General features: G+C 41.4%; 2 protein-coding genes across 2 annotated transcripts; one reads left to right on the forward strand and one right to left on the reverse strand.

The window, feature by feature from the left end:
* Positions 1–27659: 27659 nt before the first annotated feature.
* On the reverse strand, positions 27660–48813 carry LOC109623079 (uncharacterized). Its single transcript, XM_020077539.3, has 4 exons — positions 47723–48813; positions 29512–30636; positions 29220–29337; positions 27660–28577 (listed from the first exon to the last, which is right to left on the reverse strand). Exons 1-4 carry the CDS (start codon positions 48625–48627, stop codon positions 28308–28310), a joined length of 2418 nt encoding a protein of 805 aa, XP_019933098.3. The 5' UTR covers positions 48628–48813; the 3' UTR covers positions 27660–28307.
* LOC134286140 (circumsporozoite protein-like) lies at positions 32967–35270 on the forward strand. Its single transcript, XM_062847730.1, is given in 2 exon segments — positions 32967–33000; positions 34543–35270. Coding segments are annotated over 2 exon segments (762 nt in total).
* Positions 48814–70314: the final 21501 nt, after the last annotated feature.

Below are 70314 nucleotides of genomic sequence, written 5' to 3' on the forward strand. Positions count from 1 at the left end.
GATCAAGTTGTCCGGATTTATGTCCTCCCCGCATGTGGCAAGCATGCGGTCACGCATTGTGCGAAAACGCGGGCACACGAACAGAACGTGTTCCGCCGTTTCCTCTAAACCATTGCACACTGGGCATTCGGGAGAATCCGCATGCCCGAAACGGTGTAGATACTGTCGGAAGCAACCATGACCTGTAAGGACTTGTGTCAGGTGGAATGTAACTTCCCCATGGCGCCTATTAATCCAACTATCTACCCTCGGTATCAACCTATGGGTACTGGCGTACACCGCAGAGCTATAGGACATCATCCGGGACAGTGCCGCAATAGCTGTGGAGGCTCTTTTACAGGCATAATCGACGTGGCTACCGAAGGTAAGCTTATCGTCGATCATCACGCCCAAGTGTTTGACGGAGCGCTTTGACAGAATAGTGCACTCTCCTACACTGATCTCCGTCTGCTGCTCCGACTTCACGTTGTTAACAACCGTCACCTCTGTCTTGTGGTGAGCCAGCTCCAGTTTCCTGGACCGCATCCACGCCTCCACAACCTTGATCGAGTGATTGGTAGTCAACTTTACCTCCTCGATCGTTTCACCGTAGATTTCGAGCGTAATGTCGTCGGCAAATCCGACAATCACCACTCCCACTGGGTACTCTAACCTCAACACCTCGTCGTACATGACATTCCATAACACTGGACCCAGGATGGAGCCTTGCGGGACTTCTGAGGTTATGTGAAAGCACTTGCGACCCACCTCCGTGTCGAAAACTAGTACACGATCCTGAAAGTAACTTCCGAGAATCTTGTACAGGTACTCCGGTATCCCCAGACGCAAGAGCGCATCGGCAATTGCAGACCAGCTGGCGCTATTAAACGCAATCCATACATCCAGAGTCACTACCGCGCAAAAGCGAATTCCCCTCCTCTTAGGCTCGAGTGCTTTCTCGGCGGTTTTTGTAACCGACAAGATAGCGTCTACGGTGGACCTCCCCTTCCGGAAGCCATACTGGTTGCTCGAAAGACCATTTACGCCCTCAGTGAACCGCAACATTCTATTGAGGATGATCTTTTCGAGCACCTTCCCCGCCGTGTCAATCAAGCATATTGGTCTATATGCCGACGGGTCTCCGGGTGGTTTCCCCACCTTTGGCAATAGTACCAGGCTCTGCCTCTTCCAAGCTTCTGGGAAAACTCCCTCGTCCAGGCATTTATGCATTGCAGACCTGGACATCTCGGGAGCCTCTGCAATAGCTACTTTAAAGGCCAGGTTCGGAACTCCGTCCGGACCTGGGGCCTTACCTACGCTAAGGGACTTAGCTATCCCCGCAAGTTCTACATCGGTGACCATCTCCTCATCGCCAGCCCCTGTCCCCAACTGTCCTACGAAAGGAGGCCAAGGACTAGGATCATGACGCGGAAAAAGTCCTCCAATGATCCCCTCCAACATCTCTGTAGAGTGCTCTGTAGGAGCCATCACACCTCTCGTCTTGGCCATAACGACCCTGTAGGCGTCACCCCACGGGTTCGTATTGGCACTCTGACAGAGACCCTCAAAGCAGGCCTTTTTGCTTGGTCTTATCTCGGTTTAAGCGCGACTTTTGCAGCGGCGAACACCACCCGCCGCTCGTTTCGCTCTTCCTCTGATCGTGCTCGCTGCATCCGCCGCCTAGCCCGTAGGCAGGCGCGGTGCAGGTCCGCAATAGCGTCGGTCCACCAGTAAGCCGGTGGCCTCCCATTTCTAGGGTGGACTCGCCTAGGCATGGTCGCATCACACGCACGTGAGAGCACTGCTACCAGCTCGTCGCCGTCTAAACCGATTAAGTTTCGCTCACGGCGGAGTGCCTCCCTAAATACCCCTTCGTCGAAGTATGATGTCTTCCACCTGCGAGGGCTTAGCCTTGGCCTAGCCGCCTCTTCTTCTATCCACTGTCTGCTGTTGTTGTAGTCGATACTGTAGCGAACCGCCAGGTGGTCGCTGTGAGTGTAGCCATCATCTACTCTCCAGTTCGGACTACTTGTTAGGCCAGGACTACAAAAGGTCACGTCAATAATTGATTCCGCTCCGTTTCGACTAAAGGTACTCTTGGTACCGACATTAGCCAAGTCGACATCTAAGATGGCCAGTGTTTCTAGCAGGATCTGACCCCGCTGGTTCGTGAAACGGCTTCCCCATTCCACAGCCCAGGCATTAAAGTCACCCGCTATTACCACGGGCCTTCGCCCTGTTAGCACGGTCGTTAAACGGTCCAGCATCTGCGTGTACTGCTCGATCGGCCACCGCGGAGGCGCATAACAGCTACAGAAGAAGACCCCGTTTACTTTGGCGACCACGAAGCCCTCATAGGTAGTAGACACCAACTCCTGGACGGGGTATTTATTCGTCGTCCATATCGCCGCCATTTTTCTGGTCCCATCCGCGACCCAGTTGCCGTTGCCGGCGGGTACTCGGTATGGGTCCGATATGATGGCGATATCCGTCTCCCACTCAAAAACCACCTGACAAAGCAGTTGCTGAGCCGCATCACAGTGGTTCAGGTTCAGCTGCGTTACCTGCACTGTAATTTGTTGTTCACTGCGGCTTTCTTGTAGGCCGGGCACCTTGGACCACCCTTCGGATGTCTGTTGTTCGAGGATTTCCCGGTACAGATCATGCAGATGGGCGGACTCGTGCAGCTTTGGGCCTTATGACCTTCAGCGCCGCATCGCCTGCACAGTTTGCGCCTGTCGGGGCCTTTGCAGTCCCACGACTTGTGTCCTGGTTCCAGACACCTGAAGCAAACCTCTGGTGGCTCGTGGAATGTCAGGTGACATACACACCAACCCACCTTTATGCTCCCTACTTTAACGGACTTTTTGACGTCCGCCACAGGTAGCTGAACCAAAGCTATCTGTGTCCCTGCTGGCCCTTTCCGTAGCTTAACGGCTGCGGCGCCCACCTGCACATCACACTGTTGCCGCAGTGCCGTGACGAGCTCTTCCACTTCGGTGATCTCGTCAATGTCTTTGACCTTCAGAGTCGCCTCATGTGTCAGAGCCCTGCGTAGAGATATGTAATTATGTAAATGTATTAAATAGGATCATTTTAAGGCCCCGGAGATAGAATTGTGGATGTGTTTGTAGTAAAAGGAAAAACCTGATTGTAAGTATTTTGTTGAATTTATTGTGTAAGGTACACCGGGGCAAGTTGAAACGGGTGGGGCGAGATGAAACAGTGGGTTAATATGATCTTTTCTAATGATGATAAACAATTTGATTACCATAACACATAGTTTTTTAATCAAACAATCTTTAAGCGACTAATAAATTTCTTAATTGTATTGGAATCTCTTTCAAAACTTCGCGTTTCATCTTGCCTCACCCGTTTCAACTTGCCCCGGTGTACCTTATTTTTGCATTTAAAGAAGCCGTCAGGCGTATTTCAGGGATTTTTTGGAGCCTTTCAATGGCGTTCTGTCAGGTTCTGTTTGCGTTTTATTGGGATTATGGGGATTTCAAAGGCGTTCCAATAGTATAAAGGGGGTTTCAGGGACGTTTCAAGGGACTTTCAAAGTCTCAGGAGCCTTTAAAGATCGTTACAAGTGCTACCAGGGGCATTGCAGGGCATTTTAGGGACATTTCAGAGGCATTTCAGAGACTTTCAGAGAGTTTCAGGCGGTATATAAAATTAACTATGATGATTTCAAGGGCGTTTCAATGAGATTCGTAGGTGTCAGGGACGTTTCAAGGCATTTTTCAAGGTTTCTCTGAAAATTCTCCGAAATTTCCTGAAATGCCTCCAAATTTTCCCTAAAACCCCCACGGAACCCATGAAACACACCTGAGGCCCTCTAAGACCCCCGAAAATGCCTGTGTAACGCCTCTGAAATCTACCGAAAATGCTCTGAAGTTTCTGAAATGCCTTAGAAATCAGATTCCGTTGAACCCCATGCTCAAGGTCCAGGTAGGGTGGGATTGAGCACTATTTTCTACAGACAAGTAGGAGACAGGACTACACCCCCGACCCACTCAGTGCATTCCAATTGCCGCCAAACCTTACGTCTCTCCGGAACCACCGAGAAGTCATTGCTTCAGAGATGGGCTAATGCACATCGCACTCTCAAAATTGGCTGCGTAGCCATGTAACATGGTGGCGCTTAGCCCGCTACCCGATTGGTCCTTACAACTCCCTTTCTCCTCGGAAGGCGGGCAGAGTCAATCACCACGCACCCACCTAACTGTTTGCAGACATTCAGAAATGACACTGCATGCACTTCAATTTGGTCTACTGAAGACTAAGGCTCTATCAACCAATACGGAAGGACTTGCCAACATGAGGCCTCAATCAGCCCCGGACCTTACCAGGGAATTCTTTCCATTTATGGGATGGGATCAAATCCAGAAGACCGTCGCCACGACAGCAACTTAACCAGGGATGTTTTCTCCGCAGCAACTTATTCGCTATAAAGGTCGAGTTCGACCACAGGGCACTGGTATGAACTACGTTGCCGATTCTGAACCATTGGATCACCTATCTTTTTTTTTCCTTCTAAACCATAGGGGGATAATCTGCTCAACAGACACCCTAACAGAAGGTTAGGGTAGTGTAGGTCTGACAGGCCGTCTTCTACAACAAAAGTAAAATCCAGGACTACTCTCTCCTCGTACCCACTAAACCATTCCTATGGTCGCCAAACCCTACGTCTCTCCGGAACCACCAAGAAGGTATTGCTTCAGAGAGGGGCTAGTGCCATCGCACCCACAAGGTTAGCTGCGTAGCCTGCAGCAACGAACATCGATGACTCGCTTTGGAGAGTCCATCACGGTAGCATGCTGGCGCTTAGCCAGTTTCCCGAGTGGTCCTCGCCACTCCCTTTGTCCTCGGAAGGCGGGCAGATCACCTATCTGATATCTTTTAAGAGTCTATTAGACGAACAAATATATTTGTCATCGGAGTCCGACATTTATCCTAGCTTGCCATGATTCACGTTGTGTTGGTCATTTGTTGGGCTTGTTTGGCCAAATATTTGTTGGCATGTCTAATGGGACCTTTAGGTGGATAAGTTTGTTCGTTTAGGTGAATTCAGTAAGTTACAGCATCCTATTTCCTGAGGATGCATGAGAATACAGCATCCAATATCACAAACAAGAAATGTCAAGTGAGATACAACCATGGGGAGCGGCTCACAAAGCAATTGAGCATCGAGTTGTCAAAAGTCAATTTACAACCCATTCTCCCAAACCAACAAAAACACATGCAACTTGGTATTTAGTAGAGCTACACCTTTGAATGGGTGGTGGAAGTGTAACGCAATTTTCCACAGGATCTGCTTTCGTGTGGCTCTCGCTCGTCGTCTTGATAGAATGAGAGCGCATGTGTCCAAGAGAATGGATGTTTTCACCAAATATATACTTGTGTGTTGGAGCGATTTCTCTTAGAAAAATTAAATTATTACTAATGACAGCTAGATTGCGAAGTTTGTTTGAAATGGTTGTTACTGTTCTCTTGGTATGAATAATCTTTTTGGGAAATGCCAGTTTTGACAGTTCTCTAAAGGTACTCGTTGATATCACAAAAGCTTTGCTGAAAACAACAAAATTAACTCATGATCGATTTAAAACCTATAAAAGCACTTAAGGACAAGGTATTTTGAGTACACAGCTCAAATTTTCTAGAGCACCGTTTTTTGGAACCGAACCGTTGAACGGATATGGCTGAAAATGCATCATGCTGATTGTTCAGTGGTTATTAACGGCGTGATGCTTTTTTATCCAAATCCGTTCAATGGTTCCAGAGATCTCTTCTTGGCGTAACGTCCTCATTGGGACAAAGCCTGCTTCTCAGCTTAGTGTTCTATGAGCACTTCCACAGTTATTAACTGAGAGCTTCCTCTGCCAATGACCATTTTGCATGCGTATATCGTGTGGCAGGCACGAAGATACTCTATGCCCAAGGAAGTCAAGGAAATTTCCTTTACGAAAAGATTCTGGACCGACCGGGAATCGAACCCGTCACCCTCAGCATGGTCATGCTGAATACCCGTGCGTTTACCGCCTCGGCTATATGGGCCCTGAAAATTTGAGCTATGTACTCCAAATACCTTGTCCTTAAGAATAGCCATAGCTAAGACAAGAATACAACACTAGCATCGGATCAGACATATTTAAACAATATATCCTTAATTAGACCACTTCCCATTATTGACGTAGCAAAAAGATGTGTAAGAGACAGTAGCAATAACTCTCTGTAATCAGAATGTTTCAATAATCAGTCATTTATAATTTTTGCTACATATTTCAGATAATCAATAAATTCTAATTATAATTAAGAAACGATGAACTCCACATGAAATAAGTCTGTTTGCCGAAAGCTGACGATCACTTTGACATTTAACGGAAAGTATGAGAACCCTGTAAACAATAAACAATAAACAATAAACAATAAACAATAAACAATAAACAATAAACAATAAACAATAAACAATAAACAATAAACAATAAACAATAAACAATAAACAATAAACAATAAACAATAAACAATAAACAATAAACAATAAACAATAAACAATAAACAATAAACAATAAACAATAAACAATAAACAATAAACAATAAACAATAAACAATAAACAATAAACAATAAACAATAAACAATAAACAATAAACAATAAACAATAAACAATAAACAATAAACAATAAACAATAAACAATAAACAATAAACAATAAACAATAAACAATAAACAATAAACAATAAACAATAAACAATAAACAATAAACAATAAACAATAAACAATAAACAATAAACAATAAACAATAAACAATAAACAATAAACAATAAACAATAAACAATAAACAATAAACAATAAACAATAAACAATAAACAATAAACAATAAACAATAAACAATAAACAATAAACAATAAACAATAAACAATAAACAATAAACAATAAACAATAAACAATAAACAATAAACAATAAACAATAAACAATAAACAATAAACAATAAACAATAAACAATAAACAATAAACAATAAACAATAAACAATAAACAATAAACAATAAACAATAAACAATAAACAATAAACAATAAACAATAAACAATAAACAATAAACAATAAACAATAAACAATAAACAATAAACAATAAACAATAAACAATAAACAATAAACAATAAACAATAAACAATAAACAATAAACAATAAACAATAAACAATAAACAATAAACAATAAACAATAAACAATAAACAATAAACAATAAACAATAAACAATAAACAATAAACAATAAACAATAAACAATAAACAATAAACAATAAACAATAAACAATAAACAATAAACAATAAACAATAAACAATAAACAATAAACAATAAACAATAAACAATAAACAATAAACAATAAACAATAAACAATAAACAATAAACAATAAACAATAAACAATAAACAATAAACAATAAACAATAAACAATAAACAATAAACAATAAACAATAAACAATAAACAATAAACAATAAACAATAAACAATAAACAATAAACAATAAACAATAAACAATAAACAATAAACAATAAACAATAAACAATAAACAATAAACAATAAACAATAAACAATAAACAATAAACAATAAACAATAAACAATAAACAATAAACAATAAACAATAAACAATAAACAATAAACAATAAACAATAAACAATAAACAATAAACAATAAACAATAAACAATAAACAATAAACAATAAACAATAAACAATAAACAATAAACAATAAACAATAAACAATAAACAATAAACAATAAACAATAAACAATAAACAATAAACAATAAACAATAAACAATAAACAATAAACAATAAACAATAAACAATAAACAATAAACAATAAACAATAAACAATAAACAATAAACAATAAACAATAAACAATAAACAATAAACAATAAACAATAAACAATAAACAATAAACAATAAACAATAAACAATAAACAATAAACAATAAACAATAAACAATAAACAATAAACAATAAACAATAAACAATAAACAATAAACAATAAACAATAAACAATAAACAATAAACAATATGTCAATTTCTTGATTTTGCTTTGGCTGACCAAGCCATGTGGGAAATTACACTGTTGAAAATGCTTTGACATCCATGTGCACAACAGAACACGTGCTCGATGAACAAATTGAGATTTGAAATTATGAAAAGAAATCCACGTACTCCGGTGAGACTCGAACTCACGACTCCCAATTCGCTAGACGGGCGCTTCTATTCCTTCAAGCTACGGAGTCACTCGACTATCTCCGTCGCCAGCAGGCCTAGAACTGAACTCGATTCCACAATCGCACATGGTTATCTTCTTTTCACAATCCAAACCCCCTTCGGATGGGATTAGATGAACATCTAACACATTGTCTGTTGTGCACATGTATGTCAAAGCGAGAGAGGAAGTTATTTTTAATTGTCGAGAGCTTCGGGCACTGCCTCCCAATCACTTATCGATATGGCAATTAGTGTGAATGAACGACATAATTTTTTTGCTTGTCACACAATATACAAATTCATGATATGTACGTACTATGCAACGAAATTCAAAGAAAGCCCTTAGATTAATTATTATGGAAGAGAACAGAACACAAAATTCATGAATGATACATAGTCCACGTTCCAGTTGAAATGTACTATCAGAGAAAAGAAGAAATAAAAGACGAAGAATAATAATAGGAATTTGATGATATCATGACCAGATTTTAATGAGTTTACTCATCCGGGCCACTGTGACAGGGTCAGCGAGGGCCTTTTTGAGCACACTTCCGGTTATAAGCTTAAACATTCCGTGAGAAATATCAATCGTTGCACTTGGCGCTCAGCATGGATTCTGATTTTAATAAATTGGTTTGATTGGCTTTCCATTGCATTATCATAGAAAGCGTTATCATTTATTTTTCAGAAAGAATTTGGTTTGTTTTGTTTCTTATTTTTGTATATTTGTTAGAATTGAGCACCCATGAAAACAAAAAGAACGGAATCAATCGGTGCTGTAATCGCTTGTTTTCGAATGGAATGAATATGGGAGCGTGAGATTACTGATGGCACACATACCCTAGCATTGTATTTAGCACTTTCAGAAACAGATAGCATCGCCGTACTCTTGCACACAAGTTCCAAATCAATATTCTTACCAAGTTGCCCATATGAACTATCCCATGAACTTCTGGATATGCTTATCATATATAAACGACGGTTATTTTCCTATTAGAACACACATCCAATTAGTGAACACAACAACTAAGTCCAATATGAAATTTCCATACACGTTCATCAAGCACACAGTCCAATAGGATTACAAAATGCTTTTCGCATTTATTCTGAAAACATCTTCATATGCTGCATTATCTTTCTGAACTAAATTTTGGACAGCCTTAATATAATCCATATGAAAACCCATCAGCAGATATCCGGCAGGCACAGAGGAACAAACCTGCATCTACTATGTTGTTGAACCCTGTAAAATATTTGTTTCCGTTTATGAAACTATAAAGTGAGCTTTATTTTAACAAGTACATACTATGAAAAAAAATATATATAAAAACATGTAATAATAGAATTAAAGTGCTGAGATGCACCAAGAATGTAATTTAAAACACCAATAGCCTATATTTTTACAGTTGATTCATATTCCAACAGTTTACCCGTTCAACAGTTGGCAGCTACACTAGCGCTCGCGCAACATCCTTGCAGCATTCCCACAGTGCACCCCGCGGTTTAAAAAGAAGGAAGTACCGAGCAGAATTGCATAAAACACCTTTCATATGCAAAATCGCGGATATCGTATTGCCTTCCGCTTGCTGGTGCCTGGTTCCCTTCACACTCAACCAGAGTACCTACGATCGTACTGTCGCCACTACAGAAAATTTCACACCGTTTTCAGGCAAAAAGGGAAAAATCATTGCCCATCAGGCGCAACAAATAAAGGTGCAATAGCAAGGAGCAAACATTTGTCTTTCCATTGCAAAAATCGGGGCGGAGCACTATCTAGTCTGCGCTGCTGCGAGGACTGACCTGCTCTGGCTAGCTGGCGCTCCTGCCTGCCTAAAGCTGTTTGCTAGCGCTGAGGTAATAATGCGATGAATGTGCAGTGCATACTTGATGAGATTTGTTACGAGTCGTTGCCGGTAGAAATTTTGAAAATGGAACTTTGTAGCCAAGGATATCGTCAAATCATCATTACAATTTCCATGGTGTCACCTTCAACCCAGGCTCAACCGTTTCTTTAGTTGTGAGAAATTTATGAATCTATTGATACCTGGTAGTTGAGACTAGCGTAACAAACTCTTAGTCATAAGTTGATTTCCTATATTGTCTTAGCTTTGTTTTAAGATCGTGAAGTGGGTACTTATAAATGAGAGGATAATTGTAGCTAGATTCAGAATACGGGTTCTAAACGTTTCCATGATCCAATGATGATGCTAGCCAATGCAGCTGAAATGCAAGACAAAAAGAACTTTTACAGAATGCTGTCGTGGATAAGATTCCGAAAGGTGATATTAAAATCCTCGTGGGCGACTTCAACGCGAAGGTTGATTCCGACAACTCGGACTATGAGCACGTCATGGGACGCCATTGTCTTGGAGAAATTAGCGAAAACGAAGAGCTGTTTGTAGAGTGTTGTGGCAACAATGACATGGTGATAGGGGGATCGCTCTTTCCTCATCAATCAGTGCACAAGGTGACATGGGTTTCCCGTTATGGCGTCACGGAATGCTTATCGGCTAGATCCGACTGCGCATTGCTAGGATCCATCGACAGGAGGCGCAAATTAGGCGCCGATTCAACACACGCTGACTGGAAGACGCTGCGGTGAAAAGGCCCGTCAAGAGCTAAAGAACCGTGCTGCGGACGTTCCGGTAGGTGGAAGTGTAGAAGATCAATGAAACGCCATCAAGAATGCTTTCATCGCCACCGGCGAGAATAATTTGGGTGAGCTACACACCCGGAGAAAGCAGTGGATCACAGATGATACCTGGAGGAAGATAGGGGAGCGAAGGAACGCCGAAGGCGCGATAGAGCGAGCGAAAACACGAGCAGTCAAAGCCGTAGCTCACCAGCGCTATTCAGCTCTCGAGAAGGCAGTGAAACGCTCATGTAGACGGGACAAAAGAGTGTGGGAGGACGTCTTAGCCGACGAAGGCGAGAAAGCCGCAAACACCTGTGACATCCGTCTCCTCTACAATGTTTCACGTCGCCTTAGTAGAACTAGGATGAATGCTACGAGGCCCGTGAAAGACATGTCTGGACAGTTATTGACCGTCTGAACTGACCAGTTGAAACGCTGTATCGGCCATCAACGCATCCGCCTGATCCGCCAAGGGTTCGACGCACTCCCCGTGTCAACACCGAAGCTCCATGAGTGCAGGAGATGAAAACAGCCATACGTAGCATGAATTCGAACAGATCTCCGGGGGTCGACCGGATATCAGCCGAGATGCTAAAAACTGACCCCGTAGTATCCGCACAACTGCTGCATCAATTATTCTGCAACATATGGAAAACCGCAACATTTCCGGCCAACTGGATGCAAGGCGTCTTAGTAAAGGTACCCAAAAAGGGTGGCCTGACAGTCTGCGATAATTGGCGGGGCATCATGTTACTGTGTCTTCTGCAGAGTGATCCTTGGGGCAGCAGGGACGGATGTCCTGGGGCCTGACGCAAACCCCCCCCCCCCGCTTGCGAGTCAGCCGCGTAGTTGCTGGCTAAGAATAGGACTACTAACCCCAATTCAAGGTGTCAAGCGACCCGTGCCGAGGAATGAGTGATCGAGGGGGTGAAAAAGATGCTCGATCTTTAACGGAGCCTGTGGGGTACCTGGGCACCCCCCACAGTACAGTATGCGGCAGGAAAAAATGCGAAAGTGTTTTTCAACTTCAAACCTCTTTTTCGTCCATTTGACGTTAACCAATCTATGTTTCAACGTTCCATGATCTCTTATAGGCTAGTTTTCTGAAAAGTAAATTTAAAAAAAATCCATTTTGGTCACTAACCTTTACAGGGCGGTGCCTGAAGCTGAAGACAATCAAAATTTTCAAACCGCAGAAAAGTACACAGGTCGCTAAATTTCGTATCTGGTAAAACAAAATTTTTAATTTGCTCTACAATATCATCAAATATATGTACTTATTTCATCTAGTATGTGAAACTACATGGCTCTGGATCAGTTTGGTGTGGTTGTTCATCGAATTTAAGCAAATTTTATTACTGTTATAGTCATTTTGTTAAATGACCATTGGGCGCGCAGTTTTTTGATACCCGCTTATTAGGCTTACATTATCAAATGTTAAACATCAAATATGTTTATTTTTATTTTGCAGTGCTAGAATATAGACATTGACGGATACACTGTCATGGAAAAATAGTCATATATATCCCATATTTAGCGTGTAATAGTGCCTTGAACTTTTCGCATTTTTTCCTGCCGCACCCTGTAAGCTGTCCCTTACCGCGTTAATGCAGAGCTCTGGCGTGGTGGACATTCTTTCTCGTGCAACTCGTGGGAATACATTATGAGCAAAAATTCAAAAAATAATAACATAGGTGGAAGTAGTGGTGCGATCAACCCCTTCGCAAGAAGCGGGTTGATGAGGTCTCCGACAAGGAGAAGTGAGGAGTCAGGTGCTCCAGCAGGTGCTTACGTAGCTCAAGCGTGGGAGCTCCTGTCCACTCCACGGCAAGCCAGCCGGTGGAGGTCATGGACGGAGCGTGGTTGCTGAGGGCCATCAGCCAAGAGGTAGGAAAAGGACGGCCCGCATTAGAGGTTGCTGAGCACCAGCTTGGCAAAATCATCGACTTTGCGACAACTAAGTCGAATATAAGCAAGGACCTGAAAACGGCCTTGCTCAGACTTAGAGTGTCTGTCGATGAGGCCAAGCAGGAGCACGCGGTCGCGTTGCTGGCTGCTGCAGCGGCGGAACCCGCAAAGGAGAATGTGTCGAAGTTTACACAAACGGAGGCCTTCTCCTTCGCAGGTAGTCCGAGGAGTGTGGAAGCGAATGCTCGTGACAAACGTGACAAGCATTCGCAGAAGCGGGCGAGGCAGCCGTCAGGTGAGGAGCTGTCTGGCGGCGCCCGCAAGGCCAGGCGTATAATAACCCCGAAAGTCGGTAATAATGCCGGAAACTCGGATCCCAGCCAGGGTTCCCGGAAAGCTGGGAAGGGTGGGCCTGAAAAGGCCGGCCCGTCCCGGAATGATGGGAACAAGGGGTTGCGACCAATGGTGGGCCCTCAGCAGCCACAGAGCAGGGCGATCCAAGGAGAGGACCCTCCTTGGACAAAGGTAGAGCGGAAGAGGAAGAAGAAGGTGAATCCGCAGGTAGAAGTGCAGGACGCCAAGCCAAGGCGTAGGAGGGCAGGTGCCAGGCGCGAGAAAGGCGACGCTATCGTCATCAAGTACTCGGACGTCTTGAAGACGATGCGAAGCGACGCCAAGCTTGAGGGTCTTGGAGCCGACGTACGCAGTATTAGACGTACTCGTACGGGCGAGATGATCCTGGAGCTGAAGCGCCAGAAGGAACACAAGGGCGCCGCCTACAAGAGGCTGGCAGAAGAGGTCCTTGGTGAGGGTGTGCAGGTGAGGGCTCTGACACATGAGGCGACTCCGAAGGTCAAAGACATTGATGAGATCACCGAAGTGGAAGAGCTCGTCACGGCACTGCGGCAACAGTGCGATGTGCAGGTGGCCGCCGCAGCCGTTAAGCTACGGAGAGGGCCAGCAGGGACACAGATAGCTTTGGTTCAGCTACCTGTGGCGGATGTTAAAAAGTCCGTTAAAGTAGGGAGTATAAAGGTGGGCTGGTGTGTATGTCACCTGACATTCCACGAGCCACCTGAGGTTTGCTTCAGGTGTCTGGAACCAGGACACAAGTCGTGGGACTGCAAAGGCCCCGACAGGCGCAAACTGTGTAGGCGATGCGGCACTGAAGGTCACAAGGCCCAAAGCTGCACGAGTCCGCCCATCTGCATGATCTGTACCGGGAAAACCTCGAAAAACAGACATCCGATGGGTGGTCCAGGGTGCCCCGCCTACAAGAAAGCCGCAGTGAACAACAAATCACAGTGCAGGTAACGCAGCTGAACCTGAACCACTGTGATGCGGCTCAGCAACTGCTTTGTCAGGCGGTTTCTGAGTGGGAGACGGATATCGCCATCATTTCGGACCCATACCGAGTACCCGCCGGCAACGGCAACTGGGCCTCGGATGGGACCAGGAAAATGGCGGCGATATGGACGACGGGTAAATACCCCGTGCAGGAGTTGGTGTCTACTACCTACGAGGGCTTCGTGGTCGCCAAAGTAAACGGGGTCTTCTTCTGTAGCTGTTATGCGCCTCCGCGGTGGCCGATCGAGCGGTTCACGCAAATGCTGGACCGCTTAACGACCGTGCTAACAGGGCGAAGGCCGGTGGTAATAGCGGGTGACTTTAATGCCTGGGCTGTGGAATGGGGAAGCCGTTTCACGAACCAGCGGGGTCAGATCCTGCTAGAAACACTGGCCATCCTAGATGTCGACTTGGCTAACGTCGGTACCAAGAGTACCTTTAGTCGAAACGGAGCGGAGTCAATTATTGACGTGACCTTTTGTAGTCCTGGCCTAACAAGTAGTCCGAACTGGAGAGTAGATGATGGCTACACTCACAGCGACCACCTGGCGGTTCGCTACAGTATCGACTACAACAACAGCAGACAGTGGATAGAAGAAGAGGCGGCTAGGCCAAGGCTAAGCCCTCGCAGGTGGAAGACATCATACTTCGACGAAGGGGTATTTAGGGAGGCACTCCGCCGTGAGCGAAACTTAATCGGTTTAGACGGCGACGAGCTGGTAGCGGTGCTCTCGCGTGCGTGTGATGCGACCATGCCTAGGCGAGTCCACCCTAGAAATGGGAGGCCACCGGCTTACTGGTGGACCGACGCTATTGCGGACCTGCGCCGCGCCTGCCTACGGGCTAGGCGGCGGATGCAGCGAGCACGATCAGAGGAAGAGCGAAACGAGCGGCGGGTGGTGTTCGCCGCTGCAAAAGCCGCGCTAAAGACCGAGATAAGAGCAAGCAAAAAGGCCTGCTTTGAGGGTCTACGTCAGAGTGCCAATACGAACCCGTGGGGTGACGCCTACAGGATCGTTATGGCCAAGACGAGAGGTGTGATGGCTCCTACAGAGCAATCTCCAGAGATGATGGAGGGGATCATTGGAGGACTTTTTCCGCGTCATGATCCTAGTCCTTGGCCTCCTTTCGTAGGACAGTTGGGACAGGGGCTGGCGATGAGGAGATGGTCACCGATGTGGAACTTGCGGGGATAGCTAAGTCCCTTAGCGTAGGTAAGGCCCCAGTTCCGGACGGAGTTCCAAACCTGGCCTTAAAAGTAGCTATTGCAGAGGCTCCCGAGATGTTCAGGTCTGCTATGCAGAAATGCCTGGACGAGGGAGTTTTCTCAGAAGCTTGGAAGAGGCAGAGCCTGGTACTATTGCCAAAGGCGGGGAAACCACCCGGAGACCCGTCGGCATATAGACCAATATGCTTGATAGACACGGCGGGGAAGGTGCTCGAAAAGATCATCCTCAATCGAATGTTGAGGTACACTGAGGGCGAAAATTGTCTTTCGAGTAACCAGTACGGCTTCCCGAAGGGGAGGTCCACCGTAGACGCTATCTTGTCGGTTACAAAAACCGCCGAGAAAGCACTCGAGCCTAAGAGGAGGGGAATTCGCTTTTGCGCGGTAGTGACTCTGGATGTATGGATTGCGTTTAATAGCGCCAGCTGGTCTGCAATTGCCGATGCGCTCTTGCGTCTGGGGATACCGGAGTACCTGTACAAGATTCTCGGAAGTTACTTTCAGAATCGTGTACTAGTTTACGACACGGAGGTGGGTCGGAAGTGTCTTCACATAACCTCAGGAGTCCCGCAAGGCTCCATCCTGGGTCCGGTGTTATGGAATGTCATGTACGACGAGGTGTTGAGGTTAGAGTATCCAGTGGGAGTGGTGATTGTCGGATTTGCCGACGACATTACGCTCGAAGTCTACGGTGAAACGGTGAAACTACCAATCACTCGATCAAGGTTGTGGAGGCGTGGATGCGGTCCAGGAAACTGGAGCTGGCTCACCACAAGACAAAGGTGACGGTTGTTAACAACGTGAAGTCGGAGCAGCAGACGGAGATCAGTGTAGGAGAGTGCACTATTCTGTCAAAGCGCTCCGTCAAACACTTGGGCGTGATGATCGACGATAAGCTTACCTTCGGTAGCCACGTCGATTATGCCTGTAAAAGAGCCTCCACAGCTATTGCGGCACTGTCCCGGATGATGTCCTATAGCTCTGCGGTGTACGCCAGTACCCATAGGTTGATACCGAGGATAGATAGTTGGATTAATAGGCGCCATGGGGAAGTTACATTCCACCTGACACAAGTCCTTACAGGTCATGGTTGCTTCCGACAGTATCTACACCGTTTCGGGCATGCGGATTCTCCCGAATGCCCAGTGTGCAATGGTTTAGAGGAAACGGCGGAACACGTTTTGTTCGTGTGCCCGCGTTTTCGCACAATACGTGACCGCATGCTTGCCACATGCGGGGAGGACACAACTCCGGACAACTTGGTCCAGAGAATGTGTAGGGATGAGATTAGCTGGAATGCCGTTTCAATGGCTATCACCCCCCAAGTAACACACTTGTCATGGAAGAGTCACGGCGGCGCAGGTTTTTGTTGCGCAGAAGTCATTGTGACTTACTTCTAGCAAACAAGTGCTTATTTGTTAGAAGTTAGTCACAATGACTTCTGCGCAACATAAACCTGCGCCACCGTGACTCTTCCATGACAAGTGTGTTACTTGGGCCATATCGTCTGGGAGCTACAGAGGAGGTGGCGCGTGGACTCGGAGAATGGCTAGTCCAGATGCAGTACAAGAGGTGGTCCAGGGGTTCGAAGTCGGCTTCGTAGGTCATACCGGTGCCCTGCGGTCGAGATCGACCCTTACAGCGATTAAGTGGCCGCGGAGAGGAAGTCCCGGTAGCGGTGCTGTCGTGGCGTCAGTCTACTGGGTTGGATCCGAGCCCGCGGTTGAAAATGGGTCCCTGGCAAGGGTCGGGTTAGGTGAGACCCTGCTGTCTGCAACCTACGGATGCATCTGATAGGGCCTGAAGGGTAGTGATACCCTTCCTTACGGGCAGGTCAGATCGGGTTGCATGTGGGCATCAGTTCTTGATGTCCGCTCAGCAGTAGGGCGCGGGCGGGGTTGACCCTGCCCGCCTTCCGAGGACAAAGGGAGTGGCGAGGACCACTCGGGAAACTGGCTAAGCGCCAGCATGCTATCGTGATGGACTCTCCAGAGCGAGTCATCGATGTTCGTTGCTGCTAGGCTAACCTTGAGGGTGCGATATGCACTAGCCCCTCTCTGAAGCAATACCTTCTTGGTGGTTCCGGAGAGACGTAGGGTTTGGCGACCATAGGAATGTGTTTTAGTGGGTCGAGGAGAGAGTAGTCCTGGCTTCTACTGGCGTTGTAGAAGACGGCCTTAACCCCACACTACCCTAACCTTCCTGTTAGGGTGTCTGATGAGCAGATTTATCCCCCTATGGTTTAGAAGGAAAAAAAAAGAGTGATCCTTAACTGGATACAGGAGAAGATTGTGGCAACTCTTCGACGGCAGCAAGTAGGATTCCGTGCTGGACGATCCTGTGTGGACCATATTGTCACGTTCCGTATTACCCTATAGCAAATCAATGAGTTCCAAGAATCTCTCTTCCTGGTGTTCAATGATTGCGAAAAAGCTTTCGACCGTTTCAATCACGAAAATATGTGGGGAGCCCTCAGGCGCCATGGTGTCCCTGAGAAAATCATTGGCCTCATTGAAGCACAGTACAGGGCCTTTTCGTGCATAGTACTGCACAACGGAGTCTTGTCCGATCCCATCCGGGTCGTTGCTGGAGTGAGGAAAGGATGTATACTATCACCGCTACTGTACCTCATCGTAATCGACGCGATCCTGGTAGGTGCTATCGATCGTGAACCAAATCGTGGGTTGCTGTGGGAGCCCATGGCTGAGGACGTTGCTCTTCTAGCTCAACGGCGCTCTGATATGCAGAGCAAGCTACCATCAACGTCAACAAGACTAAATCGTTGGATGTAAACACGGTCAACCCTTCTAGAATTTCGGTAGCTGGACAAGCAATGGAGAATATTGAACGCTTCCAAGTGTCTTTAATTTCGACCCTCGACACCACTATGGGTGTTCACCAGCCCGTGCACAAGGGGGGGGGGGGGGGGGGGGGGGGGTTTTGGGTGTTAAACCCTCCCCATTACCAACGCTTCATACACTAGGCGCCGAAATTGGCAAAAACCCCTCCCTTGGCGCCACTTCTGTGCACGGGCCTGGGTGTTCATGACTGAAAGTAAGTAAGTTGTATTTGACAAACTTCATTGCGGCCTTTAAAAAGAATATAACATTGTTGAACAAGCTTTTTTACTTGTATTTGCGATCTAGCATGACACCAATCGCAATCATCAATTTTCATTCTCTGCCTGAATATATGCGAACCTGGTGATTTCACTCGGTTTCTCCGAAGTATGCTTTTTATCCAATTGCCCATAGCAACATTCCTCCAACCAATAGGCAATCACTCCAGCAGATTCCACTTCGCCCAGAAAAATTTGCACATATTTTGATCGCATCATTGGAAGTAACGACAGGCCAAGAAAGCAACACAAAAAAATCATCCTTTTGTGTTCGCGCGGCTATTTAACTTCCGAGCCCAAAAGTAAGCAAACACCGTTCGCGGTTTCGTGCGTCGCCGCGCCGATACGATGGCCCTCTTCCGATTCCGTGGGAACACTTTAATTCTACCCCCTCAGGCGATCAAAGCGATCCCGTTTGCTGCCGGTTCAGGATGCTGCGAGACAAAGATGTGCCATCATCGCGTTGCCGTCGCGCCGTGTCTCGTTGACCATCGCAGCACCTCAGCCAGCATCTTCAGCAGAGCCCTTAAAACGATTCGGTGGGTTGGGTTGGGCAAATTTCTTCAGGCATGAAATTCACCCCTTTCGGTGTCGTCGAACAATTGATGCGCGATGGTCAGCTGGTGGTGCTTGGTCTGCGGAGTGATACAGTGACAGGCATCCGTTTACAACTAGTACGGTTTAATGAGTCACACTCACACATGTATACTGAAATAAAAACGACAGTAAAAACCCCTCAAATTTTCTAGACATTCGCTTGGGTGAGTATTTTCCAATAATTTACTCCAAAGTTTTCAGTTTATAAGAAGATATTGTCTACTCATTTAAAGTGAGGTTAAAGAACGATTCACGGCAACGGGGAACAAGAGGAGTTACAAATTAACAATGATAGATGAATAACAGTTTGTTCAGCCAACATTTCTCAAATCAAGCTTTAGAACGGCTTATTCATCTGTTGTACAACACTAATGTTTGTCCCCCTGAAACGGCACGAAATCCCTTGAAACCTCCCGTGGCATTCTTAGAAACTTATCTTGAACCTTGCCTTGATCTTCTCTAATGACCTTTTAATCCCCTGAAATCTCACCGAAACCACCCTATGATCCCTTTCTAGTTTTCATAAATTCTCCATAGCATTCTGAAATCCTTATGCAACCAACTGTAACGCCTTAACGTTTTACGTTTGGAAACTTCTATACAACCACTTGACACCTCCGGGAACTTTAATCAAACCCACACAAAGCCCACTGAAACGCCATAAAACCCTATGAAACCTCTCCTGCGATTCCCCTGATACCAAGAATTCTCCAGTCTCCAGTTAACCTACCAGTTAAGGCTATGGATTGCCAATCCGGAGACGGCGGGATCGATTCCCGTTCCGGTCGAGACAATTGTCTCGACTCCCTGGACATAGTGTATCATTGTACTTGCCTCACAATATACAAATTCAAGCAATGGCAGGCAAAGAAAGCCCTTCAATTAATAACTGCGGAAGTGCTCAAATAACACTTAGTTGAAGCGAGGCAGGCCAAATCCCAGTGGGGACGTAGATCCATACAAAAGAAGAAGAAGAACCCAGAATACTGAATTCTTTAAACTCTCCTGAAGCCGGATGAGATCCAATTAAACTCCCTCGAATGCATTTATTTCAATCATCGCCCTCCATACCGCCCTGAGATTCTATTCCTTTGAAATCACCCTAAACCCCCCTTGGACCCCATGTTACGTACCTGAGACCCTCAGAAACGACCAAAAACGCCTTCGTAACGCCTTCGTAACGCTTTCGAAACTCACCAAAAATCCTCTGAAGCTTTCTGAAATCGCCTTCGCACTTCCATTAGTTCCCCCTCGGTCCCCATGTAACGCACCTGAGACCCTCAGAAACCCCCGAAAACGCCCGCGTAACGCCTCTGAAATCTGTCAAAAATCCTCTAAAGCTTCCTGAAACGCCCTCGAAATCCCCATAAATCCCCCTCGATCACCATGTAACGCATCTGATACCCTCTTAAACCCTAAATAACGCCTACGTAACTCATGCGTAACGCCTCTGAAATTCCTCTGAAGCTGTCTGAAATGCCTTCGAATTCCCCCTAAAACTACCTCGGACCCAATGTAACGCACATTAGACCCTCAGAAACCACCGAAAACGCCTGAAACTAACCAAAAACCCTCTGAAGCTTTCTGAAATGCCTTCGAAATCCCCCTGAAAGCCCATCGGATCCCATGTAACGCAACTGAGAACCTTCAAAACTGCCCGAAAATAGCCCAGAACCCCCCCCCCCTCCGTTGCAACGCCTCTGACACCTCCCCCTTCTCCTGCAACTCCCATGAAATCCCTCTGGAACCCCGCATGGCCCCCTTTAAATATCCAGGCCACTCGCCCTTCTTAAACTTCTTTTAAATTTTCAAATACATTTACACGGAACCGCCAAACTACCCAAAATTGAGTTCTTTTGACGCAATTCCGTAGTTCGGCCCAATAAGCCAAAATTTGAGTAAATCGATTAATCTCACGCTAGGTAGATTGCCTTAACCCCCAGCTAAAAAATATACTCAAGAGTAGGTAAATTCAACCTAAGACCCCCCACATTCAACTCAATTTTGAGTAAACCAACATTTACCCAAAATTGGCTTATTGGGGTCAAAGACGCCCTTTGGGTAGATGCATCTCTGTTTGTTTTTGACAACATCGGTGAGCCAGAGAGGGAAAACAACCTAATTTTGAGTAGCGAGTTTATTCGATATGGGTAATTCTCGCTGGGACCGGCCCACTATTTACACCTTGTCTTCAAAAATGTTTAAGGTGCCGTTTTTCTGAAAGCCCTCGCCTAAAATGTTAGAAAAATGCATTTGGTTACTCAAATTGATGGACCCCCCGTTAGTTAGAGCCACAACAATTTTTGTAGACCCCTTGATTTTGGTCAAATGGTGGCTCACTTAAACCGTTATAACTTGAAAGTTTCTCCATCAACCACCTCAAAACGAATTGTTGTTGAAAAGAGGAAAGATAGAGCTACTATTTACAATAATAAAAAGTTGGGTCGGCCATATTGAGTTTGGCCGCCATGTTGGATTTTTATACCAAAACATTTTTTCCCCATGAGGGCAACCACCGATTCTCAAAGTTTTTGCATCAATTGAAAGCTGGGACATTTATACATAACATATCAAAAAATTAGAGATGTTTTTTTCTTCTTTCAAAAGTTATCTGCAGTTTTGTAAATTAAGCCCTCATGGTGAAAAAAAATGTTTTGGTATAAAAATCCAAGATGGCGGCCAAAACAATATGGCCGACCCAACTTTTTATTATTGCAAATAGTAGCTCTATCTTTCCTCTTTTCAACAACAATTCGTTTTGAGGTGGTTGTTGGAGAAACTTTCGAGTTATGACGGTTTAATTGAGCCACCAAAATCGAGGGGTCTGCAAAAATGGTTGTGGCTCTAACTAACGGAGGGTCCAACAATTTGAGTAACCAAATGCATTTTTCTTGCTTTTAAGGCGAGGGCTTTCGGAAAATCGGCACCTTAAACATTTTTGAAGACAAGGTGTAAATAGTGGGCCGGTCTCAGCGAGAATTACCCATATACTTAATTTTGAGTAAAATCGACCCAAATATTAGGTAGTTTGGATTTTCCGTGAGGTAATGAACTGAATCCATTTAGGTAATAAATCCATTTGGGAGAAAATTCAATTCAGGCAGTCCCGACTCGTTACCCAAATGGAGGTTTTGGTGTAATAATTAAAGTATTACTATTATAGTATTATTATGATTAATAATTTTACTGAAAACATCTAGCTACACGAAATTCAAAAGTTGGCTATGATTTTAAGGACAAGGTATTTGGAGTACATAGCTCAAAATTTCTAGAGCACCGTTTTTTGGAACCGTTGAACGGATTTGGATTAAAATGCATCACGCTGTTGACAACCACTGAACAATTAGCGTGATGCATTTTCATCCAAATCCGTTCAACGGTTCTAAAAAACGGTGCTCTAGAAATTTTGAGCTATGTACTCCAAATACCTTGTCCTTAAAGACACTCTGGCAGTAGTTCATTTCAGATTTCCACCAACATTTACTTCAAAACTTTATTTCAGAAATTTTCTGAAGTTGCTTGCCACAATTCCGTCAAATCGTCGTTTCAAGGTGTTTTCAAGTAAAGTTACAGGAGGTTTCAAGAGATTTTCAGGAGTGCTTTTGTTGGTTGGATGGCGTTTCCATGGCGTTCAATGGCGCCACTAGGGATTATGGGGAGCCCTGAATGCCCTTGATCCCTCTTCTGTAGCACCTCTGAAACTCTCCGAAAACACTGAAAATCTTCTGAAACCAGCTAAAACTCCCTTGAAACTCTTCGTGGGCCCACCTGTAACGCTTCTGAAACTCTCTGATAATACTCGGAAACTCCCGGAAATGCCTCCAAAGCCCCCTGTAACGACTCTGAAACTTTCTGAGATACGTTTGTAGAGAAAGAGATACAGAGTACATTAACCCTTCAGGACGCGCGTCGTTGTAAAAAGAACAACACTTCCAAAAAAATCTCGCTCGTCGTATACAGCGCGAGCGCAGTGCAGTTTTAGCATCCAACAGGCGCGCGTCCTGAAAGGTTAAAATACAAATCTTAGAATTAAAACTCCCAGGAAAGCTTCCAAAAACCCTCTAAAACCCATTCAGACGTTCTTAAACGCGCATGCACCCCTCCGAAATCCCCGAGAATATCCCTGTAACAACACTCCAGAAACATACTGAAAATCCTCCGAAGTCCCATGAAATGCCTTCAAAATCCTAGAGATCTCTTTAGATCATCTTTAACACCCATGAAACCCTCCGAAATCCTCCGAAATGCCATTGATACTCCCAGTAACGCCTCTGAAACCTACTGTAAATCTTCTGAAACTCCTTGAAATGCCTCTCAACACCTCCTACGACCCCTCAGTCTACCTGTAACGCCTCTGGAATCCTATGAACCCTCAAAACGTCACTTAAACTTTCAGTAACGCCTCTGAAACCTGCTCAAAACTTCTGAAACCTGCTGTGCCTTTGGAAATCCCTTGAACTCCCGTCAAATCCCCCCCATGCTACCTATGAAACCCTCCAAAAATCTGCTCTAACGCCCTCGAAAGCTACTGTCAAGCCCTGGAAGCCCCCTGAATCCCTGGAAACTGCCCTGAAACTCCCACGAAAGCCCCTGGAACCCTGAATGACCTGGAGTTTTCAAAAGTGGAGTTAAGGAGGGTTTCTGGGACGTTTCAAAAAACTTCCGAGCGTTACAGAGGACTCTTAAACCCCCTGAAACGTCTCTGAAAGCCCGTGAAACCATATGTCACCCTTTGAGACGCTTTGGACCCTAAAATGCCCCTGAAACACTTTGAAACCATCTGAAAATCTCCAGAATCCACCTGGAGTACACGAACACCTTAAAACGCCCCTGAAAATCCTACTGGCATACTAAGTGTCATCATTTGACAGACATACATAATTTATACATCAAAATTCTCTCATTTTATGCTCTGTTCTTGCTCATGCCATTTCAAAATATACCTCCATGATATAGGATATCTTGCATCTCTAATACCCCGGACAGACATGTGATACGAGTGTGATACACGTACAACGGTACTCACTGTCAAAAAAATTCTAACAAGACTGACTTGAACGGAGAGAATTATCAGTATGGCACTCATTTCAAGCGCAAATTTACAGTGATTCCTGAATCACATGTGTGTCATAAGTATAAAGGAGCCTCCAAATGAAATCCTAGACGAATCCCTGAAGAATTCTGCCCGAAATATCACAGAAAATTGCCAGGACGAATTCCAAGGAGCGTCTAAGAGAGAATGGCAATAGGAATCCATGGAATGATTTCGTGAGAAATATCTGGAAATTTTCGGGGGAAAATGCCTTGAAGAAGTTCAAAAAGAAATTCAAGAAAAATTACTGGAAAAAACCTCAAGAATTCCGAGTTCGTGAAAAAAAAATCCTGGAAGAAATTCTGGAAAATTTCCAAAGGAGATTTCTGAAAAAAAAAACACGGACATTCCGTGAGATGTCCTTTAACGAATTTCGAGTTGAAATAGCTCCAGTAGAAATCTCTGGAAGAACTGCAGAATGAATTTCTGGAAGAGTTCTAGGTGGAATTTTGGTTAAAATTTTTGAACGAGTTCCAGTAGACATCTCTCGCAGTATTCCGTTCGGGGGTATCTTTGAGTGAACTCAGAAATGAATTTCTGGGAAAACTGTGGGAGAAATCTTTGAATGATTGAAAAATCCCTAAATAGTTCTAGGAAAATCTCTGAAAAAATACGGGTTAAATTTTTGGATGAACTGAAGCAGAATTCGTTACTTGAACTCAGGAAATAAACCTTGAGAGAATTACGAAACAATTGTTAAAACAAAGTTTGGAAAAATTCTCTAAAAAAATTTGGAGGAAATTCCTTGAAGTTTAAAAAAATTAGAAAAATGTGTGAAATAAAATTCAAAAAGAAAAACCTATAGTCATAAAACAATTTCGCGAAGAATCAGAAGAGTTTCAGAAAGAATCTCTCTATGAAATCGAAGAAAAACCCCTAAAGAAAAGTTCTAAATAAATCATTTTGAGGTTTCCGGTAGACATTCTTGAAAGAACTCTTGGAGAAATCTTTGAAAAAATCAGGAAGAAGCCTAATGAAGATTTTCGGGAGGTACACCTTGAATCGTTCCAGGAAGAAATCGCGCCAGAGCTCCCGGAAGAAACGCTGGAAAAATTCCGGAGGAAATATTTAGAATTTTTTGCAAGTATTCCGGGACGAATCCGTGGAAAATGATAAACTTTGTTTTTATAAGTTCTATCAAAATTATATGTGGACCCTTCAATCGTGGAGGAACTTCTTATGGGTTCCTCCACGAATGCAGTAAATTTTTTTGAAAGAATTCCGCGGGAAGCTCAGATAAACCAAATTGAGAGGAAGCTCTGGACGATTTTTGCAAGGAATCATTGTAAGCGTACCAGGAAGAGTCTCCGTATAAAATCCAAACGGAATTTCCTGGAATTTTACTGGAATATATCCCTACAGAGCTCTGTCAGAAACATATTAGAAAATTTGCTGAAAAAATTCCAAACTGTGGACAAAAACAGCATCCCTTTAAAGAACGGTGTGAGAGATATCCCTGGAAGATTTCTGGGGGAAATTCCTTATAGAATTCCAAAAAGAAATTCAGGAAGAATTCTTGAAAAAACTCCCCAAGAATTCCGGAAAGACAACCTGGAAAATTCCTGAGTGAACATTCCGTGCGATGGCGTTGAACGAAATCCGAAATGGATTAGATCGGGTGGAAATCTCTGAAAGAACTCCAGGATGAATGACTGAAAGAAATGTTGGGGAAATTTCGTTCAAAGTCTTTGGGTGAGGATTCAGTTGAAATTGCTGCAAGAATACCGGGAGAATCTTTGAGAAAATTCTGAAAAAAATTGCGGGAAGGAATCCTTGGCAGAATTTCGAAATCTTTGGAATAAATCCGAAAGAAGTCCTGAAACTACTGCAGGATTGTATTTCTCTGAAGAGAAATTCTTGGATGAGTTCGAGGAAAGTTCATAATATGAACTCCTGCAAAAAGCATGTTAGAATTGCAAACCTGTTTTCGGAAGAAATTTTTGAAAAAAATCGGAAAGCAATCGGTGGAACTCCGGGCAGAATATGTGTATGAAAAAAAAAACTCAAGGAGAATATCTATATATCTATATCTATATATATATAAACATGAGTTTGAAGTCCCTTTGAGGCAACAAAAGTCAAGAACGGGTGAACCGATCTGCATGGCTGTTGAACGCTTCGATTCGTATTCATGGTGGCTGTGTTTATAAGTAAAAAAAGTTACGAAAATGAACTAAAAAAAAGGAAATTTAGAAAGTACTGATTTGTTATGACCGGGGAAGAAAATCAACGCGATCGAAATGAAACCAATCTAGAGTGCCATGTTTCAATTGACAATTGTCAAACCACCACAACTTGGCAAGACAAAGTTTGCCGGGACAGCTAGTATGAAATAAAAAAACAAACTCCGGACGAAAACACTTCCATTCACAAGACATCTTTTGAAAGGTTTCCGGGAAGAATCCGTGGAAGAGTTTTGGATGGAATTTTTGTTTAATACCCCAGAGAAAATCCCGAAAAAAAAGTTCGAAAAGTATCCTTTTAATGATTTCAGGAGGAAGCCTTGCAAAAATTCGAAGAGAAATCTCTGAGGAGGTATCTTATGAAGATTTTCGGGAAAACATCTTAAATAGTTTCGAGAAGAATCCTTGAAAAAAGTCCGGAATAAATCCCTGGAAGAATACCTGATTAAATTTGACAAGGAATATCAGGAGAATCCAGAAATTGAATCAAAGCCTCAATCAGAATTTGTGAACGAAGCCCTGTCAAAATTTGAGGAGAAATATGTAAAAAAAATGAGAAAAAATATGTAAAACTGAGAAACCCATATTAACCCGCAGAAGAGTAGCCTTAGCAAGAATTTCCAAAGATGCCCCTGGAACAATTCCAAATGGAATCCATGCAGTCATTTTGGCACAAAGCTATTGAAGGAGTTCAAGTTAAATCCGATAGAATCTCTAAGACAATTCTGGAAGAAGTCACTGGAAATATTTCGGATGATTCTCTTGGATTCGTTCCGGAACGAATACCAAGAAGTATTTCTATTGGAGTCCCCGTAACTATTCCGGGACAAATATCGGCAAAATTTTCAGAATGAATTCCAAGGAAATCATCCGAGAGAAAGCCTTGATGAAATGAGGAGAAATGTTTGGAAGAAACTCTGGAGATATTCCTGGAAAAATATCAGGAGAATTCCTTGGAAGGATTCCAGTAGAAATCTCTCGCGAGATTTCTGGAGGAACCACTGAAAGACTTACGGCTTCTCTTCCCTTTCGAAGGAAGAACGTATTTTTGTGAGCTGTCGGGAGTGGGATTCGATACCAGGTCCTCGGGCGTGATAGTCACGTGTTCTAACCATCATACCAGGTGGATCGCCCGGATAACATGTTTTGGTCAAACAAAATAAGAGAGGTTCTTGGATTCAACGTGAAACCAAAATAAAAGGTATTTCAGTTTCTCAAAACCTTTACCGGACTAATTGGACATCAAAATGTTTCTTGGGCGGTATAAGGTGCCCGCATCGCTCCTAAATCCCCCTATTGACGTCTGTCATCGAACAGTTTAAACCAATGTTTCATCGTTTAAACATTTAATAGATTCATAAAATTGCTTCGATTTGCACTTCAGCACTATTCTAAAATTGTACAAAGATGTCATTCTAACAGAGAAATACTTTTGAATCAACATTTTCGTGTTCTACATTTAAAAGGCATTGCTGGTTGGTTAAAAAACGGTTCCTTAGTCTTAGATCTAAACAATATGTGTACAAAGCACTACACCTGGACGGCTTACGTTTCTACCTACTACAGATACTTTTCGATCGTCTTACATGCTAAACAAAATTGATGGAGATTCTCAGTGGATTCTCCGGTGGCAAATGGCCTCCGTTTTGGACGGAATGTTAGTTGAACACCTTTCTTTTTTCATTTAAGAGCTAACCGGAATGTGTCGGTTGAGGTTTACTCGCAGATTCAGAAAATTTCATTATGAATTGATACACAGACAAACAGACGTAACACTGGTAAAATTTCAGCTGATTATGATTTTCCATCTACTGGACCTGCTGGAATTAACTAAGGCAAATGCATCTTTGTGTTACGTCCGTTCGTCTGCAGTTGAGAATTTGACCCGTGTTGCGTCACCTAACTTGCTAATCAAGTGACCGCCAAGCTACCAAAAGTACGAATACTCGCGTCATGGCCTACTCTAACATCTCCGGCCTACCGCGTCCACCGCCGGAACAACATCCAGCTCAGCAGCAGCACGACACTCAGGATGGTGAACTCCACCCGCAAGGCGGCAGCACCGGCCAGGCGGCATTTGAAGGTGTCGTAGCGGCTCTTCTCGTCGTTGACAATGTTGAGGAACTCGGCCTCGACCAGCTGCCCGTCGAAGTAGGTGATCGGATCCTCGTACGGGTACTCGTAACCCTGCAGGCACTCGCATTTGTAACCACCGAGTTCGTACTCGCGACCCTGGATCGGAACGCACTGATACGGGGGGAAGAAAGGGGAAGCAGACGTTAAAGGGTTAAACAATCAGTCTCGATATAATTTGATTTCGGAGCGGAGGGCATCCGCCACCGAAGTGCATTTCCTGTTTAGGGGTGGTTCATGAATTAAGCGTTGAGCGAGGTCAATGTCCTTCGCGTGCACACGTCATTTTAGCTGGAGAGAGAGAGGTCCGTGGCGTTACTTTCCACCAAGCAGTGAGTGACGGCAGTGTTGGAATTTCGGAGCCAAGTTCGGAGCCCTTCACATACTCTGGAAAGTTCAATAATCTCTTCCAACACTTCCAACGCCATCGTAGAGTGGCAAGTTTCGCATCAGCAGCAGCAGGCTGCTGTTTGTTTTGCGTGTTAGATGCATTTGGCTACCGAAGTAGGCCTTGCAATACCGGGGACATTCATCTCGCTTACTGCGATGCGAATGAAGGGGTGCAAGAACAAAAGATCGTGCATACGTAAACGACGACGGCCGGCGACCACGGCGCAGGGAAGAACAAAAGATTGTCGTCGTCGTCGTCTAGCAAAGATTTTTTTATGTCTCCTTTTCTCTGGTTCTGTAGCCAACGACCACCGCCTTTATAGGAACTGCACTGGAAATGCAATGAAAACAACTCGGTATACTCACATATGAGGACTTTTCGTCGCATTTATGGGTATTTTTAAATGCATTCGGAACGTAGTAGTCATCCGGACACTGGTTGATATCCAGCCCTAGCATATTCATCGAAACTGCGACGATCCCCCTGTTTTGATGATTGCGCCGGACGCAAGGGAAGAAAGAGGTGAGAAAAAAGTGCATTCAATATCAAACGGGTTTCCAATTTCCCAATGGACGAGACGCAATTGCACGAATGTAATTGCAAGGAAATGCAACCGCCGCCAACTGCGATGGCTCCCATCCCTCCCGTCATACTTACTTGAACTCCAGCTTCACCTTTAGACTGTCGAACCCGAAGAAGGGCGCCGCATAGGTTACGAGCCATTTCTTCACGTAACCCTTACACTCGAACTTCGGCGCCGTCCAGAAACCATGATCCATCGTAGCCGCGTGGTAGAAATTCGGATAGTGCTCGTACTTCTGCGAATGCTCTCCGGTCTCGTTGTGACGAATACGCATCTTCATGTAGTATTTTTCGAGCGAGTCGAAATTCGCCGCCCATCGCTGCTTCAACAATTTGAAATACGGCAACTCGGTGTAGTCCTCCCCAGTCTTGTTGATCCGAGCCACGTCTTCCAACTTGAACTTCCTGGAGTTCTTCTGCGTCTTGTACGCGTACGGCGCAAACAAGGTCCTATTGGTGAACTTACTTCTATCCCAGTACGTCGCCGCCGTCCAGATCCTCGAGTTGCCCATCACAAGCGACAGCGTCTCACCCATCATTTGATCCTCGGTCAGCGGCTTATCCGCAACCCGTTTCCCGGAGTATACCTCCAGTGGATCGGAAATCTGGAGGAACGCACTGATAAAGTTCGCCAATCGCAGCGCCATCTTGGCTTCGTTCGCAAACTGCTTATGCGCCCCGAACGCCACGTCTCCGTTCAGCACCAAATCTTGTGCGTGGAAGTTATTGCAGGTGTTCTCCGTCACTCCGAGGATGAAGTTCAGCACCTCGTTCACGTTGACCTTCTCGGAGTGCAGCGAGGTCGCCCCCTTTGTGTAATTCTTGTACTCGTAGTAATGGTTCAGATACCTCTCCCGCGTGTACTGCGGCAACCGGTACCAATCGATCGGTGTCTTGTGGATCCAACCGATACGCTTGCAGTCGAAGCCGTTGTAGTACTGTTCGTCACTTGCCCGCTCCAGTATCTCACCTAGGAAGGGACGCCGCACCACTGACGGTAATCGGAACCCGGGTCGACAGCGGCACTGGTAACCTCCACGGCGAAATCCCCACCCGTCCAATGGTTCACACTCGGTGGTTTCCTTTTTGCAGCGGGCCGTATCGGCGAACTTGTTCTTGCCCTTGTTGCCTTCGCCTTTCGGGCACTGATTGATGTCTATACGCTCGAAGTCCATTTCGATGACCGAGACTGCGGTGTATCTGAAAGAATTGGGAAAAGAAAATACCATCAGAATAGATAATGATAATTTATAACTTGCTGATGGGGTTCCCCCAAGAGCTTCTTCTGGGATTATCCCAGGCATTCTTCCTGGGATTCCTCAAAAAGTTCCTTCTACGGGTTCTGCAGCATTTCTTCCAACGATTCCTCAGGGAGCTCTGTATGAGATTCGTCGAGAGGTTTATTGAGACTTCCTTTAGATGCTCCCTCTGGAATTCGTCCATTAGTTCCTCCAGAGACTCCTAAAGAGTTTTCTTGTGAGATTCCTCCAAGAGTTATTTCTGGGATTCCTTCAGGAACTCCTTGCGGGATTGCTCTTGAGATTCCTTCTGGGATTTCTCCAGGAATTTCTTCTGGGATTCCGCAAGACTCTTAGAGGGGTTTCAAGATTCCTACAGGAATTCCTTATAAGATTTCCCCCGGAAGTCTTGCAGGGATTCCTCTAGGAATGACTTCCCAGAAATCCCGAATAGTTCCTCAAGGAATCTCAGAAGAAGGAAGATGATCTTCTTGAAGTGTCCCAGAAGGAACCTCTAGAGAAATATCAAAAGAAGCTCATTTAGGAGTCCCAGATTGAACTAATCATCAATTTCAGTAAAAAAAATGCTAGAAGTAACTCCGGGAGGAATCCTTAAAGGAACATCTGGAGGAATCCCAGAAAGAGCTCCTGGAGAAATCTCAGAAGGTGGAATCCTCTAATGGAGGGGTCTTGGAAAAATCTGTTTGAAGAACCCTAGAAGAAACTTCTAATAAAATCCCTGCAAAACTTCTGAAGGTATCTCAGAAGAAACTATTGGAGCAACATCAATATTGGAAGAAATTCCCTGCAAAAACCTCTGAAAGAATTGGGAAAAGAAAATGCCATCAGAATAAATAATTATAATTTATGTCTTGCTGATGGGGTTCCCCCAGGAGCTGCTTCTGGGATTTCTCCAGGATTTTCTTCTGGGATTACCCCAGGCATTCCTGTGATTCCTCAAAGAGTTCCTTCCTCGGAATCTGCAGCATTTCTTCCAGGAATTCCTCAGGGAGCTCTGTATGAGATCTTTCGAGAGGTTTATTGAGACTTCCTTCGGATGCTCCCTCTGGAATTCGTTCAGGAGTTGCTCCAGAGACTCCTAAAAAGTTTTCATCTGAGATTCCTCCAAGAGTTGTTTTCGGGATCCCTGCAGGAGCTCCTACTGGGATTGCTCTTGAGATTCCTTCCGGGATTTCTCCAGGAATTTCTTCTGGCATTCCGAAAGGAATGACTTTCCGTGATGTTTTTCTTGGAGGGGTTTAAAGATTCCTCCTGGTATTCCTTTTGAGATTCCCTCAGGAACTCTTGCATTCCTCTAGGAAGGACTTCCCAGAGATCCCAAAAATCCCAGAAAGAGTTCCTCAAGGAATCTCAGAAGAAGGAAGAAGATCTTCTTGAGGTGTCCCAGAAGGAACCTCTACAAGAATGTCAGAAGAAGCTCATTTAGGAGTCTCAGATTGAACTCGTGATCAATTTCAGTAAAAAAAAAATGCAGGAGGAATGTTAGAAGGATCTCCGGGAGGAATCCTAAAAGGAAAATCTAGAGGAGTCCCAGAAAAGCTCCTGGAAAAATCTCAGAAGGTGGATTTCTCAAATGGAGGGATCTTGGAAAAAGCTGCTTGAAGATTCCTAGAAGAAACTTCTAGTATTGGAGCAATATCGGAAGAAATTTCTGCAAGAACCTCGGAAACGATTCCTGGAGGATTCTGGAAATCCTAGATACATCCCTGACAGAAATCTTAGAGAAATCGTAAAAGGAATCTCTGAAGAATTCCTCAAGAAGTTCCTGGAGCAATTTCAGAAAAAACTCTTGTGGAAATCCCAGAAGGAATCTAAGAAGATTTCTTTAACTCCAGGAAAATCACAGAAAGAACCTTCTGAGGATTCCTGAACAAACCCCAGAAAGAATCCCATTGTACACAACTGCCAAGCAAAGGCGCAAACACAAGTTTGTCATTTTCATTAGAGAACTGTCAATGGTCTGTCGGGCCATTCTAGCATATTGAGCTACATGGTTTTGTGTCTTCTGAGTGTGATATGCAGCAGCTAGAGCGGAAAATTTCTCCGGCAAAGAGGTGGACCTTACTAGGACCAGCGTTTAGAAACGCGTCCAAAAGATGCTGAAACCGCCTCCCACTGTCGTACCCTGAGATCCGGAATTATACAAAATCAATCCAGCACCGCCTCAACAGGCTGAAGCTGAACCTGAGCTTGAAATGTTCTCTTTGAATTGTTCCGGGCCGGACGATAAGTGTTTTCTACGGAAGGGGCGAGGACGCAATCATACCGAATATGTTCCGCTCCGGAGAATTTGACATATGTGGCCGTATGTCGTGTGGTCAGGTTTTTTTCCAGGATTTTTTCATCAGGTTCCTTAAACTAATCAGCTATGGGATTGTTTTTCTTTACTTGCTTCGGGAACAAGTTCGAGAAATACTACAAATACTTCTCGTACTTGTAAAAACTTCAAAAATCCTTGGTGAAATTCTTCAAGAATATCTAATACATTCAGCGAATTCTCCTAAATTGCCAAACAATAGCCATGCTCTTGGAAATTTTACCAGGGATTCTTCCATAAGTTCCTTCGACAATTCATGTAGGGGTAAATTAGTAATACATATTCCCCAAGAGTACAGTTATGTTTTTATATCTATTACTTCGGTAATTACATTTGAAAAGACTTCTGAATTATCTCCAGCGAAACCCTCTGGAAAATACTGAAAAAGTTCCTCTGGGTATTTCTCCAAGAAGTTCCCTCTAAAAATTTCATCAGAAATGTCTGTAGGAGTTCCACCAGAACTACCGCTAGGAAGTCTTCTGGTAAATCCATAGAACATCACTCTAGGAGTTCCAGTGAGTGTTCCGGAAGGAAGTCTCATTGGAATTTCATATAAGATATCCACAGGGAATTCCTCCAGAAGCCCAATTGGAGATTCTTCCAACAGATCCGCTACAAGCTTTCGGGGATTCTTTCAGGAGTTCCAACGAGAGAATCCTCTGGAAGTTCCACCAAAAATACCTTCAGGAGTTCCACTGGGAATTTCTATAAGGGTATCAACGGAAATTGGAGTTTCCCCTTCTACGAGTTTCACCGAGACTAAGTTTCACCGGGCATTACTATTGGAGTTTTACCGGGAATTCCTGTAAAAGTTCATCCGAGAAGTCATCTACGAGTTCCACCGGGAATTCCTGTATGAGTTCCGCCGATAATTTCTATAGCAGTTTCACTGGGAGTTCCTGAAGAAATTCAACCAGGGCTTCTTCTACGAGCACCACCAGGAATACCTGCATACGTTCTACCGGTCATTTCTATAGGAATTTCGCCGGAGATTCCTATAGGAGTTCAATCGAGAATTCATCTGAGAGTTCCACCGGGAATTCTAATATGAATTCCTCTTTGCATTTCCTGTAGGAGTTTCACTGCAGATTTCTGAAGGTGTTCAACTAGGAATTTCCGTAGGATTTCAATCGGGAATTCCATACGAGATCCATGAAGGCATTTATATAGGAGTATTTTTTTTATTACTGAGAATACCTATAGGAGTTTAACCGAGAATTCCCCAACGTGTGTCAGCGGGAAACCCTTTTGAAGTTTCACTGGTAATTCCAGTAGGAATTCATTCGAGAATTTCTGCATGTGTTCCGAAGGGAAGTTTTATGGGATTTTTTCCGGAAATTCCCATAGGAGTTGCACCGAGAGTTGCTGTAGAAGCTAAACCAAGAATTTCTCCAGACCTAACACCGGAAATATCTACTACTAGGTTCTACAAGAAATCTCTTGGAAGTCTTTTCGAGAACTTTTCCAGAAATCTTTCCAAAGGTAATGGTAAAGGTAATGGTAAAGGTAATGATAAAGATAATTGTATAGGTAATGGTAAAGGTAATGGTAAAGGTAATGGTAAAGGTAATGGTAAAGGTAATGGTAAAGGTAATGGTAAAGGTAATGGTAAAGGTAATGGTAAAGGTAATGGTAAAGGTAATGGTAAAGGTAATGGTAAAGGTAATGGTAAAGGTAATGGTAAAGGTAATGGTAAAGGTAATGGTAAAGGTAATGGTAAAGGTAATGGTAAAGGTAATGGTAAAGGTAATGGTAAAGGTAATGGTAAAGGTAATGGTAAAGGTAATGGTAAAGGTAATGGTAAAGGTAATGGTAAAGGTAATGGTAAAGGTAATGGTAAAGGTAATGGTAAAGGTAATGGTAAAGGTAATGGTAAAGGTAATGGTAAAGGCAATGATAAAGGTAATGGTAAAGGTAATGGTAAAAGTAATGGAAAAGGAAATGATAAAGGTAATGGTAAAGGCAATGGTGAAGGTAATGGTGAAGGTAATGGTAAAGGTAATGGTATAGGTAATGGTAAAGGTAATGGTAAAGGTAATGGTGAAGGTAATGGTAAAGGTAATGGTAAAGGTAATGGTCAAGGTGATGGTGAAGGTAATGGTAAAGGTAATGGTAAAGGTAATGGTTAAGGTAATTGTAAAGGTAATGGTAAAGGTAATGGTAAAGGTAACGGTAAAGGTAATGGTAGAGGTAATGGAGGTAATGCAAACTTCAAGAGGAGATATATGTCAGATCCGTGTAAACTTAGTAAATATTGAACCGAACGGCGTGAAAATTTGTACGAGGAAGGTTTTTGGGGCGGGAAGGTTCATAACGTGGTCTGGAACACCTCTTGTCTCTGGAATCATGGATTTGTGTGTCAAAAAACGCAGTGGGCAGGCAGTTCGACATTTTTTTGAATAAAACTTTTTGAGGCATTCTGGGTAAATTCTTGTTAGGAATTTTCTCGAATCCTTAATCAGCGTTCCTCAGGATTATTCCAGAATTCTGTTTAGAAGGTATTATTGACTACAAATCACTACATATATCCTTGAGAAATCACAATTGGGATCAAGGTTGTTTGTACGAATGCCATTTAATCGAATGCTGTTTGTCCAAACGATATGTGGCCGAAAGGGATATTTTGCCAAACGCCGTTAAGCCGAATGCGGTTTGGCGGGATAGAATTGATTTACTAAAATAATCATTCTACTACAGCAATAGAACTCGAAAAATAAACAGCCCACGACAAAGACTTTGGTAGTTATTTCAAACGAACTTCAGGCAGGGTTTAATTACTAACGAGTTCGATGGGAATTAGAAGTGCGTCTGAAGACTAATGCAGATGGCAGTATTTTCTGATGGAATATCCGTACATCTGAAGGAACTCCCGGAAAACTCATAATGAATTCAAGCAACCACACGGTGCTTTTATTCACCTCGTGTGCTAATACCATGCTCAATTTTGGCCAATTAATAGCCTAATAAGTCGAAATATGGAGCAAATGGTAACTTGTGAAATTCCCCAGAGCAACTTCTTAAAATACACTTGGTTCAAATTTATGTTAAGAAAAACAAGAATTGCCAAGGAAACTTTTCAAGAAAATCCCGAAAAAAAGTAGAAAGAATCCTTAGAAGAGTATGAGCCATTTTACGAAGTGACAACAATGTTGATTATGATATTGATTTTCACGGGTTATTGGACGCTACCTCCTGTCAAAATTCATTCATAAAATCGGCTCGTAAAATGGACTATTTGATGTAATTATCTGAAAAATTTCCTGCATTATTGATAAGAATTTTCTGAAATTTTCGAGTCTTCAGGGAATTCTCGAAGAAACATGATGGTATCAGGTATCAGTAGGTCGGCTCTAGAGGCACGTTCTCCTCCATTCGGGAAATTTGTGCCATCGCCATGAACACGAGCCTATTCATCATTTACCTGACGGAGAAGGGAAGGAAAAAGGATAGGACATGGGAAAGGACAGGTAAGGGAATAGGATCGTCATACTCGCAAAAGCGTACCACAATGGGTTCACATAGCGTCCTGAAAAGGACACTGTAATATCGCATAAGCGTGCCACAATGGGTTCGAACAGCGCCCTGAAAAGGGCACTGTGATCATGCATAAAGCGTAAAGAGAGCCTATAGCTCTTTACCACAGCGGGTCAAGAACAACAGAACGTCCTGAAGATTCAGGTTTCTGAAGTCAGTTTCACTTAATAAGTGTTTCCCGAGTACTCGGAAACGCAATTGCGCAAAAACTGGACAGTTACATATTAAATGATACGAAGTTCCATAATCGGATTCACAGCTATCACATGCAAATGAATCAGCTTGCTGAATATTCGCCATGTGATAACTGAGTCGGCAGTGGCCAGTCAATGCTTTGACCAGCATGCTGCAATTCTGCTTTGACAGATTTGTTAGATACTTTGCCACCCCTAGAGATGGCTCAGTACAATACAATTTTGTTTGACGACATGACTCCAAACTATTCCAGTATTGTTTGTGCTGAGTGGCAGCCCAGGTGTCAATCCGAAGCTTCACCCAACACTTGGATACCGGAATAGCTGGCTCAGGGCCAATGAAGTCATGTGATGCTCCAGTGCGAGCTAACTCATCAGCCAATTCATTTCCAGCGATGGAAGAATGGCCAGGTACCCATACAAGGTGAACAGCGTTTGCTGAATTCAGCTCCTCAATTTGAGTTCGACAAGCGATAACTATCTTCGACCTGGAGTTGGCCGAAGCAAGTGCTTTAATAGCAGCCTGGCTATCTGAACAGAAGTATATTACTTTGCCCATTACGTGCTGCTGAAGTGCTGATTGCACTCCGCACATAAGAGCAAAGATTTCGGCCTGAAAAACGGTGCAGTGTCTGCCAAGTGAATAAGACTGATACAGCCTTAGCTCACGAGAATAAACACCAGCACCTGCTCGACCTTCGAGAAGGGAGCCATCAGTGCACACTGGGCCACGAGCGGGATCTAGCAAGTAAAAACCTCTAGCGTTTTGGGAGTACATTTTTTTGAGTTGGTGTCTTCTGAGACTTGTATTTATTTTACCTGTACTTTAATGTGGTGAAGAAAATTAGTTGATAATTTTGCCGCATAGGTGGCGCTGCGATACTAACTTTTTTGTCTTACGTCCTAGAGGTTTCCCGTCTTTTGCAAAGTTGTAGAGCGTGCAAAAATAAATAAAGTCGCCGAAGACTCCAAAGTTGTGTGACTTCAAATAACAAAGTTATAATAAAAATTGTAAAATTTACGTGAAAATCACGTTTTCATGACTATTTTGAATGTTTATCGCAAATTTATCAATTTTAACACTTCACACGTATTAATCAAAGTGGTCTGTGTCTGATGATACCAACTTTACAATTTTTTGGGACCTTTAAAATGATTTATTGGGCATAATAGTAAAAATTACTATGATTTTTACTAGCAGTTTTTTCAAAAAGCTGCAAATTTCGGCTTAATTTGATGCTTGCTTCAAAATATACCACTCAAGATCTATTAAATCTGAAAGTTTGCCGGAGGTATAATTTGGTGTTTTTGAGATATCTTGTTTTAAAATATTGATGTTTTTATACCTAAATTATTTTGAAAGAGATGCAAATCTTTATTCCGGAGTTGTCCTGCCATTAGACCCTCACGGATCACTTTTAAATAAAAAGTTTTATGTTTACCCAACGCCTTAATTACTTGAAATTGAAACGTTTTGTGTTTAATTGTCTTGCGCATCAATGTATTGAATCGACAATGCACATATATGTATTGGTATATTGAAAGAAAAAAAAATAATGCTTTTTGATCCTGTGTGAGCGACTTACGTTAGTGCAAAGTTCCGGTATACCAATCCGTGGAATCAATAATGATTTTCAGTTAACTCAACGTATGTTTAGATGGATATTGATGGCATTATGAAAAAAAAAACTTAGCTCATCAATGCCGTGTCATTAATTGGCACTGTGACTTAGTAAGTAAAGCACTTGTATAAGAGTCGTGAATTCAAATCTCATCTTGAGCTGAAGATTTTTTTTATAATATAACCAATAATTTATTCATTTTTACGTGTGTACGTTGAGTTAACTGAAAATCATTATTGACCACACGGATTGGTATTACGAAACTTCGCACTTGCGTGAGTCGCTCACACAGGGCCAAAACCCATTATAATTTCTTTCTTTCAATAGACCAATAAATATATGAGCACTGTTGATTCAACAAATTGATGCACAAAACAATTGAACACAAAACGTCAATTTTGAGTAATCAGGGCGATGGGTAAACATAAAACTCTTAATTGAAAAGTGATCCGTGAGGGTCTAATGGCAGGACAACTCCGGAATAAAGATTTGCATCTCTTTCAAAATAATTTAGGCATAAAAACATCAATATTTTAAAACAAGATATCTCAAAAACACCAAATTATACCTCCGGCAAACTTTCAGATTTAATAGATCTTGAGTGGTATATTTTGAAGCAAGCATCAAATTAAGCCGAAATTTGCAGCTTTTTGAAAAAAACTGCTAGTAAAAATCATAGTAATTTTTACTATTATGACCGAAAAACCATTTTAAAGGTCTCCAAAAAATTATAAAGTTGGTATCATAAGACACAGGCTACTTTGATTAACACGTGTAAAGTGTTAAAATTGATAAATTTGAGATAAACATTCAAAATAGTCATGAAAACGTGATTTTCACGTAAATTTTACTATTTTTAATATAACTTTGTTATTTGAAGTCACACAACTTTGGTGTCTTCGACAAATTTACTTATTTTTGCACGCTCTACAACTTTGCAGAAGACAGGAAACCTCTAGGACGTAAGACAAAAAAGTTAGTATCGCAGCGCCACCTATGCGGCAAAATTACCAACTAATTTTCTTCACCACCTAAAAGTACAGGTGAAATTAATACAAGTCTCAGAAGAAACAAACTCAAAAAAATGTACTCCCAAAACGCTAGAGGTTTTTACTTGCTAGATCCCGCTCGTGGCCCAGTGTGCAGTGTAACATACGATGCCGTCTGAAATACTTCTTTCCAGATAACCAGATGTCCACTCTTCCCGGGAAGGGAATTTCGTGGAAAATGTCCTATATGGAAAATTACAAGCAATTGTAAGATCACTTGGAGCAAGGACAACTTTGTCCCAATTCACCAAAAGTGGAAACAACGAGGTGTGTGTTGAACTGCGGTTCACAGGAGTTTCCTCTAGTAAACCGAGTACCCATAGGCGGTAAGTGCAAGAAAGTGCTTCTTGTTTGAGATGAATGTGTAGTGGGGCAACGTCAAAGAGAACTTCGAGCGCTGCCGTGGGAGTTGAAGAGAACGCTCCAGACATCGCCATTAAGCACATCCTTTGGAGATGGCCTAACTTTGATTGGACCGTTCTCACTTCGCCCTTTTGCCACCACACAAGACATCCATAGGCCAAGATTGGCCGAACAACAGTTGTGTAGATCCATTTGATATACTTGGGTTTTAGACCCCAAGTTGTACCAAAGGTTCGCCGGCATTGCCCGAAGGCCATACAAGCTTTCTTGATTCTGAACTCAACATGAGGTGTCCAGGAAAGCTTGGAATCAAGAATGACTCCAACGTACTTTACCTGTTCAGTCACATTGATTTCAGAATCAAAGAGACGTAAAGTTCGAACACCATTACGGTTTCGCTTTTCCGTGAAAAGAACAATAGATGTTTTACTCGGATTTACCGAAAGGCCATATTGGCGACACCAACCCTCAACTACCTGAAGAGCGTTTTGCATCAGGTCGAAAAGGGTGCTGATGCACATACCGACTAACAATGTTAGGTAGTCGTCGGCAAAACCATAAGTAGGAAAACCGCTATTATTGAGTTGCCTCAATAGCGTATCTGCTACGAGATTCCATAAAAGTGGTGATAAGACTCCCCCTTGGGGGCATCCACAAACACTCAGTTTCCTAATCGCCGCTTGACGCAATGTCGAGAAGAGATGTCGGTTTTTGAGCATTTGGTGAATCCAATTGGAAATCATTGGAGATATACCATGACCCCGTGCGGCTTCCAATATGGCATCGAAAGGCACGTTGTCAAAGGCACCCTCGATATCTAAGAAAACACCCAAGCAGGATTGCTTTTGAGCGAATGCCTTCTCGATATCGTAAACAACTTTGTGTAAAAGAGTCACAGTGGACTTTCCAGATTGGTAAGCATGTTGGTTCACATGAAGAGGCACATTGGCCAGATGAACATCACGGATGTGATGATCGACTATGCGTTCTAAGCATTTCAGAAGAAAAGAGGTCAAACTGATAGGTCTGAAGCTCTTTGCTTCTTCATACGACGCGCGACCCACTTTCGGAATAAACTTCACAGTAATATCCCGCCAGGATTTGGGAATATACCCTGTAGCAAAACTGCAAACAAGTAGTTGTTTCAAAACATGTTTGAAATGATCAAATCCCTTCTGAAGCAAAATAGGATAAATCCCATCTGCCCCAGGAGATTTGAAAGGTGCAAAGCTATTAAGTGCCCATTCAATCGATTCTAAAGTTATGATACTCCGAGCCGAAGCTAAAGAATCATAACTACAAGAAAAGACATCAGGTTCATCCGAAGATGTAATATTCACACATCCGGGGAAGTGTGTACTGAATAAACATTCTAAAACTTCCTCATCAGAGGAAGTGAAATCACCATTTGGCAAACGAAGTTCGTTCACTTGAAAATCCTTAGATTTTGCAAGGATTTTGTTCAATCGACTGGCTTCACTCAGACTGGAAACATTTGTACAAAGGTTTTTCCAGCCGGATCGTTCAGCAGACCGAAGAGCTTTCTGGTAAGCCTTGCGAGCCGACCTGAAAGCCTCCGATCCAGCCGAACGTCGTCTGTTCCAACTCTTTCTACATTGTTTCCTGAGCTTCGCCAGATCGGAGTTCCACCAAGGGGTTCCTCTTGTGGTCTTCACAGACCGCAGAGGGCAGGCTTCTTCAAAAGCTTCCATGATGAAGGCCGTTGTAGTATCAACGGCATCATCTAAATCACTTGGAGTGTCAATTGATGGTGAGTATCCATGAAATTTGGCTGCAACCAGATCGGTAAAGAGATCCCAGTTGGTTGACCGGGGATTCCTGAAATGCAAAGTTTGCGAAGTAACATTCACATGTTCAAACAAGATGTAACGATGGTCAGATAAAGATTCTTCATCTGACACATGCCAATTGGTCAGCTCATGACTAATTCTGCTAGAGCAAAGCGTTATGTCTAACACTTCCTCTCTACCAGATACCATGAAGGTTGGGCGGTTGCCTATGTTAAGTAATCCAAGATCTGTACTACTTAAGTATTCCATCAAACTGGAGCCTCTCAAATTGATGTCTGAGCTGCCCCAGATTATATGGTGAGCATTAGCATCACTACCAACAATTAGCGGAAGGCCTTTTGAAGTGCAGTATGCAATGACTTGTTTGAAAGCATCCGTAGGGGATGGTTCATCATGCGGTAAATAAACCGAACAATAAACGTATTTCCTGTTGAGGTTTCCAACAGATACATCTATTGTGATAGCACATACATCTCTGGTAGTTAGTTCAGAGATGAGTGTAGCAACGATTGCGTTGTTGACAAGCACACATGCTCGAGGCATGACACGTGAGTTTGCCATTTCATTTTTACTGAAAGTAGCAAACACCGGATTCACAAGGTTTCCTAAATAGAAATTCCCCTTACGAAAGTAAGGTTCTTGGACTAACGCCACTTGGGCTGTACCATTTTGCATAAGTCTACAAAGATTGATCGTTGCTGTTCTTTTGTGCTGAAGATTGATCTGAGCTATCCTAACCGTAGCCACTACCCAAACTAGGCAAGATTAAACTCTTAACAATCACAGCACAAAAAAGAACAGCAACAATAAAGCCAGATCGGTATCGATTTGAGTGCGCCAAAGGCGAGGATTCACAGAATACACTGTGTAAAACGCATAATGCGAAACCATATAGGTGAAAATCTAAACTAATAAATAACATCTTCATAATCCCGCCCTTATTCAGCCTCAAGTATGAGATTGAAGAAGGGCAGCTGATTGTCTCGGAGAAACACAAGGTCCACCGCGCTATTGCTCCGGTTAGCACAGTAAGGGCAAATACTGTGGAGGGTGCCCTGGTACTCCACAGGCTCCGTTTGCGATTAGGTTTTTATAAGACCCCCCTAACCATTCATTCCTAGGCACGGTAAGCGTAAAGCCGCATAACACCATGAATTAGGGGTCACCTGATTAGTGGATTCCTACCACTGGAACAGGCGGTCCGTAGTGCTATTCTTAGCCAGTTGAACTAACCGCTACCGACACTACACAGCTATCTAGGCTGATCGGGAAAAGAAGTTAATATTGGTGATCAACTTCATACGGGCCCGAAAAGCCGTGAAAATAAGTCGAAATATGGAGCAAATGGTAACTTGTGAAATTCCCCAGAGCAACTTCTTAAAATACACTTGGTTCAAATTTATGTTAAGAAAAACAAGAATTGCCAAGGAAACTTTTCAAGAAAATCCCGAAAAAAAGTAGAAAGAATCCTTAGAAGAGTATGAGCCATTTTACGAAGTGACAACAATGTTGATTATGATATTGATTTTCACGGGTTATTGGACGCTACCTCCTGTCAAAATTCATTCATAAAATCGGCTCGTAAAATGGACTATTTGATGTAATTATCTGAAAAATTTCCTGCATTATTGATAAGAATTTTCTGAAATTTTCGAGTCTTCAGGGAATTCTCGAAGAAACATGATGGACCTCGTGAAGAAATTCTACAAGGAAATTCTGGGAGAACTCATAAAATCTTCCTGATGGAGTGCATAAAGCAATTCTCGGAGAAACTTTCGGAAAATTTTCAGGACAGGTTCTTCCACGGGAAACTTATAAAGGAATTCTCGAAGAAGGAATTCCCGGAAGAACTGTTCACGAATTTCTCCGGGGGAACTGCTGATGGATTTCCCAAAGTATCATTGGCAAAACTTTTCGAGTGAACCATATTGTAATTTGTGAAGGAATTCTTCAGGAGGATTTCCAGAATGAATTCCCAGAGGAGACCTTAAACAGCTTTTCTGGGGAAGCCTTGAAAAAAATCCAAGAAAATGTATTGTTGGAATTCCCAGAGATATTTCGGAAGCAACTCCCTAGAGGACCTTCTGAAGTAATTTTAGAACTCTTGGGAAAGGAACTGCTGAGGGAATACCTTCTGAATAGAAAAAAAAAAACTACTGAACACGTTGGAAAATTTCCGGTTGAACTCCTACAGGAATTTTCGGTAAAACTCATATTTAAATTATCGGTAGAGCTCCTACAGATATTCCCGGTAAAACTCCCCTCTGAAATCTTAGAGAAATTCTTAAAGGAAATCTCAATGGAATTCTTGGGGAAACTGCTAGAGGAATTCCCGGTGGTACTTCGAAAGGAATTCCTCTAGCAGTTCCCATGGAAATTTCTGGTGAAACTTCCAGAGAAATTTCTAGCGGAGCTTCTTTAGGGATTCCTGGTGCCACTCCTATAGAAATGAGCGATGAAATTCAAGTACTCCTCCAAAGATGCCTACAAGTTTCCCTCAAGAATGCATATATTCCTGTCCATATATTTCTTTGGAAATTTCTCCGGATATTCTTGCACGAATTTCTCCAGGAACTTTCCGTAGGTCTTCTTCGGGTTTTTTTTTCGAGAAATTTCTCAAGAGACTGATTTTGAAACTTCACACGAGAAGTTTCTTCAGAATTTGCACCTGGTATTCCTTCATGCATTGCTAGAGAAGCTCGTGCATGTATTCCTTCATGTATTTCTTTTCATATTTCTGAAGGAAATGCACCAGGAGTTTTTCTTTGGAATTACTCCACGAATTCCTCCAAAATTTTCTTAAGATATAAAGGATTCTATTTGAAATTCTTTTAGGGTTTTCCTTAAGAATTTGAGACACTTTCTCAGGAGTACTTTCATAAATTATTATACTCCATGTAATCTGGGATTCTCTGAGAATTTTAGTTAGAAATGCCTCTGGAAAGTTCTTTAGAAATTAATCTGGAACTTTCTTCAGGGGTCTCTCGTGAATTTCATCCAGGGATTGCTCAGGGTTTAATAAGACCTTTCATCTGGGTTTCCTTCAGAAGTTTGTCCTGTGATGCTTCCGGAACTTTAACAAAGAATCTCTCAGTAATTCCTGTGAAAATTAATCTACTCCTTACCATTTGTATTTTTTTTTTTCAAGAAGTTCTTTCATGAATACCTGCAAAGAGTTCTCCAGTTCTTCCAAGTATTTTCTCGAAGCTTCCTTTAAACATTTCATTTTCTAATGGTTTTCTGAAAACATCCCTCAGGATTTTGTTTCTGTTTCGGAAGGATTTCCTTCAAAAAATTAGTGTACTAATCCCTAATTTGAATAAGAAAATGTTCTATGTCTATGCTTCAGAGATATCTCCAGGAGTTCTTCCAAGGATGCCTTCAGGAACTACTCCATTCTATGGGTTCATTAGAAACTCCATCAGTACCTTTATCTGAAATTTCTGCAGGGATTTCTGTAGACATTTTGTCAGAAATTCCTCCAGAATTCCAAAAAAATCCTGCAGAAATTTCTCAAACTATTTTTCTTGGAACTATTTTCAATTTTCTCTTTTTCTAGAAATTAGGGAGGCTGTTTCATGTATTCTACCAGGAGCTCATCAAGAAATAACTTCAGAAACTTCAGGAACTTTGTCCAGGAATCCCCCCAGAAAATGTTTAAGAATTTCTTCTTGGAGCCTCCAAAGCTATCATCAGAAGCTTTTTTAAGGAATTCCTTCAGACAATCTTCCAGAGTTTTTTTTTATAGAAATTCCTTCAGAGTTGATTTCAAGAATTCATCCAACGGAACAAGTCCAGCAGGAATTTTTTAAAGGGTCCTAGGATATATTTATGACGGAACCACAGAAGCAGCTCTTAAAAATCTTTGTATGAACTCCTTCAGGAATATCTGAAGGAATTTCTCAAGGATTCCTATGGGTACCATTTCCAATGGAATCCCTTCACGAGTTTTGAAGATTCTTTTAGGGGAGTTTCTAAAAATCTCCAAGAACAAATCTTTCGAAGAAATCCCTTGCTTAAATTCTTGAAGAAATCTCTAAACTTCTGAAGAAGATTCTGGAAATATTTTTGAGAAAATCTCTTAAGGAATTTCAGAAGGAACCCTGGCAGAAATTTCTGATAGAATCCTTGTGGAAACTCAGACAGTAGTCTTGCATGAATCTCTAGAGGAAAATCTGAAGAAATCCCAGGGAAATTCTTAAAGGAATCCCATGGAAGAGTTTCTCAAGAACTTCTTGGATAAATAGCTGGAAAAACTTCTCGGGAAACCCTTTGTGGAATTCGTAGAAAAAAATTGAGGAATTTTAGGAAAATTCATAGAGAAATACTTCAATAAAATATTTGAAGGATTTTCTTTTGTATATGTCCCTAGAAAAAAAAAATTTGTTGAATTTCCTAGAAAATATTTATGAATAAATACCTCAAAGAATCCGTCGTGCACAAATTCTTCAAGTAATCCTTAGTGGAAATGCCGGATAAATTTAAACGAAATACATAACCAAATATCTCGAGGAATTCCTGAAGGAAGCGCTGTGTGAATTCCTGTGGATATCTCTGTGGGAATGCTTTCCCGAATCACTAAAAGCAATTATGCAAAAATCTCTGGAGGGATTCCTGAAGGACTTTCTGAATGAATCTTTGAGGGAATTCTCTGACACATATATGTGGGAATATTTAATGGAATCCCTAGAGCAATTCCTAATCTAATCTCTGATGGATTTTTTGAATAAATACGTGATCGAATTTCTGAAAGAATCTCTCGAATTTCACTCTCGAAGAAACCACTGGGAGAATTTGTGAAGGAATCTTTGAAAGAATTTCTGAAGGAATCTTTGTGGTAAATAATGAATAAATTTCCGAAATATTTTGTAAACGAATCTCTAGACGAATTTCAAAAGTAGATATTTTTGAGGAAACTTCTGAAGGAAACCCTGGAGAAATTTCTTAAACTATCCCTGCAAGAATTTCTGAAGAATTCGCTGGGAGGAGTTTTTGAAAGAAACTTTCGTATATTTTAAGATCATATTCCTAGAGGAATTTCTGAAGGTATATATGGAGTAATTTTGGAAGGAATCAATAGAACATTTCCTTAAGGAATCCTTGGACAAATGTATGGGAGAATCACCATGAATAATGTATAAATGAATCTCCAGGAAAACTTCTAGAAAGTCCTTGGAAAAAAAATGGTGGATACTTAGAAGAATTTCAGAAGGGGTCTAGAAGATTTTCTATTCTTGGAAAAAATTTTGGATGAGTTCCAAATTTTTGATTTCCTGAAGGAATCACTGAAAGCATTCCTGGAAGAATCCGTGGATAATTTCCTGAAAAAAGTCTCGTACTGATTTCTGAAATAATTTATGGAAGAATTTCAGAAGGGGTCTAGAAGATTTTCTATTCTTGGAAAAAATTTTGGATGAGTTCCAAATTTTTGATTTCCTGAAGGAATCACTGAAAGCATTCCTGGAAGAATCCGTGGATAATTTCCTGAAAAAGGTCTCGTACTGATTTCTGAAATAATTTATGGAAGAATTTCTGTGAAAATCCATGGGATCTTTTCCTAGGGAATTTTTCAAGCAATTTCTGGAGGATCCTCTAGAGGGAATTCTGAATTAAATTCTAGATGAATTTCTGATCCAATCAATATGGCGTAAAAGAACTTTCAGAAGAATTCCGCAAAGGACCTCCTGAAAGGAGTTCCTGAAAGATTTTCTCCAAAAGGAATTCATGGAAAAAAATCTTGAAAGAATTTTCATAGAAATCTCATTACACATCCCTGCCAAAATTTCCCAAAAAAATCCTCCGAAAGATTTTTTCAAGTATTCAAGGAGGATTTTCTGAGGCAATCCATGCAAGGTTTTCTAGAAGAATTTTTCAAGAAATTTTGGAGGTATATGGAGTGTAGTCTACGAACAGTTTACGCATTAAATAAAAAAAAATGTCTAGTGAACAAAGGTGGGATGGACATTCGACGTTCAAGAACAAAGTACACTTCAATCAGCTAGTAGCTGAAATAACATTTCAAAGGCACATGGCACCATCACCGCTGGGTGGTATAATTAGGGGTTTTTGTTGTGTCTGGATGGACGCCCTAGATTAAAATGTAATAGATTGAATAATCATAATCAACCAAAACTTACTTGGGATATTCAATGTGCCGGAACTGCGTATGTCTTGGATAGATATCAGCAATGGGAACCACGGCGGCCACCAGCCACCTGTTGGACCGACCACAATCAAAGTACGGCCTAGTGAACCGCACCGGACCAGGGTCTTCATCGGCACCCGGTGGTCCGTGGAACGTAAACGTCTCGTTGGTGTTGTTAGCATACCGGATCTCCACCTGGTACGTCGTCTTCGTGTCGTGTCGATTCTCCACAATATCCGGAAGCCACGCTTTGTACCATTCGTTGATTTTGTAGAAATCGGTGGTGTAATCGTGCGAGATCGAGTCCGGCGAGAAGGAGCCCAAGTCCCGCACGTCAAAAGTGTTCATCGTGGAGATCTTGTGCAGATGAATAGGATCGTTGAAGTCGTCTAGACGGAACGTGCGGGGGGCGAAGCGGGGGAAGGTTTTGTTGAAGAACCCTCGGTAGGACGATGAGAATGATGTATTCGGAGAAAAGTACACTGCCGAAGCGTTGATGGACGGGTTAGCGGAAACGTCTGCCACGGTGGACAAGAAATAGTACATCATGCCCGGATCGTACGTATCGTTGATGGCAGGCCGAATGAACCGACTCTGCAGTACGTAACTCCAGAAGAACCCCCTCGTCAGCGCCATGTTGTGCAGCAGCAGCAGTGCCGTTCGATTGGGGAAGATCGGATTCTGATCGAACTCTTTGATATCCGGTAGATGCGAAACCGTTTCCTCCGGCAGAAACAGATCACTCACATGTAAAATTGGACAGTTATCTGCCGTGGCCCGATCGAACTTCACTTTAATTTCATCGAAAGCATCTTTCGGTTGCCACTCGTACTGAGCTAACACACCCACAAAAATTCCTAACGCTATTAGCGCCCCGCAGCGCCACAGAATCGACATTTTCCCTATCTTATAACACGCGCGGCACCCACAGTAATCGATTTCAACTAATTTCACCCCAAATCAGTCCTAAATCTGAGCCATTTCTCCGTCAGAAACAAAAATCCACAAGGCACTTGTTTGCTGGTACTGAACTTTTGGCTACGCCCGAAATGAATATGGCTGGCTCGTCACCGGAGACGATGGAATGTTTATTTGTTAATCACCGTCGTCGTTCGTGCAGTCTTAAGTCATTTACTATAGCAACAGGCTGAACCTGTAGGGGAGGAGACCTACATCGAGCTACCCGCCACTCACACCAGCAAGAATTGACTTAACTGAACGAATTCATTCATGCCGGACACTGCGGGACTGTGACTATGGGTCCGAAGCAGGTACAAATATGTTTTTATGAATTGAAGTCGAAAGTAGTTCAGGCTCGAATTCAGGTTTAAAAATGCAATAAATAGAATCATAAATTTATCTTACATGTTTACGATATTACAACCAAATACATAGTGAATTGTGAGGTGCTCAAAAAAGTAGTCGTTAGTCTAATGGCCATTATATAATAATATAAGGTTATTAAGTGTGTTTGTGTGAAGAAGTTTAAATAATGTGTTTTTTAACGACATAGATGAGTATTATTATTTTCAAATATTCTAGGAGAAATAATGTCAATATCTTTCCAACTATCTAGTATGAGATATCTGCAGCATTGAATGAAACAGTTGTTCATTCTTTCTAGTTATTTTTTCTCAAACTAGTTGCAATGGTAGTGAAACTAGTTTTTCTAGGATATTTGAAGAAGAGTTGCATCAACATTGAAGCGAATAACCCCTATATGAACAGCATTAGATATAATAATGACTTTCATTTATATTTGGACCGCTAGACAGGATGGATTTTTAATGATAATCATACTTGTCTAGCTTGGTTTTGATTCTGAATTGAATGATAATAACGTTAACGTTGATCGATTTCCATACTGTTTCTTTTGGTTCTGTCAGATCTGGAATTGAATGACGGCCATCCACAAATCATCTGATTTTGTGCATGGGACTCGGATGAGACACTTTCCATTCAATTTATGGCGGGGATTTTTGTTCAGTGTATAACAGGTCTTGACACAACTTCAACAAGCTCATAACAACATGAAATACAACAAACTTAGGAAGGATAAAACCAATTACATCACATCTTGTTACAAAGTGGATATATATTTATTGGGAAAACATATGAGTAGGCTTACCTACTATTTGGGAAGAATAACACAACTTCTAGGTATAGCAAAACTTTATTTACGATAAAAATCCGGCTACCATATAAAATACCAACCAGTAACCGTTAAAGTTAAAGCTTTCAAATTTAACGCATTGACGTTAAATTGTCAATATGTCATAGAAATTGAACGCTCGTTAACGTTAAAATTCATTCGATGTAAAAAGAATCACCAAACCTAATCTAGTTTTTTTTTATTTTGAATGTGCTGATATGAGGTTAGAGTTGTTGGAAAATATCCAAGTAGGGTAATTGATCCGATCATGGAGGAGTTAAGCACTGGGTTCATGTTTAAACCACAATTGTATTGCCCCAAGCAAACATTTTACATGGATTGAATTGAAAATCATAAAATCCATCCTTAATCTACGGGAAAATAACGAAATATTTCCACTTTGATGTTATTATGAGCATTTTATTCATTTTTATCTGAAAGAACATTGTGTTCCTAATGTTGCGGTATTTGTTCCTATTGTTGCGGTATTCCATTGAAATCATATGAGATACCGCAACAATAGGAACACAGCAGCAAACAAAAATTTTTTTTTTTAAATAGGTTTTTGGGCAAATCTTAAGCAAACAAATGGTGCAATCTCATAATTTAAGCACCATACATCTATTAAAAATACCCTTCGGTAACATTTCAGTCGAAAAAGCGCTCAATTGCCATTACCGCAACATTAGGTACCACCACAACGATGGGAACAATTACCCTACTTGCTGAAGGTATGAATGTATGGGTAATTATATAAAAATCAGTATATGTGACGGAAATGTCTAGGACGGGGAATGGGTGTTGAAATATTTACGGTGTCAACCTCCATGGCCTTCGGTCTTATACAGAACACTATTTCTGAAATTCAACTGAAACTGTTAATCCGCTGATTATAAAAAATCCTGATTAAAAGTCACGATCGTCAAGGCACTCCAGGGCCAGATCTAAGGGGGGAGGGCGGGGGTGCCAGGGCCTCTGGCCCCTACATTTTAGGGGCCCCCACAAGAACCATTTTTGCTAGCTAAACATTAACTTTATTTTTCAGTTTTGCTCAAGTACTGTTCAAAAACAAAGAAAAACTTTTTTGCTTATCGCATATGTACATCCGAGGGGCCTCCACATCAGCTCCGGCCCCGGACCTCGACAATCCTTAATCCGGGCCTGAGGCACTCTATGATTGTTTCATTCGCAATATCATGAAACATTTCAATAATCAGATAATTATAGCTTACGCATTTATACAATCTGTTTAGTTGAACCACAAGCTCGCTGCACTTTACGGCGAACCCAGCATCCAGAAGGTGGCCAAAGCTGGAAGGATACGATGGGCACGGCATGTAGCAAGAATGCCAGACAACAACCCTGCAAAGTTGGTGTTCGCGATAGATCCGGCTGGCACTAGAAGGCGTGGAGCGCAGAGAGCACGATGGGCGGATCAGGTGGAGCGTGACTTGGCGAGCATCGGGCGTGGCCGAGGATGGAGAACGGCAGCCACGAACCGTGTATTATGGAGAAATATTGTTGATTCAGTTTTATCTTGAATTTGATGTAAACTTATGATGGCACATGGTTCGACGTTATGTTCAACGTATAAGCAAAGCTGAATAATATCAGACTTCTCAGTTGACTGCTTGAGCACCTTCACTCGCACTGGAGACTGGTCAATATCAAGACGATACTAACAAGCTAAGATATAACTTTTTACGCAATCACAAATCACTTTGCGGTCTCCGACAAAGTTTTTTTCTGCACATTTTAGGCTATATTTTAATGACAGTTGAAAACAAGAACGATAGGTAGTGAGTATAGTGAGGTGTCTGTTTGTATGTGGATTTAATTTGTCAAGATTTTGTTCTCTTACACATTTTTATCACTTGCATTGATTTTATTTACTTTCGTAGTTCTGGCGAAGCACCAAACGCTGGTTGTGTAACCCTACCGGTAGTCTCTAATGGGGTATGAGCCTATTTTCTAGTTAACCGTTCCTCAGGTTATTAAAAAAGCCGAAATGTGATGTGTTGCATGGTACATTTGGTAACTTTCGTAACGGTACCGGAACAGGTTTCGGAGCACTACCGCGTCTCTCAAATATAGTCTGAGACTATTTTATGTAAAAGTTCATATGGTAACCCAAAAACCAAGATTTGATTTATCTCATTCACTTCCAGTGGGACACCCAGAACCGGTTTCGAGACATTGCCGGTTGCCTAAAATATGTTCTATGGCTATGTTCTTACGGATCGATCATCGTGTTATCAAAAAAGCTGCTATTTGATGTACTGTAAAACCCCGCGTATTCATCACTCTTTAATACGACACTTTTTAATTCGTATCCCGCTCATTCGACATTTGTCGAATTAAAATATGATCAAATGTCACAGTGTAATACACTGTAAATACAAATGATCCGATATTGTGATGCTACTCACACCCGCAGTGGACCCTCGTGCAGCTGCTACTTCCGGAAGTTTAGATTTGGTGCTATCCGACACATGATCCGTTAGGTGATCAACCGCAGTGAACTTTGGAAGCCAACAATCGTAAAATGAACAAGCTATCACTTCGTATCACCTCCATATGTGTAGGATTTGTGTTCAAAAACAAATTTTAGTTATTGTAAACAAAAACTAAAATAGAGTTAGTTTATCGAATTAAAAGTTTACCCAGGTTATTTGACAGCAATCATTTCGAATTACCGTGGTTTTATGGTACCACACGCATGGGGTTGGTTCAATTTCACGTTTTACCACTTTCCAAGTCACTTTCGGTTTATAGTTTACCACTTACCGATTGTCCCTGATGAGTCTAGTTTCATGCAAATTGTTAATCAGTTTTCCTAGAACGTCGCGAATTGATGTACTGCATGCATGGGTGTGGTTCATTTGTGCATTTTGCCAGTTCCGGCGAGACACTCGAAACTGGTTCCGGAACCCTACTGGTAGTCTCAAATGTGGCCTGAGACTATTTTCTTGCTAACCGTTCTTCGCGTTATCGAAGAAGCCGTTATTAATTGGTCTGCGTGCAAGCGTTTGGTTCCATTCTATATTTAACCCGTAAAGTACCAGGACGAACCAAAAATTTTCAAACTGCTCGTTCTCAGCAGTGCATTGACCGATTCTCAAAAACTTGGACTTTTATTGAAGGGGAATAGTTGTACTAACTTTTACTTTTGGTGCCGCCCCGCGAAACCCCTCCCCCCTTTCGGGGGAGGCAAATATGTCTGTGTTTTTTTCCTATTCTTCTGCTACTTTGAGCAAATGCTTCAGGTTTTTCAGTAATTTTGATAACCAGCATCCAAAATCCCACCGGAGAAGTATAATTTAGTTGCATGACAGTGTCCAACATTGTTGGGGACCATTTGGTTTCGATGTAAGAGTACCAGGCCCACCGGAACATCCGGAACATCCGTAAAAATGGCCATTTGATGAAAATTCCTCTAGAGCTATGCGATTTTTTCCAATACAATCAAAATTCTTGGTCTAAGACCATAGTCAATGATTCGTTCCTCTTATGGACCACAATCGCCACTTATTGGTCCACCGGAAGATCCGGAACGTCCGTAAAAATGGCCATTTGATGAAAATTCCTCTAGAGCTATGCGATTTTTTCCAATATAATCAAAATTCTTGGTCTAAGACCATCGTCCATGATTCGTTCCTCTTATGGACCACAGTGGCTACTTATTGGCCCACCGGAAGATCCGGAACATCCGTAAAAATGGCCATTTGATGAAAAATCCTCTAGAGCTATGCGATTTTTTCCAATACAATAAAAATTCTTGGTCTAAAACCATAGTCGATGATAGGATACTCTTATGGACCAAAGTGGCCACTTATTGAACCACCGGAAGATCCGGAACATCCGTAAAAATGGCCATTTGATGAAAATTCCTCTAGAGCTATGCGATTTTTTCCAATATAATCAAAATTCTTGGTCTAAGACCATCGTCCATGATTCGTTCCTCTTATGGACCACAGTGGCTACTTATTGGCCCACCGGAAGATCCGGAACATCCGTAAAAATGGCCATTTGATGAAAAATCAAAATTATTGGTCTAAAACCATAGTCGATGATTGGATACTCTTATGGACCAAAGTGGCCACTTATTGAACCACCGGAAGATCCGGAACATCCGTAAAAATGGCCATTTGATGAAAATTCCTCTAGAGCTATGCGATTTTTTCCAATACAATTAAAATTCTCGGGCTAAGACCCTATCTACTAATTTGGTTCTCTTATGGACCACAGTGGCCACTTATTGCCCCACCGGAAAATCCGAAGTATCCGTAAAAATGATCATTTGATGAAAATTCCTCTAGAGCTATGCGATTTTTTCCTATACATTTATAATTTTTATTCAGTGGCTACTTATTGGCCTACTGGAAGATCCGGAACATCCGTAAAATATGGCCATTTCATAAAAAAATAATCTGGAACTATGCGATTTTTTCAATACAACAAATATTCTTGGTCTAAGACTGTAGTCGATGATTTTCTGAAGGTATTCTCGAGAAATTTTTTCTAGAAAAATTCTTAGGGAATTCCCCAAGGAATTTTTGGAGGAGTTTCTGGAGAAATTTGAGAAAAAATATCTGGAGGAACTCCTAAAGGAAGTTCTGGCGAAATTTCCAGAAGTTCTTATGGAGGAATTCATGGTGTAACTTCTGGAAGAATTTCTGAAGGAATTTCCGCAGAAAATTCTGGAGGAATCCCGGAAAAAATTTTGGAGGATTTCCCGGAGAATTTTTTGGAAGAATACCCGGAGGAGTTTCTGGTGGACCTTGTGGAAGTGTTTTTTGAGGATTTCCCGGAGGAATTTCTAGAGAAATTCCTGGAATATTTTTTGATGATTTTTTTAAGAAATTTCTGGATGAATTCCCAAATGAATTACTAGAATTTCCAGAGACAATTCTGGAGGTATTCCCGGAGGAATATCTAGAGATTTTTTTTTGAAGAATTTTCAGAGGAATTTCTCGAAGAATGCCCTGAGGAATTTATAGAAAATTTCAAAGGAATTCCTGGGGAAATGTCCGGAGGAATTTCCGGAATAAATTTCTGGGGGAATTTACGATGGCATTTCTGGCGATATTTTTGGAGAAATTCCTGTAGGAATTCAATAATGTTTTTTTATGGAGATATTGCCTGCGAAATTTCTGTATTCGTTCAATACATTGCCTTCATGCCTAATTTCACCTTCTACAAAAAATTTGACAATGGTTCACAACCTATCATATCACACTATCATATCTATCATTTCATTATGCACTTTGATCTCAACTCCCTTACATTCTGAGTAGAAAATGACCGATAAAGCCATAGCAATTACTTGAAATTTAAATACGGTCGATAAATCAGCCAAATTTATGGAGAAATCCCTAGAGTAATTTCTTGGAAAATTTCTCGGAGTAATTTGTTGAGTAATTTCCAGAGGAATTTATTGAGGAATTCTTCAATCTATTTCTGGATGAATTTGCAGTGCAATTTCCCGACAAACTTCCAGAAGAACTTCTGGAAGAATTCCTGGATAATTTCTGGAAGGATAACCGGAGGAATGTCCGAGGAATTCTTGGAGAAACTGCTGAATAATCCACAAAGGAATGGCTGGAGGAATTTCTTGAAGAATTTCTGGCGAATTTTTCGAAAGAATTGTTGGAGAAATTCTTGAAGAAGTTCTGGAGGAATTCCCGAAGAAACGTCTGGAATTCACGTAACAATTTCAGGAGGAATATCCGAAAAAAAATCTAAAGACATTTCTGGAGGAATTCACAGAGATATTTCTGAAGAAATTTTCAGAGGAACTTCTGGAGAAATTCCCGAAGTAATTTCTGGAATTATTCCCACAGGAATTTCTTGAGTAATTCAATAAGAAATTCACGATTCCCTGAAGATTTTCTGGAAAAATTCTGAATTTATTGCAGGAATAATTTCAGGAAGAAGTCTTCGTGAAATTTCTGGAAAAAATACCGGAGGAGTTCTGGAGTTTCTGGAGGAACTTCGGAGTTTCTGAAGGAGTTCCCAGAACAAATTCTGGTGGAATTCTCAGAGGATTTTTTTGGGGAAATTCCTAGAAGAATTCCCGGAGGAATTTCAGGATAATTTCCCGGAAAAGTTTTTGGAGAATTTTTCTGGAAGAATCTCTGTACGAATTTCCGTCAGAATTAATAGACGAGTTTCCGGAAGAAATTTTGGATTAATTCCTCGAAGGATTTTTGGAGGTTTTTTTTGCAGAATTCTTTTATGAATTTCAGGAGAAATTCGTGGATGAATTTCACGAGCATTTTCCGTAAGAATGCAGTAAAGATTTTCTGGAGGAATGTGTATGGAAATTTTGACCCACAGAATGAGTAAGCTTTCTCTAAGCTAACAGAAATTTCGATTTTTGGAGGCACTTCTCAAGGAATTTCACAAGAATAATTCACAATCCCTGGTGGAATAACGAGGAATATCGGAACGAATTTTATGTAGAGATTTCAGGCAGGAATATCTAGAAAACTTATACAAGCCCCCCGGAACATGATCTGCCGAAGCAATGAAAAATATCTGGGAAAGATTTTCTCGAGGAAATGTGTTGCGCACACGGCCAATGGATGAACTTACGCGGGTTCCTCTGCTCTTCCTGTTGGCAAAACACAAGCTGCACAGTGCATGCAATTTGGTTCATAACCATTGACTATGGTATTGCATCAAGAATTTTGATTGTATTGGAAAAAATCGCATAGCTCTAGAGAAATTTTCATGAAATAAACATTTTACGGATGTTCCGGATCTTCCGGTGGGCCAATAAGTGGCCACTTCGGTCCACAATCCAATTATTGACTACGGTCTTAGTCCAAGAATTTTGATTGTGTTGAAAAAAAAATCGCATAGTTCTAGATGATTTTTCATAATAAGAAATTTTTTACGGATGTTCCGGATCTTCTGGTGGCCAATAAGTGACAACATTGATCAATATGAATATTCAATAATTGACTACGGTCTTAGACCAAAAATTTCGATTGTTTTGGAAAAAATCGCATAGCTCTAGAAAATATTTCATGAAATGACAATTTCTACGGATGTTTCGGATCTTTCAAAGGGTCAAAAAGTGGCCACTTTGGTCCATAAGAGTATCCAATCATCGACTATGGACTTAGACCAAGAATTTTGATTGTATTGGAAAAAAAAAATCGCAAATTTCTAGAGGAATTTTCATCAAATAACCATTTTTATGGATGTTTCGGATCTTCCGGTGGGACAATAAGTGGCCACTTTGGTCCATAAGAGGAACGAATCATTGACTATGGTCTTAGACCAAGAATTTTGATTGTATTGGAAAAAATCGCATAGCTCTAGAGGAATTTTCATCAAATGGCCATTTTTACGGATGTTCCGGATGTTCCGGTGGGCCAATAAGTGGCTACTGTGGTCCATAAGAGGACCAAATCAGTGACTATGGTCTTAGACCAAGAGTTTTTATTGTATTGGAAAAAATCGCATAGCTCTAGAGGAATTTTCATCAAATGGCCATTTTTACGGATGTTCCGGATGTTCCGGTGGGCCAATAAGTGGCCACTGTGGTCCATAAGAGGAACGAATCATTGATTATGGTCTTAGACCAAGAATTTTGATTGTATTGGAAAAAATCGCATAGCTCTAGAGGAATTTTCATCAAATGGCCATTTTTACGGATGTTCCGGATGTTCCGGTGGGCCAATAAGTGGCCACTGTGGTCCATAAGAGGAACGAATCATTGATTATGGTCTTAGACCAAGAATTTTGATTGTATTGGAAAAAATCGCATAGCTCTAGAGGAATTTTCATCAAATGGCCATTTTTACGGATGTTCCGGATCTTCCGGTGGTTCAATAAGTGGCCACTTTGGTCCATAAGAGTATCCAATCATCGGCTATGGTTTTAGACCAAGAATTTTGATTGTATTGGAAAAAATCGCATAGCTCTAGAGGATTTTTCATCAAATGGCCATTTTTACGGATGTTCCGGATCTTCCGGTGGGCCAATAAGTAGCCACTGTGGTCCATAAGAGGAACGAATCATGGACGATGGTCTTAGACCTTGTCTTAGACCAAGAATTTTGATTATATTGGAAAAAATCGCATAGCTCTAGAGGAATTTTCATCAAATGGCCATTTTTACGGATGTTCCGGATCTTCCGGTGGGCCAATAAGTGGCCATTGTGGTCCATAAGAGGAACGAATCATTGACTATGGTCTTAGACCAAGAATTTTGATTGTATTGGAAAAAATCGCATAGCTCTAGAGGAATTTTCATCAAATGGCCATTTTTACGGATGTTCCGGATGTTCCGGTGGGCCTGGTACTCTTACATCGAAACCAAATGGTCCCCAACAATGTTGGACACTGTCATGCAACTAAATTATACTTCTCCGGTGGGATTTTGGATGCTGGTTATCAAAATTACTGAAAAACCTGAAGCATTTGCTCAAAGTAGCAGAAGAATAGGAAAAAAACACAGACATATTTGCCTCCCCCGAAAGGGGGGAGGGGTTTCGCGGGGTGGCACCAAAAGTAAAAGTTAGTACAACTATTCCCCTTCAATAAAAGTCCAAGTTTTTGAAAATCGGTCAATGCACTGCTGAGAACGAGCAGTTTGAAATTTTTTGGTTCGTCCTGGTACTTTACGGGTTAAGTTGTTATTGAAACCAACAAAACATGTTATCAAATTGTTCTTTCGGGAACATTTTTTGTTATGATTTTTGTTATTTTGCCGCTTATGACAGACAAGTTAATAACATAATATATTATGTTAATAACATAAAAATAACTGATTCCATTGCTCAGTTATTTTGCCGAAATAACGCATTTTATTATGGAGTTGTTATTTCCTTCTGCTCGGGTAGTCTACGACACGGAGGTGGGTCGGAAGTGCTTTCACATAACCTCAGGAGTCCCGCAAGGTTCCATCCTGGGTCCGGCGCTATAGAACGTCATGTACGACGAGGTGTTGAGGTTAGACTACCCAGTGGGAGTGGAGATTGTCGGATTTGCCGACGACATTACGCTCGAAGTCTACGGTGAAACGATCGAGGAGGTGAAGTTGACTACCGACCACTCGATCAAGGTTGTGGAGGCGTGGATGCGATCCAGGAAACTGGAGCTGGCTCACCACAAGACAGAGGTGACGGTTGTTAACAACCGGAAGTCGGAGCAGCAGACGGAGATCAGTGTAGGAGAGTGCACTATTCTGTCGAAGCGCTCCGTCAAACACTTGGGCGTGATGATCGACGATAAGCTTACCTTCGGTAGCCATGTGCCTGAGGGTTGCGAGCGCGTACCGTACCGTGTCACACGACGCACTCTGCGTCATTACTGGTATGGTGCCTATCAGCATTCTTATCAGTGAGGACATGGAGTGCTTCGAAATGCGTGGCACAAGAGGCATACGCAGGACTGCCAGGATGGCCTCTATGGTCAAATGGCAGCGCACGTGGAACAGTTCCACCAAAGGAAGGTGGGCCCATAGGTTGATACCGAGGGTAGATAGTTGGATTAATACGCTCCATGGGGAAGTTACATTCCACCTGAAACAGGTCCTTACAGGTCATGGTTGCTTCCGACAGTATCTACACCGTTTCGGGCATGCGGATTCTCCCGAATGTCCAGTGTGCAATGGTTTATAGGAAACGCCGCACACGTTTTGTTCGTGTGCCCGCGTTTTCGCACAATGCGTGACCGCATGCTTGCCACATGCGGGGAGAACACAAACCCGGACAACTTGGTCCAGAGGATGTGTAGGGATGAGTTTTGCTGGAACGCCGTTTCAACGCCCAAGTAACACACATGTTATATAAAAGTTACGACAGCGCAAGTATTGGTTGTATAGAAGTTTATTTTACGTTATTTCAACACAATGTTAGAATTACGTGAAATAAACTTCTATACAACCAAAACTTGCGCTGTCGTAACTCTATTATAACATGTGTGTTGCTTGGGCGGCTATCACCCATATCGTCTGGGAGCTACAGAGGAGGTGGCGCGTGGACTCGGAGAATGGCTAGTCCAGATGCAGTACAAGAGGTGGTCCAGGGGTTCGGAGTCGGCTTCGTAGGTCATACCGGTGCCCTGCGGCCGAGATCGACCCTTACAGCGATTAAGTGGCCACGGAGAGGGAGTCCCGGTAGCGGTGCTGTCGTGGCATCGGTCTACTGGGTTGGATCCAAGCCCGCGGTTGGAAAGGGGTCCCCGGCAAGGGTCGGGGCAGGTGGAGACCCTGCTGTCAGCAACCTTCTGGTGCAGCTGATAGGGCCTGAAGGGTAGTGATACCCTTGCCTTCAGCAGGTCAGATCAAGTTGGACGTGGGCATCAGTTCTTGATGTCTGCAAAGCAGTTGGGCGCGGGGTTGACCCTGCCCGCCTTCCGAGGACAAAGGGAGTGGCGAGGACCATTCGGGAAACTGGCTAAGCGCCAGCATGTTACCGTGATGGACTCTCCAGAGCGAGTCATCGATGTTCGTTGCTGCTAGGCTACGCAGCTAACCTTGAGGGTGCGTTGTGCACTAACCCCTCTCTGAAGCAATACCTTCTTGGTGGTTCCGGACAGACGTAAGGTTTGGCGACCATAGGAATGGTTTAGTGGGTACGAGGAGAGAGTAGTCCTGGCTTTTACTTTTGTTGTAGAAGACGGCCTCAGCTCCACACTACCCTAACCTTCCTGTTAGGGTGTCTGTTGAGCAGATTATCCCCCTATGGTTTAGAAGGAGAAAAAAACACACATACACAGACATCACTTCAGCTCGTCGAGCTGAGTTGATTGGTATATGTGACTCGACCCTCCGGGCCTCCTATCAAAAAGTCAACATATAGCCTTTCCAGTACACTTAGTGTACGAGAAAGGCAAAACACTTAAAGTCAACCCGAAATCAAATCAATTTGAATTTAAGCTAATTTAAGTAAGGAGCCGTGCACAAATTACATCACGCTTTCAGGGGAGAGGAGGGTTTTGGAGAATGTGACGACCCATACAAATAATGGTGATGTCTCATACAAAAAGTGTGACATAGGGGGGAGGGGGGGCGGAGCTTGTTGAAAACGGTCGATTTGTGCGTCACATAATTAGTGTATCACCCCTAATTTGTTTATATGAAATGTTCACATGTCTACATTGGATGATGGAATAAATTATTAAAAAATAAATACTAAATTGCATATTAGAACTTGTTTATTGATAATTTACTTTTTTAATTGCATTTTTTTATTTTTTTATTGCATTTTTAAGTGGTTTTCAAATTCATTATACAAACATGTGTTTTTTAAATCGAAATTCAAACTTTTAAGATGAGAATAATACACTTTTTATGGTCCTTGTTTTAAATTTTTTTGAACATTTGACGCTTTTTTTTTACTCAAAAATCAATTATATAAGGGAAAATTATTTTTTATTTTTCTATACACTTGTTGATTTACTGATGGTTTTTTCGTTGTTTAATATTGAGCATTACCAGCTCAACGTACGAATCATGTAGACGCGACCTTTTTCAATTCAAATCGATGTTTTGCTGGTGTATGAGCTTTCAATCGAAATTGTGTGCCATTTAATTTCTTTTGCAATATTCTTCACCTAACTTTTGAAAAGAGCGTATATAAACTCCTTATTATCTTCTTTAAAAAATATAACTCAAAAAAGGTTTTATTTATTGAATTAATATCTTCAAAGATGTACCAAGATATGTGTAGAAATTTTAGAAAAAAAATACACTGAGAGTAATATTGATCGCAGATCTATGTTAGATGTCATATAATTTCAATTTTTCAAAAACCTTACCCTCCGTTTATTATTATTTTTCGGAAGGAAGCTTACAAAGCTCAAAATATTCCACATAGCCCAGAATGGTCAAATGTATCTAACTATTTTTTTTATAGATTCATCGATTTTTAAAACAAGCATAAAACCATCTTTGAGGTTTTTGATATCAAAAATAAATTCAACGTACAAGTTTCAATGAAAATATGATGCACAATATTTTTTAAACAAAAAAAAACCTTGTCAAATGTTATTTGATCTGAAATTTCACATATGTATCTGAGAAATAAAAGATCCTTTTTATGGAAACAATAAAACAGTAGAAACAATCTTGAATAACATTTAACAAGGTACAATTTTTTTCAATTTTTTATATACACTCCCGATCAAAAGTTTGGGGTCACCCCCTCAAAAACATGTCATTTTTTTAGGCTCATATCTCCGCCAATTTGCGTCCGATTTCAAAACCCTATGTCACATTAAAAAGATAATAAGTCAAAGAAACTTTAAACATGATTTAAAAGAAACTTTTTCAAAAAAAAATTGTATGAAAACTTAACCCAAAGTTGCCAAATTTTCTAAAAAATGAATATAAACTTACGGCAGTGTTGCTGGAAATTGGGTCTACCAAATTTTAAGATGAGAGCAGTAATATGACCCATTTTCTATTAACTTTCAACTGCTTTTTACAGAACTTAGCTAAAAAATCTAGGAAAAAAGTTATTGAGTAAATTAACTCTTCATGTCATCGACCAAAAGTTTGGGGTCACCCCTCAAAATGATGTATCGGCCAAAAGTTTGGGGTCACTATCGTAAAACATGGAAAAGTGATTTGTTGATATCTTTGTCATCTTTCATTCAACTTTAATTCTTCTTGGCTTATTTGAAACAAAATGAATGATACTTACTGCATAGACATTAAACCACACATATTTGTTGAAATTTACATTCTAAAACTTAACGTAAAGTTACCTCATTTTTTGAAGTGTGGTGAAATGTGTTAACTTTATTTAACATTTTTATATACAAAAATCGTTAAATACGTTTAGTTAAAGACATCAAACGTAAATTTAGTTAATTATCTTTGAAATAAGCCAAAAAGAATTAAAATTGAACTATAGATGACGAAGATATCACCAAATCACTTTTCCATGTTTTACGAAAGTGACCCCAAACTTTTGGCTGATACATCACATTGAGGGGTGACCCCAAACTTTTGGTCGATGACATGAAGAGTTAATTTACTCAATAACTTTTTTCCTTGATTTTTTAGCTAAGTTCTGTAAAAAGCAGTTGAAAGCTAATAGAAAATGGGTCATATTACCGCTCTCATCTTAAAATTTGGTCGACCCAATTTCCAGCGACACTGCCGTAAGTTTATATTCATTTTTTAGAAAATTCGACAACTTTGGATTATGTTTACATACAAAATTTTTTGAAAAAGTTTCTTTTGAATCATGTTCAAAGTTTCTTTGACTTATTATCTTTTGAATGAAACCTAGGGTTTTGAAATCGGACGCAAATTGGCGGAGATATGGGCCTAAAAAACTGACATGTTTTTAAGGGGGTGACCCCAAACTTTGGATCGGGAGTGTATATATATATTTTTTTGATTTACCGTAATTTAGGAATGGTTTAAAGTAGAGGAATAAACTTTACATGGTTTTTCCATTGGAACTTGTACGTAGAATCTATTTTTGGTTTCAAAAGCCTCCAAAAGTTGATTTCTTTTGCTTGTTTTAAAAATGGCCGAACATTTTTGCCACCACCGTTTTAAGTATTAAAATCCTGGAAATCCTGGGCTACTTTGCAAGTTTTGAGGCTAGAAGTCACCTTTCTACAGAAAAATAATTTAAAAAACAAACCAAGTTTTTTGTTAATTATATGACTCCTAACATAGATTTGCGATGAATATTACTTTTAGTGTATCTGTTATCTATAAGTCATTCAATTTATCAAACAGCTTCGAACACATTTTTTTTTATCTTTATTATCGAGACTTTCAGCCCGAGGCTGATTCGTCTCCGCTCGAACACATTGTTTAAATCCAAAAAATCGTTTTTGCAGAAGAAAATTAGATTTTTTTCATACGTTTTTTTCAAAAGTCCGATAAGGAAAAATGTCAATTTCTCAATTTTTGCTTAGGTCAACCAAGCTAAGTGGAAATTACAGGATAGGTGACAAAACCTCAAATGCCAAAACGTCGAAAGGACAAATCGTCGAAGGGACAAAACTTTGAAAGGACAAAACGTCGAAAAGTTGAAACAAATGTTCTGCCCGTCAACAACTAATCAGCGCGAGACTCGGACGTAGTCACAGGGTCGGCGCGCTACCGGGCAACTGGAGGGACTTCGCGGGATCAAAAATGGGTCTCAAATCATTCAAATAAACTATTTGGTATAACAGGACCGGTTCAATTCCCACGACTTATTTGGCCAAACTGTTATTGTGTTGTTCAATTCCGGCGGTACAGTCATTCCTCCAGACGCTACAGTGATCGGCAAGATGGCCCCGAAACCGATGATTGGGGATCTGGTGACAATGACGATTTTCGGTTGGCTGGAATGGCGATATCAGCAATGTGGAGTTGGTTTGGATGAACAGGCGTCTCCTTCGGACGAGGCCGGTCGACGACAGCAAGGCCGCTCTATTGTAGAACCGTGAAGGGAATTTTCCTTGTTATTTAGGGTCACGGCCCGAGAACATCCCTCTTTCATGTGAATGGCCTCCGGTCAGAGGTTTCGGGGTCCTTGACTATTAGAATCTTGGTGACTGCGGAGGTCACCTTGACCGAAAATTTGCATGTTCTACCACATGGTGCAATTAAAAAACTATTTGAATGTGAAAGAATGGGTTTCCTTTTAAAAGAATAAATAACTCACTCTTTGCTTACATTATTGGTTTTCGACGTTCTGTCCCTTCGAAGTTTTGCCCCTTTTGACGTTTTGGCATTCGATCTTTTGGCATTCGAAGTGTTGGCGCAAGTGAGAAGAAAAACACAGTATTTTAGTTGCCAAACTGTGCAGCTTCAAAGCTGCAAGAATATTTAATTATAAATAGATTTTACAAGTATAAAAGAATAAATCGACTTACATTTCTCTGTACTATTAACTTATCAAACATGCGCTACAATCAATATTATTATTTAAACTCTTTACTACAGAGTTTTTTACAAAACTAGGAGTTCCTACTACGTACTCAACAAACGCTGACTGATTGAATAGCAATAACTGACTCTGTACAAACTGGCTGTTTCTATTGATATTACCCACAGTCTATCTGTCTAAGGTGTATCGGTGCGCAGAGATAAGCCGGCTGCTTCACACATCTGACTATTTGTTGCACTGCACAGTGGTTGCGGTAACATTTGGTGACAGAAGTGGCATTTGTTAGGGACGCAACTTCTTGGGGAAAGGAACCTTTTGACAGCAGCTGACTATTTCTGCAGCTTCAAAACTGCAAGGAATTCAATGTTTATTTATAGATTTTATAATCAAATTAGTGCAACTTACATTTTAGTAACATTCTTAGGAATCCCCCAAGATGCGACTCTTCTAACATAAACTCGTAAGAGGTATCATACTGGTACATACAACTAACTGAATGACTATCGTGAACAAACTTAGGAACTGTCTAGCCTGATCCGATGAGAGTGAGAGAGTACTCACTAGAGTAATGCGGGGCAAAAGTTCGCACCTAACAGACTTCACAAAATAACTAATAAACGAAAAGAAAACAATATCATTTTTCTTCGTTAAACGGGTCCCTATCATGTTGCCTTCAAAACGTAGTACTAGATTTTTTCGCGTTACTTTTGTAGTTTAAGTAATACAATTTTTAATACAAGTACTCCAATGCGAACTTTTGCCCCATAATGGGGGCAAAAGTTCGCATTAGGCGGGGCAAAAGTTCGCACCTTGTACAGGTTAGTTTATTGGTGTGATGTTCATTTATTTCATGTTAATTCATGTTCGTCTTTTCACTCTAGCCATGAAATCTGTTTCCTTCTGTTCTTAGCATTACGGTCCAACTGGAATACGATCTGGTGTTCAGCTTTTGTATAGAATGGGTTTTATGAAGACTTCCACAACTATTAACTAAGAGCTGTCCTTTCCAGCGTTACTGAAGTTGTCAAAATACATTGTGGGGTAATCATAGAGACATGTTGCACAAAATACATGAAAAAAAACAAATATGCAGCAAAACTGTTGAACGGGACCGTAATCGAATCTTGTCCCCGTCAGTATAGTGATGAGTTATAGCTGTCAATTTACAAACTGAGCTATGAAAGACTCTACCGGGGTAGGTAGATGAACATAAGAACTTCAGAAACACACGAAAAGACACGACGAGGATGACGAAGAAAATGTTTAATATTTTTTTTAGCCATTTTTCATTTCTTGATTTAAATGGGTTAACATAATGTTTGCCTTACAATGGAACATCTCACAAAACTAAGTTCAAACCCTCTGCCGGAACGATTTCAGGATGCATACTACACATATTATACATATATAGTAGTTTTTATACGAAATCTTCGTTGCTTCAAAGATTCTGTAATTATATTGATGTACTACATTCAGAAATCTAGTGCGAACTTTTGCCCCACAGTTACTGCGAACTTTTGCCCCACTGTCGAGGATTTAACAATGTCCCTTTCTGTAAGAAGCACTAGCAGTTTATTGTTTATTTGAGTGCACCTCTCGAACTACTATGGAATAACGATTCTCCGACGTCAAGAGGTTATGAGATTCTTCTTCTTCCTGTTACTACAAATTCTTATTCCAAAAGGTCCAAAAATTCTATCAAAACACCTCGAAACACATTTTTTCGCATAACTCTGCCAAACCATAATGAAATCATTCCAGTTTTTATTGACGAGCAACTGACCTGATTATGTGTCGAACCCATACAGATTTGTTTGGGTTCTTAACTTGTGCTCAGAAAAAGACCCACTGCGAACTTTTGCCCCGTGCGAACTTTTGCCCCGCATTACTCTAATCACTGGAGGAAATCGTTCCACTATTTCTAACACGAAGTTTTGTCCTTTAACCGAAATTACAACGTTCGATTGTTCCGACATTCAAACACACAACAGTAACACATATTTGATGACCACCGGAGCACGTGGAATACTTTCCATAATTCAAATCTCAGTTCACTTCTTGAACAAAATCACGTTCAAATTAGAAAACACCGAGTCTAAAATGACATATTTTTCCACTCAATTTATCAATTTTTCAACACAAGCTGTGCTTATAAACTTCAGTCATTATGTATGTCTAGCATGCCATTTCGGTTGTTTATCCGAAAACAACATTCGATATTTTCTCGAGCTGGAAAAGCTTGCACGCATTGAATGCACTCCAAAATTATTTTCCTAAAAATTACACGGAAAATAAAATTTTCCATTAACAATAAAAATAACTCAACGATAATCATAAAATCACAGAGAACAGACATCCAAGTCCAGTTCCGAAACTGTGTAAGGAATTTAACGGCCATTTGAAATCGGCAACACAAGTGGCAACATCGTGGCGCTGCAATCGGTTAATTTCCCATACTAATTTAATTCACCACTTGAAATGTTTCAATTCACCACTGACTGTGGCAATATGGTGTTTGGTGGCGTTAGTGTTGTCATCGTGTATTGGTTTGCAACCTTACTCAAGTAAAGATTCAAATCCTTACACAACTTTCCGAATGAAATTTGTTCTAGCCTGGATGTCTGTTCTCTGTGATAAAATCTCAAAATGTTTTCGTCTTGAAAAATCGGTATGCCAAAAAGGTTTCCAAGAAATATATGTATAAAAGTGCAGAGATGCTCAAAAAAAAAAAATAGAAGAAACCAAAATTCATAAAATTGTGAATTATACACCTTTCACATAACATGTTTAAATCGATTTTAGAAAAATGATATTTAGATCAAAATCCAAAATTTGGAAACAGGTCGGACTCGATTATCCGGAGTATCGATTTTTATTTCACTCCGGATAATCGAATTTTCCGGATAATCGAATCGCATATAAAAATAAAATCAAAATTTAAAAACGTATGAAAATATATGTTTTTGTTATTTTATTTTCATGAAGCAGTGGCGCAGACAGAAATTCTAATAAGGGATCGTCCATAAAATACGTAAAAACTTTTTTTTGCTGCTTCCCCTAGTCACACTTTTTATATAAGTTTTCTGAAGTTTTAATGGGTCATCACAATTTGCTGCATCTCCCCGCCCTTCTCAAAATGTGACGTAATTTTTGGAGATTCCTCTTGTATGCTGTAGGTTGGTTGATAAGATCTGGGCACTTTTCTGTCAATTGTGAACTACACACTAAGATTCAGATGTTCCAGCTCAGTAATTTTTTCACTGAGTTCTGTATTTTTTCCATCTTTTTACTGAGTTTTCAACAGCAGATTTATCTCGGTACACTCGGTAATCATATTTACCGTTCACCAGTAACGATATTTACCGTGCATCAGTAACTTTTGACAGTTAATTAGCTGAGCTCGGTAACTCATTTACAGAATATCCGCAAAATAAACAACCGAGCGTACCGAGTTAAATCTGCTGTTGAGAACTCAGTAAAAAGATGCGGAAAATACCAAGCTGATCTTAGTGTGTATATAAGAAGGTTCTGGGTTCGTGAAACAAAACATAAATACTAAGGGCCATTCATTAAGTACGTCACGGAAAAGTCAGTATAAAAATTTCCAATTTTAGCGTAACGTACTAAGTGGATGTTCCCTAAAGAAAGCATGGTTGAGGACAAGGAGTGTGGTTGGTCTAAATTTGAAAAATGTTGAGGGACATAAAAAAAAACTTTTGGAGTGAATGGGGCTGTAGTATTGTCGTCGCGGTTGAAACCCGAAGTTTCCCCACACGCGACATTCGAGTTTTCTCCAATTCCATACGTGAGTCCTAACGTCGGAAAATCGATTTTCGCGTATCAAAAATTCCGATTTTCAACTGCACGAACAATATGATGAATTCAGCGTTAATTTTCAGAGTGCCCTAATCTAGAAACAGCCTCTTCCGTGTGTCTATAATACACACGATACTGGGAGCAGTGATGCCAACCCAACAAACATTTTGGTTAAACTCCTGAAGGGATATAAAAATCAAGCGTTCGATTTGAATAGGTCCTAAGTTAGCTGTGATTCCTATGAAGATTCGACCTATTCAAATCGATCGCCAGAAATGTTCTCTGATTCTCAAGTCCACCCCCATATTTTGATTGGCATCCAAAAAGAAGAAGTTGCTTTTTCTGGTCATTTGCTTCTTTGACATCAATGATGTAGGAGTTGAGCGAAAATTATTAAAATTCGTGAAATGGGTCCTAAAAACTAGCTTTTCGGGGGCAATCATGCTTTGGTCTTCTTAATTTCAATGGATTTGGCTGAAGTTTTGACCAGTCACTTCTTTTTGGATGCCAATCCAAATTTGGGCGTGGACATGAGAATCAGCGAACATTTTTGAAAAAGTGGACAAGCCTTATTTAAAACTTCCTGGAGAAATCTAAAAGAATTCTGAGGAATATCCGGAAGAATTTCTGAAGAAATCCATGCAAGAAATCCTGTAGAAAATAATGAAGAAAAATATCTGGAGGAATTCCTGAAAGAATCCTAGGAGAAATTTCTGCATGAATACCTAAAGGAATCCTCAAGGACTTCTGGTGGAATATCAACAGAAAATTCCGGGGGAAACTTTAAGAAATTCCTGGAGAGAGCCGCATAAGAATCCCATGAATGATTCCTAGAAAAAAACGTAGATTCACCTTTGGGTATTTAAAGTACAACTACAAAAATCCTTGGAAAAATTTCAGTATAAAATCCTGATGGAATCCCAACAAGAATTGCTCGGGAAAAAATTCGAAAAATCTCCTCGGGAAATATATGGCGGAATTCCGGCAGGGATTGCTTGAGGAATCTCAGCAGAAATTCCCAAAGGAGTCTCAGGAGGAATTCTTGGAGGAATAATCTCTGAATGGTATCCCCTTGATGGAAAATTTGGAGAAATCTCAGAAACTCTATCTGAAGAAATGCCAGCAATCATTCTTTGAAAATTTGCTGGATGATTCACGGCATGTTTTAAAAACAAATGCAAAATTTAGCGTTTTTTCGCTGAGAAGAGATTTAACATTTTTTGGCCCTTTTCAAATAAAACGCGAGATTTTTTTTATTACGTAATTTGTATATGACGCCAAAAAATATCATCTGAATTTGAGGTACACTTTAAAATACTCTCAGTAAAATACTGGAAATGTAAAATGTTAATGCTGAGTGTAAAACATTTTAATTTTCTCCTTAAAAGAGGCTAACATAATTGGATCAAAAAGCCGACCAAATTGGAGGAAAAGGGAATCGGGGGCTTCCAAAATCGTGTCAGCACAATGTTATAATACTTACTTATGTCAAATTTTATCATTGAAATAAAAAAAAAATATCGCAATAAAAATACTCCGGATAATCGAGTCTAAAATTCCGGATAATCGAGTCTCCGGATAATCGAGTCCGACCTGTATTAGAGATTTAAAGATTATCTCAGAATAATGCACAAGTCATGTCTCGAAAACAAAACTTAAAATTTGCATAACTCAAAAAAATGTGGGTATGCTCACTTTTTATCCAACTTTTAAGAATTATGAAGAGCTATTAATTGCGCTTGGTTATTTTGAT

This window comes from Aedes albopictus, chromosome 1 (assembly GCF_035046485.1).
Source record: "Aedes albopictus strain Foshan chromosome 1, AalbF5, whole genome shotgun sequence".
NCBI classification, from domain to species: domain Eukaryota; kingdom Metazoa; phylum Arthropoda; class Insecta; order Diptera; family Culicidae; genus Aedes; species Aedes albopictus.

Bases quoted from the DNA above. Each gene is read 5' to 3' on its own strand.
- LOC109623079 (XM_020077539.3), bottom strand. From the start codon at position 48,627: ATGTCGATTCTGTGGCGCTGCGGGGCGCTAATAGCGTTAGGAATTTTT. The intron at 30,637-47,722 runs GTAAGTTTTGGT...CAATTCTTTCAG, and splicing joins CGGCACATTGAATATCCCAA to ATACACCGCAGTCTCGGTCA. The intron at 28,578-29,219 runs GTGAGTATACCG...CCCCCGTATCAG, and splicing joins GCGACGAAAAGTCCTCATAT to TGCGTTCCGATCCAGGGTCG.